The sequence below is a fragment of the Stegodyphus dumicola genome, chromosome 3 (genome assembly GCF_044657685.1).
Source record: "Stegodyphus dumicola isolate Sdum_Otavi_A_Nest chromosome 3, ASM4465768v1".
Lineage (NCBI taxonomy): Eukaryota > Metazoa > Arthropoda > Arachnida > Araneae > Eresidae > Stegodyphus > Stegodyphus dumicola.
The window spans coordinates 22,164,382-22,236,470 of record NC_140770.1 but is presented as its reverse complement, the minus strand read 5'-3'; the positions used below and the strand labels follow the sequence as shown (position 1 = coordinate 22,236,470).

General features: G+C 33.5%; 1 protein-coding gene across 2 annotated transcripts; it reads left to right on the top strand.

Moving 5' to 3' along the window:
* The first annotated feature begins 15,338 nt into the window (after nt 1-15,338).
* LOC118192417 (uncharacterized) lies at nt 15,339-65,819 on the top strand. 2 transcript variants are annotated; one of them, XM_035363383.2, is made up of 4 exons: nt 15,339-15,483; nt 50,970-51,254; nt 55,613-55,946; nt 65,299-65,819. In XM_035363383.2, the coding sequence occupies exons 1-4, from the start codon at nt 15,434-15,436 to the stop codon at nt 65,416-65,418; spliced, it is 789 nt and encodes a 262-aa protein (XP_035219274.1). In that variant the 5' UTR covers nt 15,339-15,433; the 3' UTR covers nt 65,419-65,819. The 2 variants fall into 2 exon arrangements, with proteins under 2 accessions (XP_035219274.1, XP_085668763.1); XM_085812637.1 differs by lacking the exon at nt 15,339-15,483 and adding an exon at nt 40,516-40,598.
* The last annotated feature ends 6,270 nt before the right edge of the window (nt 65,820-72,089 follow it).

Genomic DNA, 72,089 nt, shown 5'->3' with positions numbered 1-72,089 from the left:
TATTACTAGCTTTACTATTAATACTATCATTATTACTAGCTTTACTATTAATACTATTATTATTTATTACTGTTACAACTCTTATAATAATAATTATCACTATTATTGTTATTACTGCTTGCCTTTTTTACTTCCTTTTACAAAATAAAGGAAGTATCGTAATGACGAAAAATTCAGGGTACCATATTTCAACAAAAATTTATTTATGAAGTGAATTTAGTCAGTTGTTGCACCTTCAGTGTCTTTTTGCCGGGTAAGACCAAAATTTAAGATTCAGTTTGTGCACCGAAAACTGTCTTCTTTTCTGCTGACCGAATTGCCTGTTTTTGTGTAGAAACTCTAATTTTAATCGGAAAAAAAATTCTTTAACTGTTTTAAATGTATTTGGTGGTTTATTTATTTATTTTTTTTTCTGTGTTTTACAATTTTGAATGAAGATGATTTGAATTTTTATGTATTTTTGCCTTGCCGCGAAGTAGCAACTGGATTAATTGAATGAGAAATGTATCTCAATGAAATTCGAGGAAATAAATTTAAATGAAATGCAGGAAAAAAATTAGTATAATTTAATATTCTTAATTATACATGAAAACTTTTCTGCTTGTTTTCGGGATAAAGATCCATTATAATTTCCTTACAGGTCAAATATTGGTTTTCGATGTTTTTTGTAACTGTGATTACTTTTTCTGTCGTTTATGATACGTTACTTTATATTTATTCCAAGATACGTGTAAATTTCGTACATTTTTGTAACAACGCTTTTGTATAAACATTTTTGTATAAACGCTATTAAAAAATCCATTTTTGTGCAACATTTTTCTTATATTTTCAAAACGAATTTTAGAAATAAAAAGTAGCAGTAAATTACTTGTTAATCAGTTTTAATTGGCAGTTTTACCAAATAATCATAATTAAAAAATTCAACAAGGTTTACAGTTCTGACTCCTATAATATATATCACTCAAAAAGGTAATTTTTACGTTTAAAATACCGTTGATCAGAGTTACAAGCTAGCACAGATCTTGATTCTTAAAAACCCCTTCATGCATCTCTTTGCTAGTCCACTAAAGGCCGAGCGGTAGAGCCTCTGAACACTGGTAGTTTGGCAAGCTTTCCATTTCAGGCGAACGGACTGGTTGCATGGACGCCGATGTGATTTTCCCAATGTTAATGTAGATATGAACCGGTTCCTCTTAAAACATAGTCCACGAAAGCATCTTTCGCTCAGCCACATAGCTCTAGCGTGCTTTGTCGTAATCAGATGAAACCAAATCGTCTGTTTCTTAAAGGAAATTAAATAGCTACCGAAGTCAAATAAAAATAAGAATAGGAAAAAAAATAAAAGACTGAAAGGTTTTCGATTTTAACGGTCACCCAAAAGGGTTTGTTAATGTTTTTTTTACACTCCCTCTGAGTTCGCAGTCTATCAATCTGCTGTTACATTCATTCTTATTAACTCCCTTTTTTTTCCTTCTCTCTTTTTCGCTTGATTATTAAGCATCGCTTTATTCGCACTTACACCACATACAATTCAACAGTAAAATCAAAAATTTTAAAAGCAGCGTAGCAGTATACTTTAGAATTCCCGATGCAGCATTAAATGTTGGAATAATGTTTTAGTGTGGAGTGTTGGAGCATTAAGTGTTCATTCTATGGTTTTCTTCAGTATTTTCTCAGTTCATCACATTAATATTCACATGTCTTTACAAAACTTTTTTTTTGGTATTTTTATTATTAAAATTTTGTGTGTTTACTTTATTTATTAAATATCACGTTCTTGGCGCTTACGCCACGAAATTTCGATTCAACAGCAAAAATACAAAATATTTAAAAACAGCATATCTTTAGAAGTTACGATAGACACTCTCGCGTCCTGGAAATTAAAATGTTTTTTCGCGTACATCGTTGTTACTGCTCGCTTTGAAATTGTTGATCAAAAATTCGTTAAAATTTAATAAAATATGAAATGTATAATAAAGTAAATTCGAAAGTCAAAATTCGGTCTTCTAGGTGGCCATGTTCGGATGGAGGACTACGTTATTCAAAATTTGATGTCTCTGGATACCTTTTTTTTTTTTTTTTTTTTTTTTTTCATAATGCGAGAAACATGAATACACCAGTGCAGGTTTCTTATTATTTAATTTTTTTAAGTCTAATGCGGGGCGATAATATTTGATGGCAACAATTTGAAAAGTGATACGTCTTTTATAGTGATTCAACGCAAAATACTGTTTCGAGATTAATATCCCATTTAGGACTAACGTCCGTTTCGGACTAAAAAGTTCTTTACGAGGATATTTTGAGGTCTAAAGTTAGGTGATTCCTGTGTAAATCGACATTTTCTTCTAGAAACGTTTGAAAGAGCTTTAAACTTATAAATATATATTTATTCTTATATAAACTAAAAATAAAATGTTTTCTTCAGGAATATTAAACCGAATAATTTTCTTTTGCATTTATTTTTACACGGGTTTCATTACTTCTGCATACGGAATGGAAAAAAACGGAAATTCATTCAATTCTTTACTGTTACGTGATTCAAAAAGTTAATTCAAAAATTATATAAATGTAATTGAGACTTACATTTTAATTCAAATCGTCAATAAAATAGCTACCGTCTTTTTCTGAAAATAAGACACTGTCTTACTTTTTTCTTTGGTCCAAAATACGCGCTAGGGCTTATTTTCGGGGGAGGGCAAAAATAAAAGTATATTTATATATTTTTATTTAAAATTTATTTTACACAGAATACAGAAATTTAAATTTATTCAATTACAGTCATGTCATCTTCTTCTAGAACATCGTCATAAGTAAAATTCTGAATTATATTCTGATTTTCTTCCAAATAAATCCATTTCCTGTTGAATCATTGGTCCGAATATCTCATGTCTTGCGATATAGCTATCGTTAAATGAATACTTCTTGTCTAAGTAGCCTGTTCGTAGTGCATTGGAAACATCACTATCAGTTATTTTGTCCCATGAATTTTTTACCCATCAATCGCCCCTTTTGATTTTCGACTCATTCTGTGGGGGTTGGAAAAAGGTCGCTGCGTCGTATGTGTCTCGGGAGTTACGGGTTCAGCCCAAATTTCACCCCGACGAGAGTCTGCCGACGCTAACGGATGACGATGCCTTTCCTGTGACCGTATCTCTCTCTGGGCAAACGGTGAACTGGTTAAGATAAATTCCAAGAATTAATTTAAAACGAACTGTAGAGGTAAACAATTAATTTCTCGGAATATTTTGTTTCAAACATTTCTCTGAAATACGAGTATTAGGAAGGCTAAACATATTATTACTTATACTTAATAAATCAACCGCATTTTTTAACGAATCCTTTTTTGTCACATTATTTTAACTAGGGATTATTTTCGGGGGATGTCTTATTTTACAAAAAGTTCCGAAAATCACGATAGGGCTTATTTTCGGAGGATGTCTTATTTTACAAAAAGTTCCGAAAATCACGATAGGGCTTATTTTCGGAGGATGTCTTATTTTCAGAAAAAGACTGTAGTAACTTGCTCTCGGTCAAGTTAATTTTCTTTTGTTTGAAAATGAGTCAAACTTAACAATGCATTTAATTCCTTTCCCACCCGCTTTCTATATTGTCACAATATCAGCAACGCATTCCTTTCGAGGATAATTAATGCAATCTATCACCGTTCTATTCACTAAATTTAGATCCTGGCAAAATTTGATTGGCATAAACTCCTTGCATCAATAAAATCGTACATCTTTTACAAAAGTAACCAGGTTTCTTTCAAATCAATTTGATGCTCTCATTATGATTCTAACACTCATCAATTTCATTAATACTATATTCCTTTAGCGTGGTCTTTTTTTAACTCTGATACGTAAAACTAATTGTGTGAGAATCAGCGCAATATGTCATAATCATGGGAACAACGGGATAACTTCCGCTTCATTGTTGAGCAAGTGCCAAAGACTATAAGAAACTACACTGACTGTTCGTGCATTTTTTAGACCACTTTACTTTGCCGCAAAAAACATCGCCTGCTTCAAAAAATTTTTAACTGCAACTGTATTTGTGAAAGTGTAAATTATCGTCTGCTATTTGACAATTTAGTTTTCATGCAAAAGGGCGCTTTTGGAAAAGCAATGGAGGGAAGCAATGGACTTTTTGCTCTTTCCGAAGAAAATCATTCGCATTTAATTATTCAAAAATGCCGTGAAAGCCGTGAGTTTTCGGTATCTAAAGCTACAATAGAAAATATTCTCAATCAAAAATTTTTAAAAGTCAAAGTTTCGCTTCAAGGAGAAGAAGTATTCAAAATACATATCCAAGGAATAAACGGAATGTTTCGAATGTTGCAAAGGTAAGAACTTTAATGTTAAAAGAAAATCTGCGAAGACAAAAGTGAAAATAATTAAAATGCTCCGTGTCAACTGTAAAAGTGATTAATGCTGATTTCAATCTTAAGGCAAAATATCTGATGTGTACACCACATGACTTCCTTGTACGGAATATTAAATTATACGCATTTTTTCGTGCATTTCATTTAAACTTATTGGATTGAATTAAATCTACTTCCCGACAGCGCATAAACCACAATAGAATAAATGCATTCTTTAAAATTCACTGTAGTATTTGTTTACCATAGCGACACTCTGGCGCTAGATTCACTTAACAGATACTATAATAAAGCTAGAACGATGTATAAAAGAAATTAAGCAATCAAAACTAAAAAGAAACAGTTTTTCACAGACGATTGAGTACTTCTCATTCAATTAATTCAGTTTTCAATTCGCGACAAGGCAAAAATACATAAAAATCTCAAAATATCTGTATTAAAAATTACGAAGTAAATCTTAAACACTTATTTCCTGGAAAAAATTCCAGAAAGAATTAAGCATGATTTAATTGGCAATAATAAATGAATGCGTTATCCTTGTTGTTGCGAAGCTAAGTTTCTCTAGATTGGCAACACATCCACTAGTCTCCTGTTTCAAATGTAAACATCAATGGCCGCCATTAAAAACAGGCTTAGGGGAAATTAAACAACTTTAAAATTGCTGATAATTCTAAAAATATTGCATACAGATTTACTAAAGACATAAAATCCTTAACCGGAAGATAAAAACAACATAATTCAATCATTTTTAAAGGAAAAAAATGTACAATTTACAAACATATAAGAGTAAAGAAACAGATCACTGAGCCGGGTAACAGAGTGGATATATTTATAAATATATTTATATACGTTTGGCGCGGCCGATTGAAACCAAAATACGAGGTGCACATCTACATGTTATAGTGGTCCTATATACAAAATTTCAACGTTCTGAGGCTACTCGTTTTTGAGTTATGCGAGATAAGTACGTACGTACGTTCGTACGCACGTACGTACATACGTTCGTACAGACGCCACGAAAAATTGTCTTCCGAATTTATTTTAGAGTAGTTTTATAATTTTTTTGGAGGAAAAGAGTCTTTTATTCTGTTCTTACATAGAGATATCACGCCAAAACATCGTTAAATTGCATTCGATAGCGGTCAAAATGGATATTTTCGTTGAAACATGCTGCCTTAAACTTTTCGCGATTACAATACTTCCTTTTTACTTCGTACAAGGAAGTAAAAAGGCAAAGTGCATCTTTCTCAACAACATGTTAGCAAACGCCAAAAGCAGAACGGGTTGCAGAATTCTCTATGAGAAACAATTACTCGAACAAAAATAGAAAACTGTTGTCCCAATACATTAATCGTGGGTATATTTAAATGATTGCAATACAAAGAGATCCATTCATTATCGTCAAAGAGCTAAGGAAAGTTTTCAAATGGATTTATATATATATATGGCATTCAGTTTGTTTGCGGGAAGAATATGAAGACATAAACAGTCATTGATTTGTTGCAATATCGCATGCACCAATAGATCATCCTTGATGACCTTAACATAATTTGCTTCCTCCTTGATGGACAAGGATATACAGAGAAGCCCTGCTTTTTTCTGTATGTTGGACAGCAGACTTCTTGAGAAGCATTCGATGCAGTCGAATTAGCCGCCAAGATCTGACCTGAAACCTGGTGGTCCAAACATTCTACATCAGTCACTTGCCGACAGGAAGAACATTATATTTCCACCTCCGCATATAAAACTGCATCTCATGCTAATTGAAGGAGACTGTTTCAAGTGTCACATTTCAGCATTTCCTAGCCTGTCATTTGAAAAGATAGTGGCCGGTGTGTTTGATGGTCCACAGAATCGACAGCAGCTTAAAGATGAATATTTCATTTGCAACAATGACAAAACTTCAAAAAAGTGCTTGGTTAGCATTCAAAAGCTATTGTCATAACTTTCTTGGAAATACAAGCACGGAATTGCAGCATTATTGTCCAGCAACTTTTAAAGAGCTTCAAAATGCTTGGTTTCAACATGAGCATCAAACTGCACATTGTACACAACCATCTTGAGAACGTCCTGAAACATCTTAGTGAAGTCATTGATGAGCAGGGTGAGCTATTCTACCAAGATTTGAAGGTTACAGAAGCACGGTACCAAAGTAGGTGGAATGAACATACGAGGACTGACTATTGTTGCAGCCCACGTGTTAAACACTCCAGAGAAAGCCATAAGAAAGAATTATAACTTTAATATGTGTATTTATCGTTTGGTAAAACAACTTTACTATTTGTATGTACAAAATTTAATTTGCAGTAACTACATATAGCCTTTGTATGAATAAATATATTCTTTGTGAACAGTATATTTGGTAAATTTTCTCTTTATTTTCTTTTATATGCATATTTTTTATGATTTTTAAGACAAAGAGAGTGTATCCAATAGCTTAAAAAGGTGATGTGACAGACAAAAAATGGGGTTATGTTTGGATTCAGAGGCAAAACGTTAGTCAAAAACGAGTGACAGATCTAAGACAATGAAATTTCTGTTCCTTAGTGTAATTAATGGTGAAATCACCAGAATCGATCAGAAGCAAAAATTAAACTTCATTAATTAAAATTATTTGTAGGAATACCAGTTATTCCAAAGGAAAAATCACTGAAGAAACGTCTTCTCATACAATTTTAATATCTCCCATTTGTTCGCATTTTCTGGCAATACTTTTGCAGTTTGTTTCTAAAACTTATTTGCAGTTATCCTAATCCTTTTATTCATTTCAATATAATAAAACTATAAAAATAACGAGGAACATCAAAATATTTACATTTTAAATTAAACTGCTGGAAATAAATGCTACCCGTAATGACACGATGTTTATTGTAGCTGTGAGAACTACAAAATTCTGTCCTCTGTTAATTTTTTTTCTGTCTCTTACTAGCACAGTGTAAGATAATTCTGGATTTGAGAATGAGTTAAATAAATATGATCGTTTCGTGTGCAATGTACTGTCAGATTTCAGGAAAAGTTATTTTTTTTCCCTCTAATAAAACAGAGCTGAATATTTTCGGACGATTTCCGACGTCATCAATAATTTCTCTCGTTTCCAACTTTTTAATTATGATATTCAAATTATTATATTTTTATATCTTTTTCTGTATTTAAATAGTATATAATTATTGAATCTTACACATTTTCCGTCACAAACTCATTAAAATTATTAGATTTATTTTTTCTAAAATTTCTCCTTTAATACTTTTTATTGCAAAGTAATAATAACAATAATAACATAAAGATCGTAAAACGCTAAAAATTTGAGATGATATGTTAAATTTTTATATTTCCTACTATTATATTACTTTATTTCAAAATTTCTTTTATTTAAATAAGTTCTTAACAGATTAAATAAATTTTTGTTTTGTAACTCTAAAATCCACTTATTCGGAAACTTTAACATAAAATAATAATAATAATAATAATTTAATAATATTTCGATACTAAAGTTACGATATTTTATCCTAATTTTAATCATATCTGGATTAGCTAAAACTCAAAGTTCTTATATAAAATTAAATATAATATTTGGTATAATGCCTTTCTTAAATTTAAGCATATTATTTTGTTCTTCCAGACAGTAAACAATAATCTATGTAGAAGCGCAAATACTCCTACAAAAAGAAATGTAGTAGAATTTTCAGATAAGTTCACAATATTTTAATTACTATACTATTATCAGTAATATCCCTCTGTAGGGCAAAGTGTTTAGATTTTTGTACTATAAGAAGAGTAATTAAATATTCTCGATCCTTTACGCGTGCCTTCGAAGTGTAATTGACAAGTAACACGTCTGGCTAGCAGTCAGGATGTCTGGTATTCGATTAGCAGCAACAACATTGCATATTTTTCACGTCTTCTGCATCAACTCTACAGTGGCCTCCAAACTAAAAGCGGTAGACCAGGAATTGGCAATTGGATGACCTGCATCTCATTCTCCCTTCAAAAAGAGAAGTATGTAAGGATTTTTTCCCCTCCTTTCCTTGCGACTTGGAGGTGTAACTGGATATCAATGAAGAGGCACATCTAGCTAGCAATGGAGAGGTTCGGCGTTCTAATCCTGGCGAGAGAATTGCCAATTTTTCACGCCTCCGGCGTTGATAAACCCAGCGATTCTACTATTATATCTGGTAAATAAAACTAGTTTACTATTATCGTCATTGAGAAAGAATGAACTGAAGCGAGTGCTAATAAATTTTTGGGTTTATATTTATTAGATTATGAAAAACCCGAATAAAACTGCCAATCTGTGCGTTGATAAGTATTGGTGAAGTATTTTGTAAGGAAATTTGGCTTGTATTGTGTCACATATAAGTAAAACGAGGAAAACTAAAATGCAATCAGCACTTTCGCTGGGATTTTAATCCAAGTTTAACTACCAAGTCTTCAGCTCTCTTGCCCATTTGCTGCTCCTGGCCTCAACAACAAAAAACACGAGTAATTAAATTATCTCAAATTTTAAGATTAATCATATTGGTACATTAAATACTGCGTTTTCTCTCATGAACGTTTTTAAATTGCCAGCTTTGTAATCTTATTTTTCCTCAAAAACAATTACTGTTTTCTTTTAACTGCCTATTGAAATATCTGTTCTTTCTCCAGAAACAAATATAGTGCCACGTGTAAATATATTTTGGAGCTTTCTGTTTTATATTGATGGTAGCATAGCACTGCAACTGCAAAAGCACGAGAGGAAAAAATATTATAAGTTCGTACGGGGTTCGTAGCTTTGGAGTGAATAACGACGACACTTGATAAAGTATTGATAAAGAGACAGCTTCACTGCAAAGCACCAGAGTACAGCTCCCGACTCTTCTCGGTCGTTTTCGGAACTCCACGTACTCTCCAGACTTTCCACACTACAACTCGCGATGCACTCGACGACACGCGGAGCACAGCTCCCGACTCTTCTGTTCAGTCGTTCCCGGAGTTTAACACACTCTCTCGGTGATGCACTAACCGCGATACGCGAAGAGACTCTTTCGATGTACTCGACGACCCACTCGGCACTCGCTGTCTGACTGCCAACTCGATCGATTCTGCGCGGACTGACTAACTATCTCGCACTCTATATTCTCCGCGTACCAGCAGGGTTTATATAGCTTTCGGCTTGTGTTCGAGAACATTCTGGGCTAAACCGGTAAGAATTTCTTCCGGAAGGTTCTCCATCCGTCCATGGCATATCGCCAATTTTGTTGCTTTTGTTACCAAACGTTGCCAAATGGGCTATTTCTCGCCAAATGTGGCAACTATGCCTTCTTTGCCATTTTATGGCAACGCTAAACCTGCTTTGCGGGGAAGCTATCTCACCGTACCTGTATATTTCGTAACAGTAATTTTACGCTTTTGGTCTTTAAAGAAGAGGATTGTCCAAACGTCCACTTACAACCTCCCTTAGACTTTGGAGTTCGACAGCAAGGGGATAAAATACTTCTTCCGACACAATAAAAGGCTTTACTGTATTGGAAATTACGGTGTATGAAGATAGCAAAGAATGAGGGTCATCAAATAGAGTATTTAAAATTTTAGGTAAAATATTTCTGTAATTACAAGGAAAACCGTCTAAAAACTGTGCAAACAACCTCTGTTGATGCCTGATTGCAATGAACCTTAATGTGTTTACTTATGAATTTAATATATAACAATAAATTTGTATTCTTGTTGTTGTTGCTAATGGTCACTTGTCTGACCTATAGTCAGCCCAAGCCTGTGAAATTCTTCGTGACAAGGAGCGCAAGATACGTCTGTTGTTGGCCTTCAGCACCTTACAGGCGGCAGTGCTATTTATCTCCCTTCTGCCCCTATTTTGATGGAAGGTACCCCGGGGGTACAGATCCGACGGTCTCTCTTCCTCTTCCCCTACCACCAACCTCTCAAGATGACTTTCGGCTCGCCGCATATTTAGAATGCCTCTATGCCGCACGGACACTATACAAACATCCATTCCTTCTCCGGGATTCGAACCCGGGCCCTTCGTCACGCTAACCACTATACCGATTGAGCAGTAAAACGATAAATACCACAATAAAGAAAGAACGAAATCTGCTCTAAAGCTTGCTGTATTCTTTCACATTTCATTTGCTGTTATTTTTAATTCTCAAGGAAAGATGATAAATTTACTAACTGTCTGCAAGCAGATTTGAAATCTCGCTTAAAAAGAGAGTTCAATTCAGTACCAAAAACAAAATAAGCGAATTAAAATAATATGCCCTATATAAACCAAGAAAATCGAATCCTCTTTACCATCACACAAGTAACTACATTAAATTTCAAAGAAAACTTCAGATGTTAACATTAATAATAAAATCTTAAGGAAACTTTCTCTCGAAACGATATTCAGGTTCATCAAAACCACAAATCATCTTACCCTTCTTCTGTCGAATCTCAGTTTATGAAAACAAAAGTATTACTCCAGTTCTAAAGTCTAGGAAATCTCCTGAGATAGCAACGACTTACAGAAGAGTTTGTTTATTCTTAGCGTTATGCAATGTTTCCGAAGCAATACTCATAAGAAGATTATTTAACTTCGTCAATAAAAAAGAAGTCCTAATCCCTCAACAACACGGATTCTATAAGCCGTTCTCTATAGCTCATTAATGGTATAAAGTAGCTGAATTCTTTTCAGGAAAAAAAAAACCTTGACTTTTTTTCTCATTATGGCAACAAATTTCATCGTATTTTGGTGCAGCATTCAAGTATACAATCAAAAGTCGTTAATCCGGACTCGTCGGGACTTCGGCGATTCCGGATTATCGATTTTTCCGGATTATAGATCATCAGTTTAAATCTGGTAAGATGGCATGCAGAAATTATAAAATAAAAAATATGAAACCGTAATTTATGAAATAAAGAACAATTATGATCTAAAGGGTATCAAAATTTACCAAAAAAAAGAAGGTTAATATTTATTTGTTTACTTTATTAAACATTTCTTTCAATGTAAGTTGTTTAAGTTGCTTCGTTTTTTATGTGATAATACTTCCTCTTTAATTCTATAAGCAGACATAATTTCTTGTTCAGTTACAAAGTTTCGCTGTTCAAGTCCTATAATTGCTGTGTCGAGAATACCGACTAATTTGTCAATCGAAATTTTTTCGTTTTCAATAACCTCTGTGTTACTTTCTTCGCTATCGGAAGCGAATTTTAATGACGAGGAATTTGATTTAAATCATATCAAAGGCGGAGTACATCGAGATGAAATACTACATTTAGTAAGGAATTATAAGCCAAATAAAATAAAAACATCTGCCCTAAAGATAAGGATAGTGCTGACAGATCAACTTCCAATTCATTGCGCGCCGCGGCGTCCCCCCCCCGCCGCAGAGCAGCGGGGAAAATTGATAAACAGATTTCGGAATGGTTAGATAAACAAAGGATATGCCTTTATCCATTTTTTGCAGCAATTCCACTTTTTGTTTAATGGACTTCGAAACATACTTTCGCTTTGTAGATCCTTTACATATTAGTAAATATATATCAGAAATTCTATTTGACATGATCGAAAGTTTGAGCTTACTTTTATAAAATTGCTCTAACAGTCTGCAAAAAATAATAAGCCGGATCCAATTCGAAGATTAAGGAACAACGCAATCTGCAACATTAACTGAATTAGATAATTTTAGCTTAGCTTATACCGTCCGTTATACATTAAACGCGCAAGCGTAAACGTATTTTGCGCATGCGCACACGCATATTCGCAGCCGTAAAAGTCTTAGGCGCATGCGTCAACGCGACGCATGCGCAGAAAGTTTGTAGCTTTGAGGTCCGGATTATGGGTGTCCGAATTAACGACTTTTGACTGTATACTATTTTCGGAATGTTTTCAGCTGATAATATTAGCATTACGTCTTTTGTCTAATAAAAGACCGCTTTGTGGGTCATATTGAAAAAACATATTCTTCACTTCGAGCTGTCTTGTCGGGAGATACGGAATGCTCTGTCGTAAGGTTTAGTTCCATATAATACTTTTGTGGATGCTATCATAACCTTATAAGGTATTTTCTTTCTCCTTCCAGTATGCCTTCGTGGTGTAATCGTAGCATGTCGTGTATTCAAGTGGACGAGGTTCAAGTCCCGTCGACGGCATTGCTCATTTTTCATGTAGTCCTGCTTCAAAATAACCTAATGATTCTACAGTGGCGCCAGAACTAAAAGTTGATGAACAATAATTCGTCACCGCCAGGATTTGACGACTGGATCCCCTTGTAGAGTGCTTTAGTATGTTTTGGAATCATACACTGTAGACCCTAGCTGAAAAGACTAAGTAGCGAATTTTCGCTAGGTCTTGGAGGAAATAGATGACTACAGAAGAAGGTTTGAATAACCTTTTTATTCTGGCTACACAACTGACTCCTTATTTATCTAAACCGCTTAATCGGCTGCACACATCAAAGCCGAACCTAGAATATCAGTATAGTCTAAAGATAGTGGCTAAGTACCACCTATTCACGTACAAACCTACTTCAAACACGCTGGATAAATCCGGAACAGAAGGAAAAGTAAAATTTCTAAAATTAGAAATAATTGGTTAGAATAAAATAAGGTCTTTACAATATTTCCCGCCAGAATTTAAATATTTGAAAATAAGGTCTTTAAGGACTAATCGAAAATATTAAATTATAGCTTTAACTTGAAGAGCCAGCCTTACACCCTCATCCCCAGTCGCCATTTGAAAAGGATGTATATTTTCTCCCTTCTTCCAGAATTCCTTCGTAGTGTAACGGTAGCACGCTCGGGGCGTATTCGAGAGGTCCAGGTTCGAGTCCTGTCTAGGGCATTGCTCATTTTTCACGTAGTCCTGCTTCAAAGTAAACTAATGACCATACATTTCTGAAGGACAATCAGTGCATATGATAATGTGAAATGATGCATCTATGCGTCCAATAAATTAAGCACCTCAAAACATTTACTCTAGTTTGGCTCTTGCAACAAGAATAGAAATAAACGTCAGTAAAACATGCACACAAAAAAAGAGCTGAAGCACAAAACTATGCTATTCAAGCACAAACAAAACTAAACTATAGTCTAAATTTTGTATTCAGCAGTTTTAAACTACTAACACCTCCTCTGGACAAATGAAACATACGAAGTGGAACTTGATATAAAAGTAAAATTTTCATGAGCTGTAAATGTTACACATACTCGTACTTACAGTTACAGCTCACTTACAGTTACAGTTTAAACATTTTTGGGCCCAACTGTAGTAGAAAAGTTAACCGAACACTGGTAGTTTGATCTTTGTTTTAATCGTGCCGAATGGACTAGACGCACGAGATGTTTCTTTGTTATTTCCATATGTAATATAAATACGAATCACTTGCTCAAAGAGTCCTCCTTGAAGGAATCCCTCCCTTTAAGACAGATTACCCTAGCAGGTGAACTCGATTAAGCAATCATTAACCCTCTGACAGGTTTTGGACTTTCTTATCCAAAACGCTGGCCGGTCAAAGGGTTAAATTCTGAATATCTAAAGACAGACTATGTTTCTTAAGTGGGCCAAAATAGTGTGTTTAAAACATTAGCTACCTTGCCTCCTAGTAATTCGGAGTTACAGAATTAAAATCATGGAAAGAATGTTGGTACAAAACACACACTGGAATGTTCTGTGTCCAGCTTGTCCAGAGTCACAAATAGCACACTGAAGAATTAGTGAGTCTAATATTGTTGTTTTTGTGACTTATCTCGCTTTTTTAGTAACAGTAACATTAAATCAAATCCACGAAGTTTGTTGTGATTATTAGGTGTGTGTCATTGGCATGGACCTTGGACACTTTACAGACAACACTATGACTTTGCTCATTTCCATCCCAGTTTTGAAGAATCCGATGATAATGAGTCCTTCTTTCCCTGCTACACTCAAGTACTCAAGGAGACACTCAAGTACTCAAGAAGACACTCAAGTACTCAAGAAGACACTTAAGTACTCAAGGAGACTTTCAAGTTGCCGGGTATTTCAAATGCCTTCATACCGCAAAGAAACTATTCGCCAACAAACATCGAAGCCTTCTCCAGGATTCGAACTCGAGCTCAACGATAAAACAGATGAGTTTTGAGGCAACCATGTCTAGTCAAAAGTCGAAATTATGCTACAGCCGAGGAAAATACAGGGATAGTATATCTTTTATTTAGCAGAAAAACACTTTTCCTAGCATTTAGCCCCAAATTTGAGTCATGAGTCTGGCTAAATGTTTGCCAATCTCTCAGCAGAATATAAGTCATTAAGTTTCTGGATTTTTCTAGGGATAAAGCACAATTTTGAAAAGGTTAAACTCATAGTGTTTTGGAACTTTGCCTCAAGTGGGCCACATGATGATCCTTCAACAACCTATCTATGCCCTTTAAGTTAATGATTAATCTTAGTGATGTTAGATTTATGCAAACCACTGCAATTTGTTGTTACTCAATATAACTTAGATTTCCGATAACAGCAATCAGATTTTTGACCCAGCCCATGTTATTCAATATTTGGAATCTTACTTGGACCTTTACTGTATGAATATTAGTTACTAATATATCCTTAATACTTTTCTTGTGTGTGTTCCCATTCTTATCTTTAAGCACATGGAAGAATTTAAGCATCTGATTTTGAAGTGGGAAGAGGGGCATATAAGCTGCTGACAGCCTTATCGAGTGACTAAATTACTAGTGACTATTCATTCCTTGGCAAAATATTACTTACCTTGTTTCACGTAATTTTTTTTTTTTTTTTTTTTTTTTTTTTTTTTGAAAAATGATATGTGACCTTCTTTTACGTAATTATGAATGCAGCAGTTTAGTTCTCTTGGTAGAAAGTAGATATCTGTTTCTTTGCATTCTAATGTTTACAAACACAAATTACCATATCTCCTGAATGATTCGAACGTTCCCCTTACTCTGTAAGTTCATTCACATACTCTCGGAGATCCTTTGATGTTGAGAAAACGGAAGGATGACGGTGTGGGGAGGTTGGGGGAAGGTATTGAAGCGGTAAGAAGAAGCCTATTTAGGTGGAGTTGAAGGCCGCGCACCACTTCACTCATGTTAGTTGCAGCAGGCGGAGCTGTAGCAATGTCAATTTTGAGCAACAGGTATGTTCGTGCATTTGACTCAAAACGCAGATATTTGTAGTGTGCATTTTATTACTATTTGCACCAAATTTATTTATTGTTATCAGTTTTTGATATTCTGTGTTGTTATTATCAAATTTTATATTATTCTACTTTTTCAATCCCAACTCACGTGTTGTCAAAATTTTGTTATTCTATTATTGAGATTCAAGGCAACAAAAAATCGTTCATTAATCAGCTAATTACATAATTATTGTTGGCAATATTAAATTGGCAACGTCAATGGTGAATTCGGTAAATGCGTTAACATTTCTCCTCATTTGTAGAAATTAAATTAATTTCGCTAAAGAATTTTTAATTCTTATTAGTAAGTTTCATTCTGTTTTATTTAGATATTTTAAAAATATAAAAATGGCATCCCATTCGATTCGAAATAAGCTTATAGCAATGTTAATTTTGAGCACCTGGTAAGTTCTTGCAGTTTTTTAAAGCATTTGACTCAAAACGTAGATATTTGTAGTGTTTATTTTATTACTATTTGATCCAAATTTATTTATTATCAGTTTTTGATATTCTGCGTTGTTATTAGCAAATTTTATGCTATTCTACTTTTTCAATCCCAACTCACGTGTTGCCAGAATTTTGTTATTCTATTATTGAGATTCAAGGCAACAAAAAATCGTTCATTAATCAGCTAATTACATAATTATTGTTGGCAATATTAAATTGGCAACGTCAATGGTGAATTCGGTAAATGCGTTAACATTTCTCCTCATTTGTAGAAATTAAATTAATTTCGCTAAAGAATTTTTAATTCTTATTAGTAAGTTTCATTCTGTTTTATTTAGATATTTTAAAAATATAAAAATGGCATCCCATTCGATTCGAAATAAGCTTATAGCAATGTTAATTTTGAGCACCTGGTAAGTTCTTGCAGTTTTTTAAAGCATTTGACTCAAAACGTAGATATTTGTAGTGTTTATTTTATTACTATTTGATCCAAATTTATTTATTATCAGTTTTTGATATTCTGCGTTGTTATTAGCAAATTTTATGCTATTCTACTTTTTCAATCCCAACTCACGTGTTGCCAGAATTTTGTTATTCTATTATTGAGATTCAAGGCAACAAAAAATCGTTCATTAATCAGCTAATTACATAATTATTGTTGGCAATATTAAATTGGCAACGTCAATGGTGAATTCGGTAAATGCGTTAACATTTCTCCTCATTTGTAGAAATTAAATTAATTTCGCTAAAGAATTTTTAATTCTTATTAGTAAGTTTCATTCTGTTTTATTTAGATATTTTAAAAATATAAAAATGGCATCCCATTCGATTCGAAATAATCTTATAGCAATGTTAATTTTGAGCACCTGGTAAGTTCTTGCAGTTTTTTAAAGCATTTGACTCAAAACGTAGATATTTGTAGTGTTTATTTTATTACTATTTGATCCAAATTTATTTATTATCAGTTTTTGATATTCTGCGTTGTTATTAGCAAATTTTATGCTATTCTACTTTTTCAATCCCAACTCACGTGTTGCCAGAATTTTGTTATTCTATTATTGAGATTCAAGGCAACAAAAAATCGTTCATTAATCAGCTAATTACATAATTATTGTTGGCAATATTAAATTGGCAACGTCAATGGTGAATTCGGTAAATGCGTTAACATTTCTCCTCATTTGTAGAAATTAAATTAATTTCGCTAAAGAATTTTTAATTCTTATTAGTAAGTTTCATTCTGTTTTATTTAGATATTTTAAAAATATAAAAATGGCATTCCATTCGATTCGAAATAATCTTATAGCAATGTTAATTTTGAGCACCTGGTAAGTTCTTGCAGTTTTTTAAAGCATTTGACTCAAAACGTAGATATTTGTAGTGTTTATTTTATTACTATTTGATCCAAATTTATTTATTATCAGTTTTTGATATTCTGCGTTGTTATTAGCAAATTTTATGCTATTCTACTTTTTCAATCCCAATTCACGTGTTGCCAGAATTTTGTTATTCTATTATTGAGATTCAAGGCAACAAAAAATCGTTCATTAATCAGCTAATTACATAATTATTGTTGGCAATATTAAATTGGCAACGTCAATGGTGAATTCGGTAAATGCGTTAACATTTCTCCTCATTTGTAGAAATTAAATTAATTTCGCTAAAGAATTTTTAATTCTTATTAGTAAGTTTCATTCTGTTTTATTTAGATATTTTAAAAATATAAAAATGGCATCCCATTCGATTCGAAATAATCTTATAGCAATGTTAATTTTGAGCACCTGGTAAGTTCTTGCAGTTTTTTAAAGCATTTGACTCAAAACGTAGATATTTGTAGTGTTTATTTTATTACTATTTGATCCAAATTTATTTATTATCAGTTTTTGATATTCTGCGTTGTTATTAGCAAATTTTATGCTATTCTACTTTTTCAATCCCAACTCACGTGTTGCCAGAATTTTGTTATTCTATTATTGAGATTCAAGGCAACAAAAAATCGTTCATTAATCAGCTAATTACATAATTATTGTTGGCAATATTAAATTGGCAACGTCAATGGTGAATTCGGTAAATGCGTTAACATTTCTCCTCATTTGTAGAAATTAAATTAATTTCGCTAAAGAATTTTTAATTCTTATTAGTAAGTTTCATTCTGTTTTATTTAGATATTTTAAAAATATAAAAATGGCATCCCATTCGATTCGAAATAATCTTATAGCAATGTTAATTTTGAGCACCTGGTAAGTTCTTGCAGTTTTTTAAAGCATTTGACTCAAAACGTAGATATTTGTAGTGTTTATTTTATTACTATTTGATCCAAATTTATTTATTATCAGTTTTTGATATTCTGCGTTGTTATTAGCAAATTTTATGCTATTCTACTTTTTCAACCCAACTCACGTGTTGCCAGAATTTTGTTATTCTATTATTGAGATTCAAGGCAACAAAAATCGTTCATTAATCAGCCAATTACATAATTATTGTTGGCAATAGTAATTGGCAACGTCAATGATGAACTTGGTAACTTTACTATTTCTTCTCATATGTAGAAATTAAATGAATTTCGCTAAAGAATTTTTATTTCTGATTAGTAAACTTTGTTTTTATTTAGATATTTTAAAAATATAAAAACGGCATTGCATTCGATTCGAAATAATCTTAGGTGGTCCTCTAATTTAAAAAAGAACTCCATTCAATTAAACATAGAAGTAGAGAAGTTTGAAAAGTTTTGCAAAATTATTTCTTAATCTTTTTTAAATTTATATTTTTAAAGTATTTTAAAGTGCTACCTGATTTTATTTTGTCAACACATCTTTGCATATTAAAAGTTTTTTCAATGATATCTAATATGAGATAATGTATTCACATTTTATAATTGTATATCTAACATTCTTTGCCAGCGATTAACTGAAAATTCTAAAACTCTAATTTTTCCCTTTCAGTAAATTTATCAGTATGCAAAAATTAAATTAAATTTTCATAATTTAAGAAATATCAATCCAAAAAATGTATATATGCAACAAAAATAAGTTTTAGGAAGTTTAATTCAAATATTTAAAATCCTACAATTGAATAGATTATTGCACAGAAAACTATCACAATAAACTATCACAACTAAGCCTTATAAAATCAAAGTACTACTGAATATTGTTGCCAATTTTAATGTACAAAATTCATCGATGAAGTTTTTAAATTATTCCAGAAAGGGAAGATTATATGGCATTTTTAAATGAAATAATTCTTGGGATTTTTATTTTAATTTAAAAACATTAAACATGTTCTTTAACTTACCTATGCAAATATAGTATTATTTAGTTAAAAGTTATATAAATAAAACATTTATGTACTACAAAACTACAATTACTAAGAATAATAATCTTGCGTACTTGTCAAAATACTGTAAATATACCATTTTAATTTTCGTGATAGTTTATCGAAGGCTATTGAGCTAAGAACATTCCAGAGTCAATATTTTATACTTCAATAACATTACATAACATAGCTATCATCAGTTTCTATTTTAAATACGCTGAAAATGTCTTCTTTCTTGTATGAGAAAAGCATTGCTGAAAAATGCAAGTCTTAAATCAAATAAAATTAAATTTAAACTACAATAAGTTGTTAAATTTTAAAAAACGGCATTAAGTGGATAAAGAACTGAACAATAAGAAATGAAATACAAATTAAATTTCTTCGTAATAAATAAGATTAATTGTAACAGAGAGCGGTTCTAAAACATCAGTGTGCCAATTTTTATCATAATTCTTGAAGTTTAGAATTATACTACAAACTCGTAAGACAAGATAAAATTCAAATTCTACCCACACCAAACACTGTCTAAATTTATTCGTTTTTGAATTCAACAAAAGCAAGTTCTTTTAACAAAGAATTTTGTTCAGATAAACTTACCCATTACTAATTCTTATCTTTTTGTAAATTTTGTTTTGTGAATATGTATTCACAGTTTCTCTTTATCTACATTCACGCATCCTGAAATTACCTGATCTTATTTTAAAAGGAACGCCATATTGCCATTCACAAATTGCCATATTTTAATTCCAGAAAATAATAATATCAAGGGAAAATAATTTAAGTTGTATGATTAGTTAAAACAGATTAACCTGATTAAAAACAGTTAATTAGTTTTTTTAAAAAATTCCGAAAGCTTTCAGATCTTACATTATTCCCAAAGGGGTGTTTTTTTTAAGATTTTGAAGGTTACCTTTATTTATTAAATATCATGTTGTTCGCACTTAAATCATAAAATTCACTTCAACAGCAATATTTCAAAATAATTTTAAAACTAGCTTATGTTTAGAATATCCGTTGCAGTCTCGTTCGCTGAATTTTTTTTCGTACAGTGTTGCCATTGCTCGCTTTGAAATAGTTGAGGTAGTTAATCAAAAATTCTGTAATGTTTGACAAAATATGAAAAAAATAAAACAAATTCCAAATTTGGGTTTCCAGATGCCCATATTCGAATGCAGAACTACGTTGTTCCAAATTTGATGGCTCTAGGTACCGGCGTTTTCTCACATTGAGAGAAATATACAAACATTCATGCAGATTCTTCATTATTTAATTTCTTTAAATGTAATGCAGTGCCGTAATATTTGGTTGCAACAATTTCAAAAATGAACTGACGCAAAATGCTAAAACGAAAGTATTTCCCCTTTGAGCTAAAAATTTATGCCACTGCATCGAGAATTTTAAAGATATGCTTCTGTGCTGCTGTTAAAAATTTTGTAACTTTGTGTTTCGACTATGGGGTAAAATGCGAAACAAACGATGCTTAATACCTAAAAAGATTTTTAAAAAAAATGGGTTAGCGGGAGTGAGTGCAACAACAGACTGGCAGACTGCGAGGTCAGCGAGAGCACAATAAACCTTAACAAATCCTTAAAATCTGAAACCTTTCAGATATTTTATCTATATTTATATTAAATTAGTCAAATTCTACTGTTATTTTGAAGGATGTTTTTTCCTCATATAATGCTATGAAATAATCGTGGGGAAACATGACCATATTAGGCGTCCACCTACTGCATTATTGTGCTGCCGATAGTTTAATTGCTTTTTTATATGCAGATAAAATTAAAATGTTTTTGTAAAAGAGGCTAACACCTTATAACAATTTTTTTGGGTGAAGAAGGACTTTTCTTTAATCTTTTTGATAAATTAACAGTATTAATGTTGTAGGGAATAATCTTTCTTCTATCTGATATAAAAACTTCATCAAGGTTAGAAATTTGTAATTTTTGTATGCTTCAAAAATTTTTAGAAATTTAATATCAGTAGTTTGTTTTGTTCTAGAAATTCATTTACTAAAGAGAATTTAATTTATTTAAATTTTAATTGTTTTCAAATCAGTCAGTTAAGTTTTTAAACTTAATAATCACATTTGTATTGAATGCATAAAGGTTCAGATTTGCTTTCAAAGTTTTCAATTCGATAAGTCAATTCGATAATCAATTCAATATTTCCATCGATGATGTAAAACACTAGAAGTTCGGTTTAAAACCTGATGAGCTAGTCTTAATTATTAAATCAGATCTATCTTTTTGTATTTTCAATTGTGTAATCAATCATCCTGTTTAATGTAAACATAACATTTATTGATGTAAACATAACATTTATCTTGAATATTAAGTTTATACACTGTCTTCATAAAAGTCTTTATGCAGCCTTTATTTTCACAACCGTTGGTGTTAGAGATTAACTTCCAGTTACAAAAATGTTTTAAATAAGAAAAATATCCGTGTAAATATATTTTTAAATTTCAAAACTCTAGTTTGTAAAAACTAAGAACTCTTACTTTTTACACGAGTTATAGTAATAAAATAGTTATATTAAGTAAAAGGTCATTCTAAAAATTAAAATGCTAAAATTTTGATTCCTATGCAATGAAAATTGACCAACTGTTTCATTTTAAAGTTTCAAATCATGCTTTCTGAAAATTTAAAAATTGTATACAAACTGAAGAACAAATAGCTGCATTTATACGTAACTGTAAAATGAAATATCTGCTTAGAAAAGAGTTTCTAAGATTTACAGATTACGAGACGAACATTGCTAGATAAGCTATATTTAAAAGTATTGGTCAGTATATTTTTTAAAAAAGGAGATTTTATTAATAACATTTTATGGAATTCGTAATATAATAAACAGTGCCCTACTTCACACTAGCACACAGCCAGTTTATAACATTATTTAAATTAACAATGAAAATTCTTAACGTTATTATTAATGCTATTATTAGAGTTTCTTATGTTAGAACAAGAATGTTTGCGTCATTTAAAATAATTTTATATGTCTGCGACCAAAGGTTACCAAAGTAAAGACTTCATAAAGACATTATGAATGCTATGTATAATTAATCTCTGAAATTTTAATTATAAGAAAATGAAAAAGGCCTAGATTTTCTAGTTATGTGTTGTATAAGTGCTTCCATTTCATTCTTCTACAAATGTCGTTTAACGAAATGAATGCTTCAAAGTCTCAGAGTTTCATGGAAATAGCAGCAAAAGTCTATACACTTTAAGAGATGCGTAACTTTTGAACTTTTTATTACTTAGCTTGAAGCTTTCGTGCATGTCCGCTATGCCCTGATTTGCTTAAGTCAATTACTTTCGGAATAAGATGAGAAAGTTCCATATATTTATACGCGAATCTTAATTAATTAGGCTAAATTAAGGTCATTTTTCAATAATTCATGCAGAACATGAGTTTTCCTTTTTAAATTATTCGTTAATTCTAAATGCGGGGCAAAAGTTAAAACATTGTACAAAACAAAATTGCATTCTTTAAGGAAATAAATATTTAAAAACTTTTATGAATGACAGCATATTTCTGAAATAAAACTTCCTTTTAATGCTAAAAATTGCTGTTGCCAAAATGTAAAGAAAAGCAAACTGAGTTCTTTAAATAATTATTTCCAAAAGTTAACATGCCTGATATACTGAATCTTTAAATAGCTGTCTCTTAGAACTTAACACGCTCGCTAACACACTCACTGGCCCATTAGAAATCCAAGATTAATATTTTATTGGACCACTTTTTCGAAAGAATAATTGCTCTGATTTGTTTCGGCATTGAGTCTACATGCTTCTGGAGTGCATTTATGGCTAGAGAATACCATGCATTGGTTATGCAACTTTTTAGATCTTGTAAATTAGATGGAAGAGGAGAATTCTGTCGGATGCGTTTTTCCACCATATCCCACACTTTCTATGGAATTACCGGGCTATGCGGTGGCCGGGTATTGTGTTAGAAGTCAGACTGATATTCAGCGAACCAATTTTGAACACTTCTTGGAGCGATGTATAGCTGCATTATCGTCCATGAAGTATCCATCGTCATCAGGGTAAAAGTGCAACATTGGAGAGTGCACCTCTGTTTGTTTACCCTCGAGGAACACCGGGGCCCCACTTCCATGCCAGCAGAACATGCCCCATATCACTATACTACCACCAGACCCTTGCACAGTTCGAGTAAGGCAAGATGGCTTCATGGGGTTCTCGCCAAATTCGACGACTTTCATCAGTGCAAAATAAGGTGTAGCGTGATTCGTCCAACCACATTACACGTTTCCAATCCTCAGATGTCCAGTGTCTTCTTTCCCGACACCACTGCAAACAAATTCTTGCATGTCGGGCAGAAATGAATGGTTTTACTCACAGCCACCCGACTATGCATTCCAATCCTCTGCAATTTTCTGCGCATGATTCGAGCTGAAATCTGTTGGCAAGAGCCTTCGTTGACGATCTTTGTCAGTTGCAGTACAGTAGAGTCCCTGTTCTGCAGTGCAATTCGTTGGACACGAAGCCAATCACTCTCTTGGAAACTGCGCTCGAACCGCAGTTACATCTTCTAGAGAAGGACTGACACACCGGACGAAGGACCTCCATCCCAGGTCTTCATTATCTAGAAAAGGACTGTTTGTTCAGATTCCCGACTGTTTGAAAACCTTTGATATAGCTGCTTTTGAGAACCCAGTGAGATTTGTGGTCTTCGAAATCGAGGCCCCTGCCAAACGAGCACCAGCAGTAAGCCATTTTTTAAATGGTAAAAAAACTGTCTTTTTTTTTTTTTTTTTTTTTTTTTTTTACTTCATTTGTCGTGAAAAGCCCTCTTGCACCTTACTTATACTAGTATTCTAACCTTGTGTAATCCACGTTATAAAAGAAATTTGCTTACAGTAAGACCCCGCTTAACGCGGGGGATACGTTCCATCAAAGTAGAGCGTAATGCGAAACAGCGCTAAACGAGGCTATCTTTACATGTAAATATTGGGGTTAGGGGAAGATGGCTAGGAAATTGGTTAGGTATTAAATTTAAAAAGTATGTTTTTTTAATAAAAATAAAACCAAACATTTATTTCTTAAAGCCCAAATTAATACCACATTATTATTTCTTGCAAAAATAAAAACAAAATATAAATAACAAAACGAATATTCTTAAAAAAAACAAATAAAATTCTAAGTCAGTCATATTTAGTTAGCCTTCCGCGTTTTCAGTGTTCTGCCTTTTTGTGAAGCATCTAATATTGTTTGCCTTTTTCTTTTGCGTTGTTCTCTTAAAAGTTCTTCATAAACGGATAGAGCATCTCTAACACTACGCCTTACTTTTGAGCTCCTGTCAAAATTCGGATCATTTTCAATGAATTGATCCATTATTTCAGTTATGGTGGACAAACTCCTTTTTACAAACGCCATCGAAAGTTCTTTTTGCTCTTCTTCTGAATCACTGCTGTCAACATTTTTGTTTTCTTCTTGTTCAGTTAATTCCTTGAGCTCATCGTTAGAAAGACTAGCCGCTGCTTCTTGAATTATTTCTTCGACATCTTCCACATTTACCCCTTCAAAATATGTCTGTACAATACCGCACCAAACAAGAAATACAAGTACACTCTTTCGGATATGTATTTGAAACCTATCGCTGCATAATATTTCGGGGAATCCCCGTATGCTGCGAGCGATTTCGTAGAATCCCCGGGTTGAAATAAAAGAACGCTAAACCGAAACAGCGCTAAACGAAACAGCGTTAAGCGGGGTCTTACTGTACTTTATACCTAGCACGCATTCAAACGAAAAAAAAATTTCTAATTCATTGACAAATTTGTGTATATTGTAGCTTATTAAAGAGGAAATGTATCTATTTTCAGTATACCTAAAAATTCTTTGTTAGTTAAATCCAGTTATAGGTTGTCTAGTTTATGGATTACTTTCGTCTTATTAATAAATCATGACTTGTTCAAGTTACTAATTGATCATTTTTTTTTTCCTTTGGAGTTTAAGCTATGTAGTAATTGCATTTTTAGGTTGACATAAATTCTTGCAGTGGAGATCAAGTTATTAAAATTGCAGTTCATTTTCTTAAAACATGTTTTTGAATTAATCTATAATATGTTTTGTTTACAATGGAAAATAAAATAAACTCTTTTCTTGCTAAAAACTATAATTTCAGGATTTTAAAGTTTTTCATTTTTTAATGAAGAAATTTGTAATAGGTTACCGAATAAAATCAAAGCAAAAATTGTTTCTAGTAATCAAAAAAATATTTATCGTCTTCTCAGATTTATAGTCTTCTTAAAATTAAATTTATAAATACTCTCACTTTTCCAATTACATCGTATATATTAACGAATATTACTTAAAGATATTTATAGATGTTCAGTACACAATAATGGCAGGGAATATCTAATAAAGTTCTACAAAAATTCTAAATGCTGCATCTAAATTTTTACATGTATGGGTCAGAGGTATTTCTATCTAATCAACATTCAATCTAGTTTAAAGAGGAATTAATTACAGTACCAAAAAATTAGTCTAATCTGGAGTCTATTTAACATGTTATCAACAGCATTCAAGCTGCATCAAACAAATCGAAAGCAAAATCCAAATTTCAGGCTGTTATCACTTAGCGTTCTCTAAATGAATGCGCTTCTACTTATTTTCGTGTTGCCATTCAGGGGCAGAGAAAGTTGTCTATTCAAACTGGAGCAGTGGTTTTGTATCGAATTATTAGTCGAAAGATTTGAAAACGTAATTAATATTTTAAAGAAAATAACGCTTACGTAAATAAAATCTTTAATGTTATCAAGTAATTTCAAGTTTTTTTTAGTGTCATAAAGTTTCAGTTCGAAAATTTGAGCATTTTCCTGAAACATTTTCTGTATTTTATTGTTTTATTCTATACAGGATTGTGCGTTTAATACAAACGCATGTTCAAATCAAATAAGTTACGTAATAAATAAATAGAAATCTGCTTCATATTTTCGCTCTTGTATAGTATTTTGCCAGGATTACAGTTGTAAGAGTTGAAGAATCTTATGAACTGGTAAGCGAATAATCGCTTGAGTTCGTGAGACAGAAAATAAAACTTGAGAAGGGTTAAATACCCTTTATTATTCCAAATTAAAATCACAGAACTTCTTGGAGTTTTACAAAAAAGCCTCAACTCAGGCTTGAACTCAGTAACTAAGAAATTAAACTTAATTAATCTTAACTGAAAAAGATATAGACGAAGCTATCAAGATTCTAACAGAGTTGGCCCCTTACCCCTTAACGCTAAATAACGGCGACGCTATCAATGGCCGAGCGTAATAATAGCTTAAAAAAGAGTAGCCTAAAAAGGCCAACCCGCGCTACTCAGAATCACTGGTTCTCTCTAACGAAGTCAGTAGAACTTCACAGTTATATACTTCCCCTCATTTGCATTCAAACACGATTCTAAAACTATGTTCTGGCCGGAAGTTGTAAGCTTGAAATTCAGAAGCGATAGGAAAGTAACGCAAAATTTAACTATTAGATAAACTAACATAACATAATCCTTACACAGTTATTAGCCTTCATTTCAGCAAGTACAATCGTCTTGTTACTTTTAATTATCACTATCCACCAATTCATAAAAATGCAATCGTAATTCAATACGATTACATATATATTATGTTATTATTTTAATTACATAATAATTCAAATGTTATTATAATTACTATTATATATTATGTAATCATGATTCAATACGATTACATATTATGTAACTATTTTATACATATTATATACTTATATAATCGTAATTCGTCAATATGTAACTCGTCAATACGTAATCATATTCGTAAATATAACAAATTGATAAATACGTATTCGTACTTTGAGCTTTATGTTTAATGAGAGTTTTGTGACACAGTTCTACCTCGAAATTTATGTAATTATTAGCTTGTTTTGCCCCCCCCCCCGAATAAGGTAGCAAATTTCCAAAGGCTATCTGTTAGAAGGGACTGAACATTTAAATTAAATATTTTTTCTTTGGGCTGGAGGGGGAACAAAACATATCAATAGTGATAATATTTCAATAAAAAGCGCGATATGATTTCATTAAAAAATTATTTAAAGAATAAAAAAAAATAGATTTCATTAAAGCAAAGTATGTCTGAATGTTTTTTTCCTTAATTTATGGATTAAATCTGTGAATAAAAACTTTTATAATTATAATAAATTTTAGCCAACAATAAAAATTCTTTAATATTTCTTATTAAACAGCTACTTGTGAAAAATACATCTGTTTAATATTTTTAACACATCGGATTTGCTTTGAGGAGATTTGGTAGTTTAAATTTAATTAAATTTAAAAAACTTTCCCGGAAAACAAAACAAAACAAAAAATTCTGAAAAGTTTCAGATTTTAAATTACGTCTAAAAAGGTTTTTTTTTTTTTTTTTTTTTTTTTTTTTTACTTTTTGTGTGTTATCTTTATTTATCAAATATCATGTTCGTACTTAAACGATAAAATTCAAAAAAAGCCCACCAGCGGCCGAGCGGTAAAGACACTGAACACTGGTAGTTCGGTCTGAGGTTCGAATCCCGCGAAGGGGCTGGCTGCATGGGCGTTTTCGTGGTTTTCCCCATGTGTAACGTGTATACGAGCCAGTTTCCCTTAGAAAGTCCTCCACGAAAGGCATCCCTCCCTTTAGGCAGATAGCCCTCGTGTGCTTTGCCATAACTGAATATTCCAATTCCAATTCAATTCAAAAAAATATTGCAAAATAATTTTAAAATGAGCCTATCTTTAGAATTTCCTATACATGGTCTCGCGCGCTGGAGATAAAATGGTTCTTTTTCGTTCAGTGTTGCCATTGCTCTCTTTGAAATCATTGAGTTTGTTAATCAAAAATTTGTTAAAGTTTTACAAAATATGAAGCAGATAATAAAACAAATTCCAAATTTGGGCTTCCAGATGCCCATATTCGGATGGAACCTCACGTTATTCAAAATTGGATGGCTCTAAATACCGTCGTTTCATCACAATCCGAGAAACATACATACATTTATGCAGATTCTTCATTATTTAATTTATTTAAATATAATACAGGGCTGTAATAGTTGGTGGCAACAGTATAAAAAGTGAATCAACGCAGAAAGTGGATCGTCTGAAAAATGCCAAAATGAAATTAATAGCCCTTCTGGACTCACGCTCTTTAGAGTTAAAAACAGGAATCAAAAGCATGCCATGAACAAAGCATTTTTTCAAAAAAGTATTAAAAATATTGTAGGGTAAAATTACCACGAAATGGTACTATAAAACCTTATCTAAGTTTAACATATGATTTGCAATTTATTCAGCTTTTGCAACCCATTACCATGTTCACCAGTCGCACAATACTGGAAGATTTGCGCTTTTTCATAGACGTATTTCCTCGTTTATTTCATCTTCCTCGATCACTGACACCAAAATTTTCAGACGAAAACAAGAAAGAAAGTCAATTTCACAAACTGAAGCTTTTAAAATGATGAATACTAAGATGTTTTATTGTATTTGTTGTTTCTGTCACCATAATTATGCAACAAAAGCTCATTGCTTAGCCTCGTTCTTTAATGGGTAATCACAAAAAGTGGGTTTCTCGTTTAGAAAGGTACAGAAACGATGGCTTTGCGACTGATAGCATCTTGCCATATGACTAATCATCCGATCGTAGGATTTAAACTTTTCCCTTTAAATAACAGCAATTTTATATATATAATATTATATTATATATATATATATATATATATATATATTCTTTCTTTCTTTCTTTCTTTTCTGAAAAATCGCTGGATCGTGCTCAAATAATTCAGGAAAATAAAAGCACAGTTACGCCTTCAATAATTCATTCTTTATGAAATTAAGCATACAAAGCTTCTTGTATCATTGATTAATTAACATCTCGAAGGGCATACTTACTTTGTGAAATACTTTTACTAAAACTTTTTATTACTTTTTACCTTATGATAAAGTTATATTACTTTTATTCTGCTAATTGGCTTCGCCATTTTGAGCAATTCGTTGTAAATAAATATTGGATTTGATGTCCTACATCATTCATTACATAAACTTTATAAAAGTCTTTATAAAGTGCTTACCTTAAAAATGTTTGATGTATTAAATTTAAGTCTGCATGCAAAACATTAGACTGTGGTTTCTTTTACATAGCACGCTTTTAATTTTTTTAAAGTTTTTAACCCAGAGAGGCAATTTTGCATAGAAGGGCATTAATTTCGTTTTGGCATTTTACGTCGAAAACTTAAATACGTTGAGTCACTTTTCAAATTGTTTCTACAAAATATCATTGCCCTGTATTATATTTAAAGTAATTAAACAATGAAGAATCTGCATAAATGTATGTATGTTTCTCGCAGTGTGATAAAACAACGGTACCTGGAGCCATCGAATTTTGAATAACGTAATCCTCCACCCGGATGTGGGCATCTGGAAGCCCAAATTTGAAATTTTGAATTTGTTTTATTATTTATTTCATATTTTCTAAAACTTTAACGAACTCAACGGTTTCAAAGCGAGACCGTACGAAAGGATTTATAGCAACACTGTACGGGGAAAATATATAAATATATCTCCAGCTCTCGAGAGTGTGTATCGGAAATTCTAAGCATAGGCTCCTTTTAAATTATTTTGTGCTATTACTGTTGAATTGGATTTTATAGTTTAAGGACGAAGACCATGATGTTTAATAAATAACGGTAACACACGAAACGTTAAAAAAAATTCCCTTGGGGCGTAATATAAAATCTGAAAACTTTCAGATATTTTTTTAGTATTTTTTTTATTTCATAATCTTTTCAAATAAACCCTTCGAGATGTTAGATTATAATTTGAAGCTTTCAGGGATTGGAAATTTAATTTACTTAATGTTCTTTCTATTATTAAAACGTATTGATTTATTACATATAAATTAGTAATTTAAATTTAGTAAATTTTCTGTAATTAGTGATTCGTAATTTAAATGCATTTGGCGTTTAATATACTAATTTAAAAATATCTATATGATCTTTTATTTTTTTTTTTCACTATTGTTGCTTGTTTTACTCTTAAATATATCTGTTTATATATTCGTCGGATAAAGACACTGAATTAAAAGCGATTAAGTAATTATTGTAAATTTCTACTTGCCTATAAATAGTAACAAATCCTTCCAGAATGCAAATGCCACACATAAAAGAACGTATCTCTTTCATATCCGTCAGTGGCCTAGAAAAGGTATAAAATTCAGTAAAAAGGGAAGCCTGATTAATATTAGTTCTATGAACTTAAACTGCCTATACAAGCAAAATACAAACTCATGGTTTGGTTTGGTTTATTAGATTACGGCAAAGCACTCGAGGGCTATCTGCCTTAAGGGAGGGATGCCTTCGTGGAGGACTTTTTAAAGGAAACTAGCTCGTACACACGTTACACATGGGGAAAACCACAAAAACACCCATGCAGCCAGCCCGTTTGCGGGATTCGAACCTCGGACCGAACTACCAGTGTTCAGCGACGTTACCGCTCGGCCTCTGGTGGGCCACAAGCTCATGAGAGCAGCGTATTCTGCAAGACAAATCTTAGAATGTTACATTTGGAACTGACTCAAGTTGCCTGTTTAACTAAGAAAGACTCCTGAGAATAGTCTATTCTGCAGAAGACAGTCCTTGGGATGTTAAATCGGAAATGATATTGGATGATATACTGGCTATCTGAGGGTAAATTCAAAAGAATATATTCCAACATTTACTGCAGTTTCTGTTGTTAATTCTTTCTTTAGCATTTAGAAGGTAGTTTACTGGATTGGATGGAGATATGCAGAGCAGGACCATGCAGGAGAGAATAAACACAATATGGGGGTACCAGGGCTTGTGAAGAATGATCATTATTCAGACTTGGAGAGAGAAAAAATTATCATTTCTATCAAGAAATATCTCGCTTAATAAAGTTATCTAAAAGATGGAATGGAAGGGATAAGCGAAGATATTAATATTATGGAAGTAGAGAAAATATAAAAGATGTACTTCAAAGAAGCTGTCATGGTTTCTTAGACAGTAGTAAAGTATTGGACAAGACCATTCATTATTGAAGGTGATAATATGAATGCAAAATTATGAGCATACTGATAGTTTGCTCACTACTACTATGCTACTACACTACTACTATTGCTCACTACTACTTATACTACTACTTACACTATATTTACTACTTACACTATACTAAACTACTTACACTATAGTTTGCTCCCTACTACTATGATACTACATACGCTGATTTCTTTCATATTATAGCTGATCTTACATCAAAATTAATTAAAAAAATATGCACATTTAGACCTCTGTGTAGTTCATTCCAACGTAGAATTTAAATGCAGCATTTTTCAAACAGAAAATTATACATGATGCACAAAGACGTAAAACAAGGGGCAGTTCAGTTCTGATAGCTCCCGTTGTACTGGGCCAACTGACGAAATTCAACTTGCGTTTTTCCTGTCTCGAAAACGCGACTAAAAAGATATGTATTAGATTTATGTATAGATTCGTTCTAATATAGGTATTTTGACACACAATCGGATTTTTTTATAAATTCCATGCCAATTTTTTTCCATATTTCGATTCTACGACTCAAATTATGCCAAACTGCTAATGCTATGCCAAAGTGATAAGTTTTGTAAAAATCGCACGAGTAGTTTTTTTTTTTTAAAATTAACTCTCAACATTTTAGCTTCTCCGTGTTATTTGAATTTGGTATATATTTATTAATATCCCTTTTTGTTAATTTTTCTTATTCTTTCTTTCACATTTCGAAATTTAGGTTTTCATTCTGAATAAAATTCACCCCTTTTTTACTTCCTTGTACAAAGTAAAAAGGAAGTATTGTAATCGCAAAAAGTTTCAGGCAGCATATTTCAACGAAAATATCCATTTTGACCGCTATCGAATGCAATTTAACGATGTTTTTGCGTGATATCTGTACGTAAGGACAGAATAAAATACTCTATACCTCCAAAAAAATTATAAAACTGCTTTAAAACTAATTCTGAAGAGAATTTTTCGTGGCGTCTGTACGAACGTATGTACGTGCGTACGTACGCATCTCGCATAACTCAAAAACGAGTAGCCTCAGAACGTTGAAATTTTGTATATAGGACTGCTATAACATGTAGATGTGCACCTCGTATTTTGGTTGCAATCGGCCGCACTAAACCTATATGAATATATTTATATATATATATATATTTACTGTGTTACCCGGCTCAGTGATCTCAGTTGCTTTACTCTTATATGTTTGTAAATTGTACATTTTTTGCTTTAAAAATGATTGAATTATGTTGTTCTTATATTCCGGTTAAGGTTTTTATGCCTTTAGTAAATCTGTATGCAATAGTTTTAGAATTATCAACAATTTTAAAATTGTTTAAGTGCCGTTGAGCCTAACAATGCTTTGATGGCTGCCATTAATTATTTATATTTCAAACAGCAGACTAGTGGATTTGTTGCCAATCTAGAGAAACTTAGCTTCGCAACAACAAAGATAACACCTTCATTTATTATTTAAATCATGCTTAATCCTTTCTGGAATTTTTACGACGAAATAAGCGTTTAAGATTTACTTCGTAATTTTTAATACAGATATTTTGAGTTTTTATGTATTTTTGCCTTGTCGCGAAGTGAAAACTGAATTAATTGAATGAGAAATACTCAATCGTCTGTGAAAAATTTTGTATATAGAACCACTATAACATGTAGATGTGCACCTCGTATTTTGGTTTCAATCGGCCGCGCCAAACGTATATAAATATATTTATAAATATATCCACTCTGTTACCCGGCTCAGTGATCTGTTTCTTTACTCTTATATGTTTGTAAATTGTACATTTTTTTCCTTTAAAAATGATTGAATTATGTTGTTTTTATCTTCCGGTTAAGGATTTTATGTCTTTAGTAAATCTGTATGCAATATTTTTAGAATTATCAGCAATTTTAAAGTTGTTTAATTTCCCCTAAGCCTGTTTTTAATGGCGGCCATTGATGTTTACATTTGAAACAGGAGACTAGTGGATGTGTTGCCAATCTAGAGAAACTTAGCTTCGCAACAACAAGGATAACGCATTCATTTATTATTGCCAATTAAATCATGCTTAATTCTTTCTGGAATTTTTTCCAGGAAATAAGTGTTTAAGATTTACTTCGTAATTTTTAATACAGATATTTTGAGATTTTTATGTATTTTTGCCTTGTCGCGAATTGAAAACTGAATTAATTGAATGAGAAGTACTCAATCGTCTGTGAAAAACTGTTTCTTTTTTGCTTTGTTTGCTTAATTTCTTTTATACATCGTTCTAGCTTTATTACAGTATTTGAATAGAACATGTGGCAACGATTAGGTAATTCTTTAAATGATATAAATTTTGTGCATTCTGAGTTATATGAACGAAATATAATACTGTTAAGTGAACCTAGCGCCAGTCGCTATGGTAAACAAAGTTAATTTTAAAGAATGCATTTATTCTATTGTGGTTTATGCGCTGTCGGCGAAGTAGGTTTAATTGAATCTAATAAGTTTAAATGAAATGCAAGAAAAAATGCGCATAATTTAATATTCCATACAAGGAAGTCATGTGGTGTACACATCAGATTTTTTTTATTTATTTTTATATTTCGTATTTTTAAATATTTCTTATAAATTTTTCGAAAACAACTTTTGAATTATACTCTATAAAATTTTCAGAATCATCTAAAAATAGATGTATTTCTAACCATACCTGCTAAAAATTAGAGTTTCTTATTCAAAATTTCTTAAGATATACGTGAATTTGCATACTGGCGCGTTTTGAAATTTGGCACATTTCTTATTAGCGATAAACGTCAAGTGTGGTTGACGCACTTTGTTAAAATTATTTGAAAGTATGATCGGTGACTTTTTTCCCACTCCTGTGCAATAGAAAAAAATCTGATGTGTGCACCACATGACTTCGTTGTACGGAATATTAAATTAACACATTTTTGTTGCATTTCATCTAAACTTATTCGATTGAATTAAATCTACTTCTTCGATAGCGCATAAACCACAACAGAATAAATGCACTCTTTAAAATTCACTATATTTGTTTGTAAGGATCTTAAGTTTTACTAACGTTTATTTTATTTTAAATCTTTACTATCAGTTCTTATTTTCTACTTCCGGCCAGAATTATAAGCGTTAAGGTTTTTATGCAAAGTTTGTCTGTCGAACGCCAAGTATTTAAGTTGTGGCTTTTTGCCAAGAGAGAGAGAGGAAGCAGTGAGTCGAAGCAGGCCGCTTACCTTAGAAGTTACGCAGTTGCTTGTTGCCTTCCAGGCCAGAGGTTTTAATCCTCTTGATAAATTTTAAACGTATTGTAGTGTTCACAGTTCTCTGTACTACATACGCTTCCTGTTAATATAAGGCCAATCTTCCACGTTTATTATTTTAAAGCCAAATTAGAGTTTAGTTCTATTTTTATATTTTAAGTTAGACCCCAAGTAGCGGGTCCGTGTATTCCGAAGTACGGAAGTGTTTGTAAATAGAGAAAAAATAAAGGGTTTTGTATACCCTTCTTGTGTATCCTGTCTACTTCCCACAATTAGTGAACATAGCTTTAGTAAGCTCTCTGTTCCGAGTCAGGTCCTTGCATGTTCCCGAAGAAGGTAAGAAGGAACATAGACCCTGATATGTTTACTATAGGGACACTCTGGCGCTAGGTTCACGTAACAGCGTTATATTTCGTCCGTATTCTAACGCAGAGTGCACAAAATTTATATCATTTGAAGAATTATCTAATCGTTGCCACATGTTCTATTCAAATACTGTTATAAATCTAAAACTATATACAAAAGAAATTAAGAAAACGAAACAAAAAAGAAACAGTTTTTCACAGACGATTCAGCATTTCACATTCAATTAATTCAGTTCTCACTTCGCGACAAAGCAAAAATACATTAAAACTCAAGATGTCTGTATTGTAAATTATTTGTATTTGTATTTGAAAATTATTTGTATAAATCTTAAGCACTTATTTTCTCGAATAAATTCCAAAATGATTTAATTCGCATAATGAAAGAAGGCGTTTCAATTGTAAACAAGCAATGCCCGCCATGGAAAAAATTATTAGGCTTAGCGGCACTTAAACAACTTTTAAATTGTTGATAATTCTAAAAATATTGCAGACAGATTTACTAAAGGCAAAGAACCTTAACCGGAAGATAAGAACAACATAATTCAATCATTTTTAAAGCAAAAAATGTACAATTTACAAACATATGAGAATAAAGAAACAGATCACTGAGCCGAGTAACAGAGTGGATATATATATATATACATATATTTAAAATATACTTTTGGTGCGTCCGATTGCAACCAAAATACGAGGCGCATATCTGCATGTTATAGCGGTCGTATATACAAATTTTAACGTTCTGAGGCTACTCGTTTTTGAGTTATGCGAGGTATATACGTACGTACGCAAAGACGCCACGAAAAATTCTCTTTAGAATTCATTTTAAATTAATTTTACAATTTTTTTAGGAGGGAAAGAGTCCTTTATCCTGTCCTTAGGCACAGATGCCACTCAAAAACATCGTTAAATTGCATTCGATATCAGTGAAAATGGATATTTGCGTTGAAATATGAATGCCCGAAACTTTTCGCGATTACAATACTTCCTTTTTACTTCGTAGAAGAAAGTAAAAAGGAAAGGAAAATAGGTTCCTACAAATTAAGAAGCTCTCCAAGTATATCACACTATTCTCTTGTTTCAAACTAAAAAAATTTGCAAGATAAATTTTTTAATTTCTCCGTAAATTTTGCACAAAAGTTTACAAAATTTGACGTTTAGGCATAATTTGAGTCAGTCAAAATATGTAAAAAAAACTTGGCATGTCATTTCAGAAAAAGTCCGATTTTGTATCAAAATACCCATATTAGAACAATGCTATATATAAATCTAATGTCGTGCTTTCGAGACATGAAAAACGCAATTTGAATTTCAATCGGCCCAATAGAGAGGGAGATATAAAACTGTCCTTTTTTTTCCCCCTCAGTGTACACGCGGAGGGAAAAAGAAAAAAGCTCTGTATCTCCCGCTCTACTGGGTCGATTGACGAAATTCAACTTGTGTTTTTCATGTCTGGAAAGCGCGACTTAGGATATATATGAGATTTATATATAGCATTGTTCAAACATAAGTATTTCGACACAAAATCGGCCTTTTCTGAAATGTCATACCGATGTTTTTTTCCATACTTCGATTCTAAGACTCAAGTTATGCCAAGTTTTGTAAAAAATCACACTAGTAGAATTTTAAAAAATTAGACCTCAAAATTTTGAATAATGAAAAGGAAAATAAAATGAAAAGGAAAATAGGTTACCAAAAATTAAGAGTTTCGTTAAGTGCCACAAATTAATTTTATTCTTGGCGCCAACTAAAAAACGTGAGCCAAGATAAATCTTTTTAATTCCGTGTTAAGTTTCTTCCCAAGTTTGGCAAAATTTAATATTTAGTCATAATTTGAACTGTAGAATCGAAATATGGGAAATCCTCGGTATGTCGTTTCAAGAAATGACTGATTTTTCTGTCAAAATACGTATGTTGGAACAATCTGTATATAAATCTAATATATATATATATATCCTAAGTATCGCTTTCGAGACACTAAAAATGCAAATTAAATTTCGTCAATCGACCCAGTATAACAGAAGATATAGAACAGTTCCCTTAAAAAAAAAAAAAAAAAAAAAAATTACAGAGTATACGTTACTATAGCAGCAATTAAGTTAGAAATTAAAGTTTAATAAAAGTTTAAAAGATGAAGAATATCACTTAATCTTAACAACACTTAATCTTATCACTTAATCAAGTTAATGTTAAAGCCAGTTGTATGCATAATATTTAAATTAAATAAAATGAACAATTGAGTTAATAAATAAAATGAACAATGGAGTTATGCGAAGTGCAGATGTATGTACGTACAGACGTCCCGAAGAAATCCCTTTTAAATCCTGTTTACAATCCGTTTTAAAAAAAAAGAGTATTTTATTCTATGCGTTAATACAGACGTCTCGCAAAAAAACAGTCAAAATGGATTCAGGAACGGTCAAAATGAATATTTCCGTTGAAATATGGTTTCTGAAATCTTTCTCAATTACAATACTTCCTTTACTTCGTATATAAGGAAGCAAAAATAGTAAAACTTGAATTAAATTTTACCATATATCTATCTACGATAGAAAGTTGATGGCGTAAGTAAAATCGTATAAGGATAAAGAAACAAAAAGGTATAAAGAAAATAAAATAAAAAATGATAAAGAAATGAAAAAGATAAAGAAACAAAAAGATAAATAAAATAAAATAAAAATGATAAAGAAATGAAAAGATAAAAAAGGTATAAAGAAAATCAAATAAAAAATGATAAAGAAATGAAAAAGTAAAAGAAACAAAAAGATAAAGAAAATAAAATAAAAATGATAAAGCAATGAAAAGATAAAAAAGGTATAAATAAAATAAAATAAAAAATGATAAAAAATGATAAAGAAATTAAAAAGATAAAAAACAAATTTTATTATTTAAAATCTTGTTCCATAAAATTATTAAGTAGCTGCTGTCTCTCTGAGACTTTTCTGTTTCTCTTAACATCTCTCGCCTCTGTCAGATAAATGCTGAGCTTTTGCCCTTTTAAAAATTTAACCACTATGATTTCTTTCTATCTGTGTTTCAAAATGTTCCTAAAATGTTCCAAAATGTCATTGGCACCAGCCTTATATGTGACAGTGCGATTTAGCTCAGTTCAACCCTCAATTTTCATGCAGAGCACCCCAGGGAACGAAATTTAGAGAACCTCAAGGAAGAGGGTTCTCCGACCCCTCTTTCCCTACCACCAACGTCTCGATAGGACTTTCGGCTAGCCACATATTTAGAGTGCCCCCATGCCGCACGAATACTATACATTTACAAACATCCCTGTTTTTTATTTCTTAAGACATTTCCTCCAATGCATTAACTTGGTTTTGGTAAATCACGTGTTGCCGTCTTAGTTGTTCGTATCTCGAGGCATCGTTCGTCATCCGAGGCATTTTATCAATGGAAAATTTATTCCTGAACCAGGTTTCGACTGTAATTAATTACTTTAATTAATTAATTAAATCCACTTTCATATAGGCACAAAGCATTTTGAACAAAAAAGATTCTTTTGGTTTTAATTTGCAATTACTTGGTGAATTACTAATTTCTGAAGTATTTGTCCTTTAGACTGCGATTCTATTCTTTCCAATTGTAGAAATAATTCACCTCTTGAATAAAACTAAAGGCTGTGACCTTTTCCTTATTATCATAAAAGGAAGTGATTCATTTTCTTGAAGATCTTAATAATGGCTTGCAAATAAAGAAAAAAAAACTCGATAATATATGGCTTTGAGTTTACAATAACCTTTCTGTTAATTCTTGGAGTAATAGATTCTGCTGTATTCTGCTGTATTCTGCAGAAAATTAGCAAAAATGGCACATTCATGTAACGTATCACTTTAAACATAATGAATCCTGCAGGTCTCCGAACTTTGAATTTGGGCTGAGTTTCTTCAGAAAGTCACGCACACATCTGCAGTTTTCCCTGTTAATTTGTAAATACGTCCATTGTCAGAAAAGTTCCAGGACATTTTTTTTTTTTTTTTATTTCCGAGACTGTATTAAAAAGGTACAAATGTTGTTTTTGTGTTACCTGGTATGTATTCTTACTTGACATGACCGTGACTATCTTTTCGCGCAAACTTACTAGGTGGCAGGGCTGCGCTTAGCAACACACTGTTCGGATTGTTTCCGCAGTCGTTAAGGTGACACAATGGATGCCGATTGTGAGCAAAGAGTGAACATTAAGTTCTGCGTTAAGCTTGGAAAAATACCTAGTGAAACGCGTAACGTGGCTAAACAAGTATATGCAGGCGAGGCACTTTCAAGAAGTCGTGTTTTCGAGTGGCATAAAAAGGTTTCATGAAGGCAGAGGTTTAGAGCAAGACGATCCCAGAGTTAACACCGATGCAAACGTGAAGCGTGTAATTATTGTAAAAAGACCGTCTTGTAACTGCGCGTATGATATTAGAAGAACTGAATTTAAATTGTGATGTGTGTCGTAAGATTTTACGCGAAGATTTAGGGAAGCGGAAGCTTAATGCAATAATCGTCCTTCACTCACTAACAGATGAGCAGAAAGAGGAAAGAATAAGAATTTCTGATGAACTATTGGATAGAGCCATACGTGATCCCACATTTGTGTCGAAGATTATTGCGATTTTTTCTTGTTACCATGAGTGAAAAGGTGACTGAAAGTAAAGCTTCATCAAGATGATGGCAGACATCCAACGGGCTGTGACAAATGAGATTGCAAGGATCCCAGTTGAAGATTTCCCTGCTTGCTTCCAAGACCTCCAGAATCGTTGGCAGTTGTGTATAGATAGTCAAGACGCAGTTGTGTATAGATAGCCAAGACGCAGTTGTGTATAGATAATCAATCTGCTAGTATCATTACTTGGTAAATGCAGCTTTCTGTTTCTTTACGACCTATGTCCTGGAACGTTTCTGACAAAGGATGTATTTTATGCTTATACCATGGGACACATAGCTTTATGTCAAATCTTTATAGGACTTGCTCAAATCCATCAACTACATCAATAATGGGGATGGCCTATCCACCGATGGATTTTCTTTATCATGGTGTCACTTAAACGATTTTGAAATTAAACCTGGATGTCTTCAAAGTTATTCTCCAAATGTGTCTGCTTTTTTATATTGTATCATCATCCTTTACAGCATTGTTAACTGATTTTGCTCTGCATTGTAACCTTAATGCTTCTATGTGAGAACTTACGCAGTAGCCGAAACATTTATTCCGCAGATGATAATCTGTGTTTGTCTGTGATTATGTGATTATATACACAGTAATGCAGAAATATAATAGAGTTGGGGTATTTTTTCTTGTAAGTGTTTCTGCAGTGCAGGTAGACTTCTATATTGTGCTGTTGTTGTGTTGTGACTTGTCTCACTTGTCTGAGCCCACAAAATTTATCGTGGCAAGGAGTGCAAGATTACGCCTCTCTTGACAAGAGCTTTGAATTCCATACAGGTAACAGAACGACTTTGCTCAGTTCCCTCCTCAGTTTTGATGAAGAGCACCCCGGTGAGACGGATCTGAGGGTCTCCCACCCCTCTTTCCTATCATCAACCTCTCGAGACGACTTTCGGCTCGCCGCGTATGTGCCCCCATGCCGCACAGTCACTATACATTTACAAAAATCCATGTCTTCTCCAGGATTCCAGCCCAGGCACTTAGGTAAGGCAGTCATCGTCGCTAACCACTATCCCGGTTGAGCGGTTTCTGTATTATGAAATAAGCTTAATTTGGTAAATATGTAAGAAACCCTGTGAGACTAACTTTATTACTGTAAATAATTTGCAAATGCTGCATTACTCCGAGCTTGCAAGTTCTGAGGCTGAACTTGCTGAACAGCTATAGGTTATACCTCAAATACTCTATACATTTTTATATAAATTAAACATAAATGTAAAATCCTTTTCTCAATAAAGGAGAATCACTGATATTAATTTAAATCAGAGCCCAAGTTAAGGAAATTTTCCTCGGTTACGTTTTTGGTAATATTTAACATTTTTAAGTTCATGCAATATTTTAGCAGCAACGTATGAGGTAAATGTTTGCATATATATACTCGGTAAACAAACTGAATTTGCCTCTTTAAATTTTGATGTGATCTCATATTCAACAGTCTACGTACATTTAACAGTCTAAGTACGTACTCACATTTGACAGTCTAAGTACGTACTCACATTTAACAGTCTAAGTACGTACGTACTTCCTGTTAGACTGTTAACCCTCTTTTTTATTTAAATTTAATTATTATCTACTCATTATATACATACATACATAATACACTCACTTCCAAATGTTAAGCACGAAGATGTAAAGTGCAAAAAAATCAGCAAATACTGCTTTGATTGACACAAAATTCGGCAAGAAAGTAGCATATATATTTATGCATAAAACAAAATCAATAATTATATACAGAAATGAAAACAATATTAAATTTTTGTAAGTTATTAGATAATGACATACTGGAGACTTAAACATAATTATGCATAAAAGGGAAAAGAGGACATTAATAGGGTATGTGATCCCCTCTCATCTGTATACAAAGTTTACACCTTGTGACCATGCTTTCAATTAGGTGGTCAACCACCGGAGAATTAAGCAATCGCCATTCTTTTTGTAGAGCAGTTTCCAGCTCAATAAGAGCGGCTGGAGGTGGGAAACGTGAATATACAGCACGGCCGAGAGCATCCCAAACATTTTCAATGGGATTAAGGTCGGACGCAATCCCTTCAATCTCCAGGTAGTCATCGACGATGTCAGCTCTATTAGGACGTGCGTTATCGTCCATTAGAACAAAAGTAGGGCCAACTGCTGCAGTGTACAATCTCACAATGGGTTCTAGGACTTCATCTCGATACCGAACAGCCGTCAAGGAACCCCCGTTTAAAAAGATGTGCAGGTCAGTGTGGTATCCTAATGAAATCCCTGCCCACACCATAAAGCTTCCGCCTCGGAATGCGTGATGTTCGGTGATGTTTTGATATTTTGGAACTGATCGCGTGCCCGTTGTTCACGCCATATCCTTATACGCTTGTCATCTGGCTGCAGAGCAAATCTCGACTCATCAGTAAACATGGCATTGCCCCAGTCAAACACATTCCAATTGACATGTTACCGGCACCATTGTAATCGTACCCCTCTTGATTGAACGATAGAGGAACACAAACTCGAGGTATCTGGGCGTACAGTCCACTCATATATAATCTTCAGCGTACAGTAGTTGCAGATATCGCCTTACCAATCGACGCTATAACCATAGATGTCACACGTGTGGGAGTCGCTCTGCGAATCCGCTTGGCTATAATAGCAATATATCGATCTTCCGCGTAGGTTGTAACCCTTGGGCGACCGGCTACGGGCCTTCGGATAACTGTCTCTGTGGTTTGGAATTGTTTCCATAAACGTGAAATTACAGAATGATGAACGCCGAAGAAAAGAGCAACATCTGTGATCGACTGTCCTGCTTCAATGCGCTCCACAGCACGCCAGCGCTCAGAATCTTCCATTCGTCTTCTGGAAGTCATAGAAACAGGTATGTCTTGGAAACAAATTGTACGAAAGTTTTAAACACCTTCTATTAGCACTCACAATCAACTTCTGTAACCCTTCATAAAGCTGGCTTCTTATAAGACTGCCTTTCTTGCATATTTCTTGACATGAATCCTCTTCAATTCTGATTTCCTTGCGGAAATTAGCATGTTCCTCTCCGTGCTTAACTTTTGGAAGTGAGTGTATATATATAAATAAATATAATTTATTAAATGGAAGAAATAAAGGGAAATAATAATTTAATTCCATTAATTCTGGGCTAATAACTAATACAAAAATATGTATAAAAAGTTTTTTAAAAAATTGTTAAATTTTTTTTGCACCTATAAAAAGTAAACTCAAAAACAATAAAACTCGTCTGAAGTAATTGAGAGAAGAAATAAAACAGAAACGGAGGGATTAGGCTAAGTTGTTCTTCGTCATCAAGGAACAAACAATAACTAAATCAATCTAACCCCTATCTAAATCTACATCCAATTTTAGGTAGATTGTAACTAAATTTTAAAGGAATAATTTTTTGCATAAAACTTGGGTTTTCTCCTTTATTTTCTAAAAGTAGTAATTGCTTATAATAAATCGCTACAAATTGCGTCATTTTAAAATTAATCCGCGCCATGCGATTCTTGCATAACTCGAATGATGCAAGCACTTGCATAACTTTGCAGGCAGAAATAATATCAAATTTGTGAACCGAAACTTAAAATTACCCAGTAGCGATAAAACTTAACTGAAACTAAATCATTCTGAACCAAAATTTCATCTTGAACACGTCGCATCTGCTCTGTTTTGTTTCCATCCTGACAACCTGTTTGTTTTTTTCTCTGCATCTGCAGCAGTTTCTTTAATCCATCTTTCTTTCTCCATGTTTATCTTTTAGAGATATTAGGTATTTTTTTGGAATCAGGAGACTTCAGAAATGAGCAACGCCTTCGCAGAGAATCGAACCACGGACCTCTGGAATACGCACCCAGCGTGCAGTCCTCTACACTACGAAGGCATGCTAAGAACGCGGGAGAAATATCATATATACTCTCCCTTGTAAAGGGAGACTGGGTTTTTTTAGGCGACCCAATTGCCAAATCCCGGGTGTGGAGAATCATTATCCACCACCCTTTTAGTTCGAACGCCACTGTAGAGACATTACGTTATTTGGAAGCAGGAGGTGAGAAAAATGAGCAACGCCCTCGCCGGGAATCGAACCACGGACCTCTGGAATACGCGCCTGGCGTGCTGACCACTACACTACAAAGGCATGCTAAGAAGGCGGGAGAAATACCTTATAATCTTTTCTTTGGTTTTGTTCTTCATTAATTGTCATGAAGATGTAAAAAATGCACAAATGTGATCCGAAATTGTCCGCAGAACAGAAGTGCAAAGAACAAAGGTAACACACAAAACGTTAAAAAAACGCCCCTTTGTGCGTAATATAAAATCTGAAAGCTTTCAGATTTTTTTTTTCATTTATTTATTTTAAAAGTTATAGTTATATTCTCGAAACAGGAATTATAAATTATAAATATTACCTGTAAAACTCTAAGGAGATTTTTTTTTTTTTTTTTTTTTGCAATGCATTATTGAACTACGGAGTGGAGTTTTTAATAATTGTGCGTGTTGATAACAATCGCTCCACACGCGAATCAGATTAAGCCAAATAACTCTTGAACTTCGCGGTTTATGATCAATCTGGAATATGGCCAAAAACTTTCCTTCTTCAGAAACACAGTGGACCACATGCATAAAGATTATTGAGAATCTTGATGTTGTGTTGACTGAAGCGGAACGGAGAAGTTGCTTCCTTCTAAATACGTCGTTTCACTTCAGCGATTATTGGGAACAGAAGATGAGGCTGTTTCATGGCCAAACAGATATATATCGGTTAGTATCTTAGGGGCAAGAAAATGGATTACTCCCTTTTCTAAAGTTTCGAATTGGCAGTCTCGCTTGAATTGGGACACACGTTATTTCATAAGTGTATAATTTTTCCTTCTCAAGCATTTTGTCGATTATTTAATGTGTTTTACCACATATTCCTTATTATATTAGATTTCCAGATTATACTTAACATTGATGTAACAGTTTATGGCCCAAATTTAAGAACTCTAAGAAAGCGTATTTGACAGTTGAATGAGTATTCTTTAAAATCACTTCTTAACAGTTGTTTTTTTTTTTTTTTTTTTTTTTTTTTTTTTTTTCCCTACATTCAAAGAAAAATAGAATGAAACACTCGATTGCTATACGCGAATTGGCATATGTTAAGAGCTTCGAACCCTCTCTCGGCAATCACCATCACTAGACCACCACTTCCGAAAGTGATAAATATTTTTAAGGGTATAAGCACTGATTCTCATTATTATGGCAGTGTAATCCAAATTTAAAATCGTTATTAAAAATAAAAAAAATCTGATGTGTACACTACATGACTTACTTGTACGGAATATTAATAAATTATACGCATTTTTTCTTGCATTTTTTTTAAACTTATTGGATTTAATTATATCTACTTCGCCGACAGCGCATAAACCACAATAGAATAAGTGCATTCTTTAAAATTCATTCTATTTGTTTACCATAGCGCCACTCTGGCGTTAGGTTCACTTAGTATTATATTTTGTTCATATTATAACTCAGAATGCTCAAAATTTGTATCATTTAAGGGGACTCATACAACTTAAACCTCTCATGATCTTCGAATATGTGACTGTTGCAGAAATTGGGATATTTTATTTATTTTAAAAGCAATTACTTCCAACTTTTTACAGCTGACGACATAATACAGCTGTTTTGGAAACTAGTAACCAGAAAGTTTGTGTTGCCACAAATATTTTTGCAATTTAATCCTCTTTGTGGTAAAATATTTTGCCATGTTTCTACCTTGCGCGCATGATATTTTAAAAATGGCGAATAGTACATACTTGAAATTTGATAGAATTTTTATATGGGCACTATTTTCTAACTGAACCAACAATCTGATGAATATTTTAATATTGAAAAATTTTATGGACGAAAACATTACAAATTTTTTTAATAAAATACATTTTATAAACTCAACTGGAAATAAAATAAAAATTTAACATGAATTTTTTAGAATTTTACGTTCATAGTAGTTTCCAAATGTTATAAAAGCTATATATTAAATATGGAATTAAATTATGAAACAGAATGTTTTAAACTGTGCGCGCAAGTTGGAAACACGACGAAAAATGTTGTCACAAAGCGGATTAAATTATAAAAATATTTGTGGCAACACAAACTTTCTGATTACTATTTCAGAATGCAGCTATACTATGTTGTCAGCTGTAAAAAGTTGGTAGTTGTTGCTTTTAAAATAAATAAGTTATCCCAATTCTTGCAACAGTCACCTATTCGAACATCTTATCGGTTTTAAGGTGTATGAGTCCCCTTAAAGAATTATCTAATCGTTGCCACATGTTCGATTCAAGTACTATAATAAAGCTAGAACGATGTATAAAAGAAATTAAGCAAATTAAACAAAAAAGAAACAGTTTTTCACAGACGATTGAGTATTTCTCATTCAATTAATTCAGTTCTCACTTCGCGACAGGGCAAAAATACATAAAAACTCAAAATATCTCCACTAAAAATTACTAATTATTAAAAATTAAATTACTAATTTTTAAAAATTAAATTATTAAAAATTAAGTAAATCTTAAACACTTATTTCCTCGAAAAAATTCCAGAAAGGACTAAGCATGATTTAAATCGCAATAATAAGTGAAGGCGTTTAACTTTGTTGTTGCGAAGCTACGTTTCTCTAGATTGGCAACAAATTCACTACTCAGCTGCTTCAAATGTAAACAAGAAATGGCCGCCATAAAAATAGGCTTAGCGGCACTTAAACAACTTATTAATAAATTGTTAATAATTCTTAAAATAATGCACAGATTTACTAAAGGCATAAAATCCTTAACCGGAAGATAAAAAAAACATAATTCAATCATTTTTAAAAAAAAATATGTACAATTTACAAACATATAAGAGTAAAGAAACTGAGATCACTGAGCCGGGTAACAGAGTGGATATATTTATAAATATATTTATATACGTTTGGCGCGGCCGATTGAGGTGCTCATCTACATGTTATAGCAGTCCTATATACAAAATTTCAACCTTCTGAGGCTACTCGTTTTTGAGTTATGCGAGATACGTACGTACGTACGTACGTTCGTACAGGCGCCACAAAAAATTCTCTTCAGAATTCATTTTAAAGCAGTTTTTTAGTTTTTTTTTGGAGGAAAAGAGTCTTTTATTCTGTCCTTACGTACAGATATCACGCAAAAATGTCGTTAAATTGCATTCGAAAGCGGTCAAAGTGGATATTTTCGTTGAAATAGGCTGCCTGAAGCTTTTCGCGATTACAATACTTCCTTTTTACTTCATACAAGAAAGTAAAAAGAACAATCGTTATTCTCGCAAAATGTCACGTACCATCCCTTTGGTGACTTACCAACTGTCTATCATAGCCAAAACCATAGAAAACTGATAACATAACCATACTAAATTACACGAAAGTAACAATACATATACTAATATTTTTTTTTTTTTTTTTTTTTTTTTGAAAAAAGAAAAATAATAAATTACGCCATTTTATATTACGCCCAAAAAGGCGTGTATTTCATTTACATATGCATTCAAATTTAGAAGTCCTTTCGAGAGCATTTGGGTTAACGCTCTTTTAAGTTAAAAATATTTAAAAACAGCATATCTTTAGAATTTCTGACAGACAGTCTTAGCGCTGGAAATAAAAGTGCTTTATTCCGTACAGTGCTGCCATTACATGCTATCAAATATACTCATGCGCTCCTTTGGGTTAAAAATACTTAAAAACAGTATATCTTTAGAATTTCTGACAGAAAGCTCGCGCCCTGGAGATAAAAATGTTTCCTTCCTCGCAGAGTTACCACTGCTCGCTTTGAAATTGTTGAGTTTTTTAATCAAAAATTCTTCAGAAAACATGAAATAGACAGTAAAACAAAATCGAAATTCAAGATTCGGGTTTCCAGGTGCCCATATTTGGGTAGAAGACTAAGTTATTCAAAATTTGATGGCTCTAGGTATCGTTGTTTTTTTCACAATGCGAGAAGCATACATACATTCGTGCAGATTCTTCATTATTTATTTTCTTTAAATATAATACAGGGAGATAATATTTGGTGGCAAAAAATTTGAAAAGGGATTCCACGCTTTTAGTGATTCCACGCAAAATGCCGCTTCGAGACTGATAGCTCTTTTGGCTAACACTCCTTTGGGCTAATAAATAGACACTTTTATTACATTACCAATTTATTAAATTATATAACATTACCAAGAAAGTGCATTGATGTGGCCCTGAACAGGATCTTTCATATCTCTCGCTGATCGTCATTGTACTTTAAACGCATGTAAAAAGCAGTTCAAACGATCTGATTTGGCATCTGCCAATTGAATCATTTCTATTTCACATTTGTCAATAGTTATCATTTCACGACTATAATCATATCAAAAACAATACTAAAAGCTAACGAGACCAGAAATTTGTCCCACTGTTGACAGACCGTCATCACAATTCAACAAGATAAAGAGGCAACAACATGCATTCTGTCCTCTCATATTGCGTACAATTATTAAGATGCCTCCATAGAACAACCTAATGTTTGCGTGTTAACATCATATTACAGGCAGTTGTATCACATAATTAATACTCATAACCATAGGAAAATACACGCTACATTATCTGATGTTACATATACGGCCATTTAGTTGAACTGTTGGGAGAATGCCAAACGGTCCTGTTGATACGGTGATAGAGATACCAGTCGGTTGCCCAGCCTTGAGCCTGAGTTCGACTCCCTGGGAAGGCAAGGATGTTTGCAAAAGCATTGTGTCTGAGGCTGAAGCACTTAAAATATACTATTGAATTGACAGATTTTTCGAGAAGCTTGTCGTAGGCAAAGAGGGATAAGAAATCCTCGGCCAATTTCCCTACGGCACCTTTTTCTAAACTGCGACGAACCCACTGAGAGCACCATCGGACTGTAAATCCAACAAACGAACCCAACAGCTGACATGCTAACCCCAGTTGAGCAGCCGTCCCCTTATATGTCACAAAAGGATACTCTAAGAAAACCACTCTTTTAACCATTGTGTGTATACGAGCTAATTTCCTTTAGAAAATCCTCCACAAAGGCATCCGTACCCTTAGGCTGATAGTCCTTGAGTGATTTGCCATAATCAAGTAAACCAAACCAAACTTTAACCCATTAGAGACTATAAGATAAATATCAAGGTCACTACCAAAAATACATGACGTTCGCTATCAAATTAAAGTATTGTATATAAAAAATAAATCAAGCAGTTAAAATATTCCGATTCTTACAACAAAAGCGAAGCTACTTTTATAGGAAACTAACTGTCAATCACAAATTCAGCGTAAGATAAATCCTCTAAGTCAACGTTGTGGGCTTAATCCCGATTAAGATAAAAACTATTTTTAAATTATTCAGCATATTCCTAAACTATTTGTATTAATTTTTTTTTTATTTCTTAATTTCACAGCTGATATCTTAAGGTTTTCAAGAAGTCTTTATAATAGTACTACAATGATTGCGTTTATGCTACTGCAAGCGATAGCGTTAATTTCGATGCTGACTATTCCCTGTATACGATCATATAGTTGTTTTATTTTAATATTTTTAAATCTCGAGTTATTAACCTTATATTAAAAAGTTTGTATTAAAAGAATTATGTTTATAAACATGGTTTAAAGGTACTGAACTAGTTTACTGCCTGTTCATTGTCCCTTAAATGGTCTCATAATGCTTCCTAGCTCTTCGAGAAGCATATGCTTTCAGAAGACAAATTCATAGCCAAGCCCCGAAATTTCGAACTCAGTATTAATATTAATTGCTAATTCAGAATCATTATTAATTATTGTGTGAATTATGCTTTTTCTAAGAAAAAAAATTCAGGTAAACTTTTAATGCGTTGTACCTTTATAGGAACACACCACGAAAAAGAAAAGATACTTACGTATTAAAGTAACCACCTTAGCTCATTTTGGCGATGTTTATAGATGAATAGGTAAAAGTCACTTATTCAGTGTAAATTGTTGATTTTCGAGACCCTTTTTTAAAAATGTTACCAAGCTGTCGATATTTATTCTAAATCGGTAAATATTATCAATATACCAAAAGAAAATACACTTTAAAAATTAAAAAAACATTTTAATTATTAAATAAGGATTATACGACATATTAAGAAAATTAATAAAACGCATTTTTCATGAAATCCTTTTATAATTTTTTAGTGCTTTTTCATCTTATGCGCACAGCGATCTTTCTCTTAAAAAGAACTGCAGAGAATTGTACAAACTCGCTTTTGTTCCTCTCAGCGATTTACAGCAAAATGTTGTATTCTTGCAAAAATATTACCGTAGTTATTTTCATTGCAATTAAATTCCACAGGTATATTTTACTAAAATTAAGGCAAAATATGGCACGATTTATTTATAAAAACAATTCTGTTTGGAATGGAATGAAACGAACGTAAACAAAAATGGCGACGTTGCTTAACTAAGAGCATGGAGGTTAGAATAGATGGAGTAAGCCTTCTTCGTATATGTCCCGTGCAATGAAAACGAAGCCATAACACGTCACGGTATGACGTCACCGCTTATCATGGCTGCTGCCATAAACTGACTTCTGGCTGGTTTTATTTACATTCTAATCAGTATTGTCTACATGTTAGCTATTCATCACTGAACGTTTATAAGTCTCCTGTTCTAATTTTAATGCTTAACATAAAAGATTTTCGACTTAGCATATAGAAAAGTCATAAGGACTGTAAATAGCACTTTCAAACTTAATAAAATCTAGGTACATGAAAATGTGTAAATGGTAAACTATAACACAAATAACACAAATGTAGACATGGTAAAAACCTGCAAGATCACTCGAAGTTTCAATGTTATTTTACGCAAATTATGCCTAAAAATACTTTTCTGGGCCTGCAAACTTTGATATTTACTTTCAAGTTCAGTGTAATTGTATTTAACAATATGTTTCGTAGTCTTACATGTTCGCTATACGGTGCCATGATAAGTCTTCAGGTCACGTTGCTGACATTTTCTCGGCTTCAATTTTGTGACTCCATGCTTACTTCATCTATTTTAACCTCCATGACTGAGAGGTTGTTATGAGTATAGTTGCCTGAAGATTGGTTATGCGAATGGTTGACAGAGTTTAGCATATTCTGAAAATCTGGCGATTTCTAATAATGTGGTTCCGATAACAGGTAAGTACCAAAAAACTACGGTTTTGTAATTTTTTATCTTGCTTTGTTTTGACTTGATGTACGAATAATGCATGAAATCTTTACATGATTAATTTTCATTCAAAGATATGATTATCACTTATACTAATGCGCTTGATAGGCGAATAATGTACCAAATGCAAATGCATATAAACATTTAAATGGTTAAACCTTTTTCAGACGATCGAAGAGAAGAAGAGGCTCCCTCTTGTGGAGTCTGACCGTAATCCTGGTAGTCACATGGAGAGGAGCTTCTGGGGGACATCATGGTAATAACCAAAGTGGAATGGAAAAATTATTAGCAGCTGGTCTCATTGCCAAAGCCCTTGCTAAAGGTGGAGAGGAAGGCGGTGGAGGAGGAGGTGGAGGTGGACATCATTATATGCCAATTCCTGTGCCTGTGCATGGTGGAGGCGGAGGAGGGCAACATCACCATCATATTCACCACAAATATGTCCCGATTCCGTAAGTTTGTTTTTAGAAACTTGTAAATTGAATGGTAAAATAACGGTACAACTTCTCCTAAGCACCATAGTTAGCACTTTGAAGTCTGTTAAGTATGTTCTAGGATCTTTTAATAGGAAAGGAAACTTCTTAATTGCAAGGCCAAGTTCTAAATTATATTTTCTACCCTTTTTTTATTTTATTTTATTCATGGTTCCTGGCAAGAGTACTTACGCTGCCCTTCCATATCCAGAAGCGGATTTATGGAATCGCTCAAATCGACCTGGTGTTCCTTGAAGCTACTAATAACTGCTTAAAAAATAATGAACGTCTCTAAATTCTTTTGGTAAATATATTTATTACAGCTTAAAATTTAATAAAGTAATGATTTAGTGTTATTAGCCACACAATGCTACAGGAACACGTCCTAGAACACAGCAACAGCGATTTGCAACAGTTAAATCAAACAGTACGAGGTAAAAGTAGTGTTGCTAAAATTGTAACACCTGGTTTGGATTCCAGCTAACTTTCTAATGTCAGTTACCATAAAACTAAATTTACCTTTGTTCTGAATTCTCACGACCAGAATAGCAAACCATCAAACAAACAGACCACAGACTTACTAGAACACTTAAATTTGCCAGCCAACCTGGAACTAGTTTCATCAACAACGCTTACTTGCACAAAGTAAATAATTTATATCAAACCTAATGCAAAGATTACACGGTTACCTAAAGCACGACAGAGTTCCGAACACATATACTAACCAAGTAGGATCTAGCCTCGGTCTAAAGAATCCCCAGCAAAAACCGCCTTTTCGTCTATCGGCAGGCAAGCGGAAGTAAGCCAAATACTGCGACACTGCAGTGTTATTCTGGGGCGGTCCTGTCTACTTCTCAGAGCAATTGCAGACTTCCCTATGGAACTTTAGACTGAATGGCACATGAAATGTGTTCCTTGTAGGAGATTTTGGATAGTGTAAAGAAGCGTTTGGCTCTGTAGAAGCTGCGTTCAGACTATGGTATAAAGGGCATAAGGGCTTTAAGACAAGCTGAGTTGCCAGGTAACCAGTGTGTGCTACGTCACAAAATCTGGTTTAGGGCTCTTGGAATAAAGTTTGAAGTTTTCAATTTTATGCTGACTTTGGATAAGCTTCGACCAATCAGAGCGAACGCGCGAAACCTGAATGGGTAAACAGAGCGGGAAGACCCTGTGTCAAAGTGGGTGCGGCTTAGACCCTGCATCGAAGGTGTGAACGGAATTCTCGCATTTTATTACTTGTGACTCTACGTCACCGTCCGAACTCAGCCTTATGCGTCTTTTGCTATCAATAGCATTATGAGAATATCAGGGTAGGCGACGGGGAAGATGAGTGTTCCCAACTGTTAGAGTAGCCTCAGCTTCCAGGCGACGGTGTCCAGTCCAGGCAGCACACGAGATAAGAAAATATGCAGTAAATAAGACTTTACACCATGTAGCGTAACAGACAGTTCGGCTATGTGAAGGTGAGGGGGAAACCGTATGTCAGGTAACAAAACCTTCTTGCCACAGACGTTGTGCAGCATATGGACGTCGTCTGCTAAGATTTCAAACTTTAGAAATGCTGCGAAATTTGCAGTAGTTGTGGACCGCTGCTTTGCTGTAGAATTTCACATTAAGCTTCCTTCATGTCAGTTTTCAAATGATGCTGCAAATTTTCGTTTCATATGAAGTAAGGGGCGCCAATCATAACCCGCAACAACTTGTTTTGCAAAACTTATATTTTCTTCAGTTCGTTTTCTTTCGCACTTGCTCAGACTGGGGACACATAAATAAAGATCGAGCCTCGTAAAGACATAACTTACCGGCAAGATTGAGACTGAATCACTTGAGAGTAATGGGGAAAGTTTACAAATGATACCATATAATTTTCCACGTACGCTGTTAATGTGCGAAAAGCAGGCCAAAACTCTCACACTCCTCTTCATAAAATTCTACACTTTATTATAAAACCATTTGCCATTCAAATCCACATAAATTCTGGAATGAGCGACCTCGGGGCGCAAAGAAGGAGAAAAGTAGGAATTAAATTAAGTAACATTTCGGTAGTAAAATTTAAACATAAATGCCACAAAATAACATTAGGAAATAGTGACCATAGAATTAAAGATTTATTAAAATATAGAGCATATCTTAAGACGATGGGACAGTAAAAGTTTAGATGAGTTGTCGCACTCTCCCACATCTTAAAGTCTGCCACTGTCTACAAACTTGTTATTGCCAATGGGTTTTTTTCATGCATATTAACAAAACCCTTGCGAATATATTTCACACGATACTATACACCTTCAGACTTACTACCAATAAAGTTAAAGTGAAATACGTACAGTAATACATCGCATAGTCCACACAAAAATTCGATTCTGACACTACCCCAGTCTGTTTGAAGCCAGCTTGATCAAGGAATTAAATTCATACAAAAAAAATGGTAATTGATTCCAAAAACAACATTACTTCCTGGTGAACGCTACCGATAAATTCAAATGTTTTTATTAAAAAATAACATTTTGTAATTCATCTTTTGTTCTATGAAGGTTGCACTCTTTTCTTGTCTGACCTTCGCTTTACACATTTCTTTGCAGACATAAATTGCGTTTTTCATCATTATGCAAATTGTAAGGCTCTGACAAAGTTGCAATCGTTTCAGTCATTTTGTATAGTTTTTCAGCTTCGCTTCGATGTTACTTAAGGCTCCGTTCAAATGGTGGTATAAATATCATAAGTGGTTTAAGCCTAGTTTCGTTGCTAGGTAACCAGACCTTGCTGCGTCACAAAAATCTAGTTTAGAGGTTTTAAAATAAAATTCGAAGTTTTCAACCTTATGCCGACTTGGTATAAGAATTGGTGGAAGGCGCGAACCCTATTGAACGGGGAAAACAGAGTGGGAAAGCTGTAGGCACAATCCACGCATGCGCAAATTTAGCTTCTCTAATTGGTAACGGCTCAGACCCTCTCGCAGGTGTGGACGGAACTCTCGCATTTTATGCCTTATAACTATGCCTCTATAACATTTATACCACCTTCTGAAAGGAGTCTAAGTTGCTTAACAGTCGATGTTACTTGTCTTCATGAGACGTGGCTATGTATGTTAAGCTTAAGAAGGAATGTTCTGCGTATAGTTAGTTACATACGTGTGCAAAGGCTAACCATAGAAGGTATTAAAATAGGTGCTGTATTTCACATAACTTAAAAATCGCATAAAAGTAAACCGCACGAAAGAAAACTGACTGTATGAAAGGAGGAACAATTATTTGTGTTTTCAAAAATAACTTTGCATGCTGACATTTAAGAATTCATTTTTATTTTGCTCAATTAAAATTTAATTTGCTTTGAAATTTTCAGTCCGGTTTATAATGTACCCGGAGTGATTAAAGCCGGACTATGTGAAGTATTGCTGTATTTCTGGTCTCCTGGTATAAATGTTAAACATCAAGCAACCCTTAAGGTTTCTTTCCCCTCTTTTTTTTTAATAAATTATTTACTTTTTAACTGGCCAAGACCGAGAAAATTTATATTTGTTTATTTTCGAGGAATTGTATCATATTTACTTAAAATCTTTCAGTTACGATATCAATTAATTGCGTAAGTAAGCAGATAAAAAAAAACTGTTGTAAAAATCTGAAACGATTCAGATGTTCATGGTCATCCATCCGAAAGGCCTCTCTAAAATTTAATACTGTTTATGAGTACAGATTATCGTTAGAAATGATCCATATAAAATCACGAAACTTTTCATAGGATACTAGAGGAATGTATATTTAAACTAATACGAGAACTTTTTATATTTATTATAAACGTCTACATATTTCAAAAATGAAAAAATTATTTACTAATTCTATAAATAAATATTCAATATTTTTATTAGATATATCATAAGAAATGCATTTTTATTTAAATCATTTAGATTAAAAAGTAAAAAAAAAAAAATATTCTTAAGAGCTAATATGTATTGTTTTTAAATAGCTTACTTTGTTAATCGGTAACTGACAGATTTAACATGGAAGATAAATATCTTACATTTTGGCAAATGGCAACAGACTCGAAATAAAAGTGAAACAACGCAAAATCATGTTTCGAGTACGACAGCCCTTTTGGGGTATAACTTAACAGTCATATATGTTTATAGCGCATGCTAAGGCAACAAGAATCAGTGTAAGATTCGTCAATTAGCAGGACTAGTTTCGAAGGTTTAAATTTAGAATTCAGAATCACATATGTTGCTGCAGAAACCATTCAGAAACCAATCTTTTATATTAATTATTAGCAACTGAATTCTTTCTTTTTTCTTTTCTTTAGCATTTCCATGACAGACAAACTTAAGCATGTCTTTGTAATTGCAGGGTAAAGCATCACACCAACTTTATCATCGCTCATCACAAAGTACCAGTGCCTGTACATGTACCAGTTCCTGTTGTCAAGACGAAAGTAATACATGTGCCTGTGGAAAAAACAAAAATAGTACCCATCATAGTGCACAAGCCTCATCATTATCCTCACATGTCTCATCACTCAGCATCGACTACCTTATACACAAAGAAGTATCCTAAATCCAGTCGTTCGCAGATGAGCCAAATAGCTTTGGCTACAGATAATAGAAACAAGCAAGTGAGAATAACAAGTTTGGGAACAGTTCGACAAGTGAAGAATCCATCATCAAATTCCACTTCAGTGCAGGTAAACCCTTCTTCTTTACAACTTGCAAATACAGTCAAACCTCTCATTAGGAGATTCTTTCCTACCAGCGGCTGAACTGTAAAGTCGCTAAACGCTGGTAGTTCGGTCCAGGGTTCGAATCACGACCAACGGGCTGCCTGCATGGGTGTTTCCCTGGTTTTCTCCTTGTGTAACGTGTATGCGAAAGAGTTTACCCTAAGAAAATTCTTCACGTAGGCATTCCTCCGTTTAGGCATATAGCCTTCGAGGGCTTTGCCATAATCAAAGTAAACCAGACCAAACTATAACCGTTAGGGAACACGCATAGTACATCCATTACCAATGAATGTCATCCGCTAAATGGCAATGACCACTTGCTAAGAGGGTCCCAGCATTCATGAAAAGCCCAATATTCGGAAGTGTTCAGTAAAGTTTTTTTTATATTTTTTACTAGTGGAATTACCCGATGCCAGTTTTAGATTGAGAGTAATGTACCTAACAACATAGACAACGATATCGTTTTAATCCTTCTCTAATAACGATGCAAACAATGCGACTCGTAGTCATACATTTTTCAGTCTGATGCGATATGGAACCCACATAAAAAACGCCGATAGAAAAATAAACTAATTACATCACCAACAATGCCACGCAGTTTTTAATTATTTTTGTCTTTCTAATCAAAATGGTCATAAAAGATAAAGTTCCATCCAATATTTCACCTATATTCAATTTTAGTCGATTAAATGTGGCAAAAAATTTATCATAAATCAATAACGCGAACAAACAAACACACAAACAAGCATTCTTTTTTTATATATAGATTAATTAGATTTGTAAAATTTACAAATTTTTGATTAATGAACTCTACGATTTGAAAGCGAGCAGTAGTAACACTTTTCGAAATAGAACATTTTTATCCCCAACGCGCGAGATTGTTGGCACTTCTTTAAATTTGTATACTGCAAACAAACGAATGTTTAGTTCTTTTCATCGAAGCCAGAAATTAAAGATTTCTTTTTAAATTTATAACCACAGTAAATTTTATTAAGTCTGCTGAAACTTAAAGTTCATGTTCGAAACTTAAAGTTCATGTTCGAAACTTAAAACCATGTTCGATGCTAGTAAGGAAGCCAAGATTTGTACCCCCACCCTGAAAATGAATGCAAATAGGAAGGTTTTATTAATTAGTTTGTTTGCGAGGTTTTATCTATTTACTTTAACTAATAGTTCCTTAGGGCCTTTCTGCCACTCACTTTTTACCCACGCTTTTCATGCCAGAATGTAAATGAGATAGCCAGCGTTTATTCAGATTGAAGGAGAATGAAGGGCAGTTTAAGCGAAGGTTACGCAAGTTACTTTTTAGAACATGTTCTGCCTACTTCAGGACACCGTGACCGTTATCGATTTGATTCTGTGGCTTTGAGGGCTTCCAGCCATTTAGCCTGTCTAGCCGGTTTTCTACAAAGCACAGCCTTTCCTGCGCGTTTAAATTATCCCGTGAGCCGCCAGGCTAATCTAGCACATTTGAATTAGTTCATCATTACGTATTTAAGTTAAGCCAGAAGTTGGTTCCCAAGTTGGTTCATTGTTAGTTCTTTGTGTTAAAATAAAAGGGCTATTTACCGCCTTCTTCTGACTTTCTCTGTCTACAGTTTTAAGACAAGAGAATTATTCCTCCAGAACTCACTAGATTATGCTACAAAGAAAGTGAGACTCTACGTGTTAAACCTCCTTATTAGGCGAAGGGCATGGTTCGACCGAAGATGCCGCACACTGCAGCTTTAAAAATACGGACCCGAAGCCATCACCTGCCTGCCATCAGGATCTGAAGTAGAATCGCCCGCTATTGATAACTTTCTCCAACCGGTAGGTTAGTGACTCTGACTGCCGTATCGATGAGGCCGGGTTCGAATCCTGGAGAAGGCATAGATATTTTTAAGAGTATGGCATCTTCGCGGCAACGGAGTGCTCAAAATGCACGGTGAGCCGAAATTCCTCTCGAGAGGTTCATGGTAAGGGAAGAGGGATGGGAGGTCCTCGGACCGTCCTACGGGGTGTTCTTCCTCTGTCCTCCTTCAATACTGGTGGAGAAGCTTAATAATTAGCAAAGACCGGCAATTAACTACATACCGATGGGAATGCACAGATGCCGGTCATGCTTTCACTTGAACCTGTCTATTGACGACTGGCACATTAGGTTACAGATGTTACGTAGGAATTTGGCTCGTGTGTTTTATAGCCCTAGAGACGAGGCTATTGGAATACAGATCTCAGTCAGTACAATGATCTTATAACAAGTGTCATCCTTTCAGACCAATTAACTTCTTGTTAAAGGCCTACTATTGTGTATCATTCTTTCTAAATAGCAATTCTACAAGTTTTCTTTCCTTTGTAATTTGGTAAACATATTTTGAGCAATTAAGGGCGAGAAATGTACATACCTGTTCTAAATTCAAAAAAATATCATAGCACTAGCTGAAAAATTTCTAAAACATAGATATTGTGGTTAAATGTAAAATTAGCTATAAATTTTTGTTGTATGAAATTAAACTGGTTGTTCAACTTAACAGCTATCTGCAGATGCATTCAAACTTTAACCTCTTGGCTAGATAAGATAGCCCCTCCTTTGCCAAAATTAATTTTGATTGGCTCTCTGCTATGTAAAAGTACTGATCTAGCTTACTATATTTATTAAAAAGGGATTCCCTAATAAACTGTATTCAACTCATAAGAACAATTTGATTTCTAGTATTTTTAAATATAAAAACAAAATTATGATTACTAAATCATGCGTATGGACACCGTACATACATTGCGATAAAATTACATGCGAAAAAAGTACTTTAAATGAAATGTACTGTATACTTCTAATGTAATTCATGGTTTCCATCTAGCTATATAGATTTCAAAAGTGCCTCTATTGTAATTCTAATAATTCAGCACATTAATTAGCTATATTATTTTATAAAATTCCTTTTAAGTAGAAAAACAATTATAAAATTTTAAAATCCGTGAGAAAAAGTGTCAGTTAATTATTATAATTATTTATCCGCTGAAGACAAGTCTACTAAAATATATAACAACTGAAAAACTAAACAGTTATATAGTAGCAAGGTCTTATAAAACTTTCAAAAATAACATTGTTTTTAATATTTATTTAAATACCAACATAAACGCAAGCTGACTTTAAATTATAAGGTGTGCTAACAAAAGCGCAGTATTTTATATGCCCTCAAAAATATTTTATTTTTTGCAAAAGGAAAATACTTTTACGTTCTTACAACAGACAAATGTTCCGATTTAAGAAAGTTTAATTTTACTTAACCTGGTAGGAATGGCATTTTTACTGTAGTTCATTTCATAACCGCATTACAACTTAAACGATCTCTCAACCGGTATAGTGGTTACTGCCTGGTGGTAACTGACTGCCGCTGGTTCGGATACCGGAGAAGGTATGGATATTTGTAAATGTATAGTGTCCGAGCGGCATGGCGGCCTCTAAATATGCGGCGAGCCGAAAGTCCTCTCGTGCGGTTTCGTGTAAAAGGAGAGGGATGGCAAAACTGAGCTAAATCGCACTGTCACCTGTGAGGTTTTCTCCCCGGAGGTTGACTCAGAGAATTCTGGGAAGTACTGGTTAGGATCTGTACCTAGGCAGTTTCAAACCACTGGGGTATATAAACAGTCTTCACAGGACTAGAACCCGAGTATTGTACTTAGGTTGGCTCAGGCTTGGCAGGGACCGTACTGGTACTGTCGTGTCTGTTCCTTTGGCTGTTGTGGAGCGAAATAGTAGATTTACTCGATCTTCTCGATGGGGGTTCAGCCCTCATAGTCCCAGTGACGGGGACTGACGGAGTAAGGTAAGGCACCGAAACGAATTAATTGATGCTGAGGGAGAGGTGTCCCGAGGCAAAAATGACAGAGCGACGTATTTTGTATTAAGTTTCAACGTTTTCGCCCTTGCTGAGGATACGTATAAAGCCGGGCAGGGACTGTGGAGTCGGCGCCGCCACTGAGGGGTCCCTCTAAAGCCCGGTACATCCAACTTCGAAAGGTAAATCCAGGACGCGGGTCCAGGTTTTGGCGACCTGTCACCTGTGAGGTGCTCAAGGCTGTTGCCAACGAGGAATTTTGTGGGTTTGAGCTGGCTATATGTCGGACAAGTGAGCATAAGTAACAAGAAGAACACAATCGACATGGAGCGCTACAAAAAGGAATAGGCCCGTCAGCGGCTGAGCCGTAAAGTCGCTAAACAATGGTAATTCCGCCTTGGGTTTAATTCCAGACGAACGGGCTGGCAGCATGAGCGTTTTCGGGATTTTCCCCATGTGTAACGTGTACACGAGCCAGTTTCCTTTAGAAAGGTCCTCTAAGAAGACATCCCTCCCTTTAGGCAGATAGCCCTCCCGTGCTTTGCCGTAATAAAATAAACCATACCAAAAAGGAATAGAGATTTACAAGAATGTTGGTATGCACAGGAAGATGTTCGTTGTAAGTGCACAATGGTTATGCAAGAGATAGCATCCATAGGAAGCTTCGTGTAATCTTTTGCTGGGAAAATGCACTTAAAGGAACGACAAATTACAGATTGATAATAAAATTTGAGGACACAGCTTCAACTGAGTTTGACAATTCGACAGAAGACTTTAAATCACTATACTCTAGACAGTTTGTTGAAAACGCGCCTATTGTACATGACAGTGTTATTGCAAGTCCCAAGAAAACGGAAATTAAAAGTAAAGTTTTTGGTACCTTTTCCGTTTTGTCGGGGCAGGCGATAAAGTCTCCAATAATGGTACAACCGATGCCGAACGGAATATCCTCGCTGGTAACCTTTTACTCCGCATTTTCAAATTTTCAAAACAAGTCGCAGCCATTTCTTATCAGATTGATTGTTTCTTTCAATACTGGCATACAATTACGTGGAAATTTTACCAGATAGTTCAATTTTATGCCCTAAGGCCATTCGCGGACGGTAATTAAGCCAATTAGGATGCAATCACACCGCTCACCCGACGGCGAAAAAATAGAAAAGGCAAAGTCAAGGGTTTAAATTCATCCATTCTAATGAGAATGCACTAGTGAAGTAAAGCACTGCGGTTTTATATAATTTCTGAGTAAGCTATTCGTACGAATTGAAATAATTCTTGCATTTAAACTTGTATTCCAAATTAATATTTAACTTGAAATTAATGTCGATAATTACTGAAAGAATTAGGTTTTTGTAGCGTAGTTTACGTGAGATGAGATCACTTGGGGTCACGTGATATGAACCGGAGAATTAGGATGTTGTACCATAAAAGCATAGTAAATTCTTAAATTAATGTCTTTTTACAAATTTATTGTCTTTATTTATAGGCTTTTTTACAAAATTTTATGCGACATTAAAATGCTTATACCTTCAAAATAAAAAATTCTTAGAATTAACATTTGTCAACATTTTTTATGTGTATACCGTGTGTTGTCGCCAATACAGTCTGCTTAGCGAGATTTGCGCTGGCAAAATGGAAATGTACCAGTCTTTTTTTTTTAAAAATCTGAAAGCTTTCAGATTTTGTATTATGCCCAAAGAGGCGTTTCTTTAACGTTTTCGGTGTTGACATTATTTATTAAATATCATGTTCTTCGCACTTAAATCATAAAATTCAATTCAACATCAATATCACAAAATAATTTTAAAAGATCCTATCTTTAGAATTTTCGACACACACTCTCGAGCGCTGGAGATAATTTTTTTTTTTTTTTTTTTTTTTTTTTTTTTTAGTCCAAAGGGATTTGAATCCCGAAGGACTATTAGTTTCGTTTTCGCATTTTGCGTCGGACGGATAAATGTCGGTTCACTTTTCAAACTGTTGGCATAAAATGTTAGAGTCCTGCATTATATTTGAAGAAATTAAATAATGAAAATCTGCGTAAATGTATGTATATTTCTCGTATTGTCATAAAATAACGGTACATAGAGTCATCGAATTTTGAATAACGTAATCCTCCAACGAATATGAGCATGTGGAAGACCAAATTTGAAATTTGAAATTTGTTTTATGATCGATTTCCTATTTTTTAAAACTTTGACGAATTTTTGATTAACAAACTCAAGGATTTCAAAGCGAGCAATGGCAACGTTGTGCAGAAAAAACATTTTTATCTCCGGCGCGTGAGTCTCTGTATCGGAAATTCTAAAGATATGCTCGTTTTAAAACTATTTTGCGATATTGCTGTTGCACTGGATCTTATGGTTTAAGTGCGAGGAACATGATATTTAATAAAGAAAGGAAAACGCCCCTTTGGACGTAATTTAAAATCTGAAACATTTCAGTTTTTTTTTTTTTTTTTTTTTTTTTTTTTTTTTTTCCCATCCAGTGTTGCCATTCCTAGCTTTGAAATCGTTATCGTTGAGTTTGTTAATCAAAAATTTATTAAAGTTTCACAAAATATGAAATAGATTGTAAAACAAATTGCAAATTCGGACTTCCAGATGCCCGTATTCGAGTGGAGAACTACGTTATTCAAAATTCGATGTCATCTAGGTACCGTTGTTTTTTCACAGTGCGAGAAACATACATACATTCAGGCAGATTCTTCATTATTTAATTTCTTTAAATATAATGCAAGGCTCTAATATTTGATGGCAACAATTTGAAAAGTGATGCGCAGTTTATAGTGAACCAACAAGAAATGCCAAAGCGAAATTAATAGCCCTTCTGAGCAAATTGCCCCTTTGGGATAAAAAGAAAAAAGAAAAAATCTTAAGGACGAAACGAAACGTGTCACTAATCACCTCGATGGTCGCATATGTGAGAAAGTGATTACGAATTTCATGGAACTGCACGATGCTGTAGAACAAGTCATGAGGACACATGCCAAATATTATTTATCGTTCTTAAGTTGAAACATTTACCTGTTGTAAGTACGTAAAAATAGTTTTCATTTTCTAGAAATAAAGTATTTCATTTGGCAGATTGAAGCCGGTGCTTTTATCGGAACATCATTTATTTATTTATGTACTCCTAGTAGTTTACGGCTCGAACAGTAATACAAACTCATATAATTGACTGAACTGTTTACAAGATGAGGCTGACTGCCTGGAAAAGGTTGCAGGTTTTTTTACAAGAGGATCTTAAATGTAAAGCTATGTAGCTGGTTGACTACATTATCGTTAAATTCATAAAACGTTTACCATTATACAGCGGTTAACTTACTCAGGCAACACATAGCAAAATAAGTGTTTTGGCCATCAAAATTTTTATTTTGATTATTGATGATATGATTGATTTGAAAATTTTTATTTTGATTTTTATTTTGATGTTCTTAGATTCAAGGAAAGAGAGCACCATAAAACGTCTCCATTGTCAGCTTTACCACTAAGTGTATGGTGCCCCAAAATTAAGACTGGAAGGATGAAATTATGGAGGGGAAACATAAATGCATGTAGGGGCAGAGAAATCTTTAAATACTTAAAATTTTAATCCAGCATCTAAATTCTTAATCCGGCCTTGCTTATTGCCACTCAGAAATATTTTGCTTCGAAATGCCCAGCTACGGTAAGGTAGCTTCCCCGCAAAATGGGTTTAGGGTTGCCAGAAAATGACAAAGAAAGGCAGGGAAGTAAGATTTGGCGCAAAATAGTCCATCTGGCGACAAAATTGGCGATATGCAATAGACGGAGCAAGAACATTCTAGGACATATTCTTTCCGCTTTGCCCCAGAATGTTCTGAAAGGCAGGAAGGACAAAAGCTATATAAACCCTGCCTGTACGTAGAGTAGCAGTGTATCGAGAGTACGTAAAGCGCATTTTGAGCTCAAAGATTAGAACTGTGCTTTAGTGCTTTGCCCTGAAGCTGCCATCGCCGTTTATAGCCTAAAGGCTGTGTTGCTGATTGTTTCAGCTTGTTTGTCATAGTTTTTGAAAGACTGTAAACATGTTTTTGAAACTGTCCTGAGTAAGACTGGCTAATACAGTCAAAAGTCGTTAATCCGGACTCGTCGATACTTCGGCGATTCCGGATTATCGATTTTTTCGGATTATAGATCATCAGTTTAAATCTCGCAAGATGGCATGCAGAAATTCTAAAATTAAAAGTATGAAACCGTAATTTATGAAATATAGAACAATTATGATTAAGGGTATCAAAATTTGCAAAAAGAAAAAGCTTAATATTTATTTGTTTACTTTATTAAACATTTCTTTCAATGTAAGTTGTTTAAGTTTTGCTTCGTTTCATGTGATAATACTTTCTCTTTAATTCTATTAAACAGACATAATTTCTTGTTCAGTTACAAAGTTCCGCTATTCAAGTCCTATAATTGCTGTGTCGAGAATATAGACTAATTTGTCAATCGAAATTTTTTCGTTTTCAATAACATCTGTCACTTTCTTCGCTATCGGAAGCGAATTATAATGACGAGGAACTTGTTTTAAATCATATCAAAGACGGAGCACATCGAGATGAAATACTACATTTGATAAGGAATTATAAGTCAAATAAAATAAAAACATCTGCGCTGAAGATAAGGATAGTGCTGACAGATCAACTTCCAATTCATTACGCGCCCGCTGCGGCGCCGAGCAGCGTGAAATTGATAAACATATTTCGAATTTAAAAACATACTTTCGCTTTAAATTCTTTACATATTAACAAATATATATCGGAAATTCTATTTGATATAATCGAAAGTTTAAGCTTACTTTTATAAAATTGCTCTTACAGTCTGCAAAAAATAATAAGCCGGATCCAATTCGAAAATTAAGGAACAACGCAATCATCAACATTAACTGAAATAGGTAATTATTTAGCTTATACGTCCATTATACATAAAACGCGCACGCGAAAACGTATTCTGCACTTGCGCACACTCATATGCGCAGTCGTAAAAGGTCTTACGCGCACGCGTAAACGCCTATGCGCATGTGTCAACGCGGCGCATGCGCAGAAAGTTTTTAGTTTTGAGGTCCGGATTATAGATCATTCCGAATTATGGGTGTCCGAATTAACGACTTTTGACTGTAAATTGTGTTTTGATTCCTCATCAATCCACGAACCCGTAAAACACAACAATATACACAACTGTACAAAACAATATTCAGTCAGACGCAGCGATGATGTCGCACAAGCGTCAATAGGCCTACGGTTAAGATGAACCTCCTCTTTTTAAACTACGTATGTCATTAAATTTTATACAGCATTCTGGTCTGAGCGAATACTGAGACAAGAACTAAGAAGGACAGGATAAAGTTTAACTCAAGTCTAACTGTAGTAAAAGTTAAGAATAGCTCAGGCAAAATTCCTAGTGCATGGTTTATTTTTTTCTTACTTGACTATTTAAATATCTTTACACTTTCTAATGATTATCTTCTTTTCCCAACAGTTTCATCGGAATTCCAGGGTACCAGATAAATGGATTGTTGTGGTAAAGAACAAAAGGAGGCCTAGCATCCGAAGGAATGGACAAGAAGCTCTTCCTACAAACACTACTCAGAAAACGTAGCAGGCAATTTTAAACAACCAACACAGACGGCCAAATTCTGGATTCAGGAACGTCGATGATCGCTGGTCTTCGTCTAAATTACAACCGCCGAGCGGTATATTAAAGACGGCGCAGGGTTCCATCATCCACATCCACACATTTTACTGTACATAATAATAACTTTAATTCAGTGTCTGTGAAACAGTCTACAGAAAATTTATTGTATTTTATGAGGAACAAAAATGTATCCGATGGGAATTTCGTACATGTTGAACAAGTTTTAGTTCTTTATGCACTTGCAGTTCAGATTTGTTGAGTTTAATTGTAAGTGATTTCGAAGACGACTGGATTGTCAAATGAAAGTTAGTTATACTTCCATAATGTGTAGTTTTGGTAAATAAAAACAACTGCATTTTATTTGATTACTCGTCCATATACTTTATACAAAATACAATAAACTGAAATATATTAATCGAACTTGTGAAAACTATAAGGAAAGGTGACCTTTACAGTAAATGTTATCTAGTAACTACATGGTTGAAATGGGAAATATCCTCGTTACTTGACTATTCCCAGCCACTTTTTCAAAATCGGGAAACATTATTTTTCCCATAAACTACAATGCTATAACTTTTCTTCTAATCCCTCTGTCTCATAACAATAATAGCAGCTGACGAATTAAATTTTCTCCATAACAACAATAGCAAGATAAAATAAATATACAACGCAACGTATATTAGAAAAAATAGATTAAATAAAAAAAAATAAAATCTGGAAGCTTTCTGATTTTATATTAAGTCCAAACGGATTTGCTTTTGCATTTACAGACACATATACGTTTTGAAAGCATTTGGGCTAACGCTACATTGGGCTAAAAATAATTTAAAAACAACATATCTTTAGACGTTCGGATAGAAAGTCTCCGGCGCTGGAAATCAAAATGTTTTATTCCCTACAGTGTTGCCACTGCTCGCTTTGAAATTGCTGAGTTTTTTTTTTTAATCAAAAATTCGTTAAGGCTTTACAAAACATGAAATAAACACTAAAACAAATTCGAAATTCAATATTCGGACTTCCAGATGCCCGTATTTGGATAAAAGATTACGTTATTCAAAATTAGATGGCTCTAGGTATCTTTGGTTTTCACAATGCGAGAAGCATACACGCATTCATGCAGATTCTTCATTATTGACTTTCTTTAAATATAATACAGGGCAATAGTGGCAACAGTCTTAAGTGATTCTCGATTCAATCGTCTTAAGTGATTCTCGAAACGGCATTTTACGTAATAAAATGCCGTTTCGAGACTAATAACCCTTCTGGACTAATAATAAATTAAAATATTACGTCTGATTTCTAATTTGACTGTTCAGATAGTTTCTGGATTTTTCAATAATTTCGTTACTGCATTTTAAATTTAGAGTTAGGATCCATTGGCTACGAAACTTTGCTTTTCATATTTATGGGTGAGCTTAAAATTATTTGGAGTCATCTTCATTGCATCCTCCATTAACTTTTAAAGTAACAGAAACGTATTATCCAGTATTTCGCGCGAAATATTATTAAAGGCTATATTTATTGCTGTTATGGTGTCTCTTCTGCTAAGAGGAATATGTGTTTCAACTTTTTCTCCATAATCTTTATAGCTGAGTCCAGAATTTTTTTTTAAATAAGAGAATCAACTTTAGCATAAAATTTACCTTCACAATTATTTTCAGAAGCAAGTTTTCAAATTCTTGATATGGTCATCCTGTTTCACTTATTGTTTTGCAGCTTACGTAATTTCATCTTTCTGCAATTTTTCGTTTTTCTTTCTATGCATCAAGAACTGGACAATCGTAACTCGATCTTTGTTTAAAAACTATTTTTTACATCTTACTTTTACAATGGGTCGATGTTCAACTGAAATAAAACAATTGATTTCGATCAGTAGATGAAATTAGAAAAATAATTATAATTCTCAATAATTAGGTTAACCTGAAAATTCAAAGATTTTTCAAAACAAATGACATATGTCATGAGGTTACAGCCGAAAACATCGCGGACGAAAACGTCGCGGAGAAAAAAACGCAAGGCGAAAACGTCGTGCTACACAACATCGTGGGAGAAAACATCGCAGTTCTAAAACATCGTGGTACAAAACATCGTCGTCGAAAATAAAGCGGTTCAAAAACTTCGCATTTTACAAACATCGCCGTCGAAAATATCGTGGTTAAAAAATAAAGTATCTACAAATCATCGCATAACAATAACATCGCAGACATGCTTTTTTCAGGCATGCTTTAATAAGTGTAAATGGATATTCCCATAATGATTTGTGAGCGCAAGATGGAAAGAAGGATAATTTTTACTTTCATATTTTTATTAGCTAATAAATTTTTGCTGAGAAAATAAGAAGGAAACTTAACCATAGAAAATTAATGCAACTTATAGCACTTAATACAATTTTAAACTGACATTGTTAACTAACAAAGGCCGTTAATAAATCATTTTTATAAAGTTTTTACAGGTAATTTTTCATGAAAAGTATAATCTGTAAGTTGCATTTAATTTTCTATGCCTTCTTACTTTTTCAGCAAAAATTTATTAGTTATTAAAAAAATGTGAAAGTAAAAATTATCCTTCTTTACATCTTGCGCTCACAAATCATTATGGAAATATCCATTTACAGTTATTAAAACTTGAAAAAAGCATGTCTACGATATTATTGTCATGCGATAATTTGTAGATACTTTATTTTTTACCACGATGTTTTTAAACTGCGAAGTTTTTGATCCGCTTTATTTTCGACGTCGATGTTTTGTACCACGATGCTTTAGGACTGCGACGTTTTCTCTTTGCGATGTTTTCTCCCACGATGTTTTGTAGCACGACGTTTTTGCTTTGTGTTGTTTTCTCCGCGACGTTTTCGTCCGCGATGTTTTTGCCGCGATGTTATCGGCGGACACCATGTCATGAAACATTGATTTTCATTAAAGGCTTCGTAGTTTTGCGCTACAACATACGCTTGCGAGCAACTATTTGCGAGCCATTACATTACACGTTGCCTGGTAACATTACTCTTAATATACGTCATCTTTGAGGTCATAATGGGTTGTTTCAGTTTAAAATGAATGACTCTTATAAGTACCTTTGCCAAGCAACCTCCTAACAGCAATCTAAGAAAATGTTAATTGAAAGAATTGAAAAGCCCACCAAGTCTGCAAATAAAATGAAGGTTGTTAAGGTTGCATCATTTAAGGCTGCACATATACTTGAAATCACAAAAACCTCTTTGGGGACGGAAACGTGGAGAAACAACGTTTGCTTCATCAGAAGTGTTATATCAAGAAGCCAAAAATAAGAAGGGAATTATGTCAGCTATCCAAGATGTCCGGTTATTCAGATATTCCAGAACTCGTAGAATGTGAGCTGTGTAGGAAAATATCAAAAGACAAATAAAAGTGGATTTACAAAAATGTATTTCTTTAAATTTATAGTGTTAGGAATCATCAGGTGTCTGCAACGTATCCCTAATAAATAGCTGGGTATCCGATTTAACTTTTCTTACAGACATAACAACCAATATGAATAAACTAAATCTTGAACTTTAGGGCAAAGAAAAGCTTGGGTTAATAGGAAATATTAAAAAATTTAAATCGAAATTAAATGTGTGATATCTCAAAGAAAGGAACGTAACATTTGCCACTTTACAAATTTGGAGAACTGCATCAAGAAATATGATAGAATTAAAAAAATTAAATATTCTGAAAATCTCGTCGAACCTAAAACTAATATAAAAATTAGATTTTTCTGATTTTCCAAGCCTATTGCCTCATTCATTTCAAATCGTTTTGCTGATATTAATATTTCCTAAATATCGCAAAAGTTTCCAAATATGTTAAATAAAACTTCTACTGATCTAAGAATAAAAATAATTGATTTTTATGTCTCATTTATGATTAAAAACAATAATATCACAAAAAGATTTTTAGAGACTCATAGATGAGAAAAAATATCCACTTTTAAAAGAAATTTTTCAAAGGTTAAACTCATTCTTTGGATCAACTTAGCACTGCGAAATTGGTTTATCAATAATGAATTTGTTCAAATCAAAATCTTGATCAAGGATAACAAACAAATATCTGAATAACTGCATGAATTTAGCTATAATCTGTTTATATATATAAGCAGCTAAAGTGTGTGTCGCCGATAGTTTCTTGTTGCCACTCCGAAAAATGAGCTCGGAAATTAACGTTTCCGCAGTTTTTAATTAATATCTCAACCGATTAAAGTCGTACGAAGATGAGAACGATATCGATGGATTCGGAGAATTTTTTGGAATCCGAAGATACGCGTCTCAAGTTTCAACTAGGCGCCGTTCCGTAGATATTCGAGAAAAAAATTTGGCACGTAGCCAAATCCATCTAATAGGAAAAACCCAAGAAATAAAGTGGAAAATGTAGGGAAAACGTAAGGGAAAATTAGTTTTTAATTAATATCTCGGCTAATTAAAATCCTGAGAAGACGCGAATGGTCAAAATGGCGTGCCACGGACCTGCGGAATCCAACGGTGTGCTTCGCTAAGACCGGGAGCCAGCCGTTTCGAAGGAGATGATGTTACTCCCCCCCATATATATAAACGCGGCTTAAGTGTCTGTTTGTCGCCGATAGTTTATTGGTGGCTTGCGTAACTGTACTAGCCAATGGGGGTGAAGTTGACGCCACGCACAGGGTCTCATGGCCAAACGCTTAAGCGTTTTGGCATTTTTTTACCTGAGCCTGCATTTGGACATTATCCGCTTTACGTTGACTGTTCAAGAGTTCGTGAAAGAACGGACGTAAAATTAAAAATACTGGATGGTCCTCTGCAAGGCGAACTTAAAAATGATGGAAAGATCTACACAAGAAATGTTGCGTACAAAGAGATCTTTGACATGTGAATTAACGTTTCATTATTTAAATTACCTTTATTGATTGAGCTAACGGTGGCTCTTAAGAAATGTACCGCCGGTGGTTTCCTTCATTGCACTCTACTTTAAGCAATTAAGCAAGTAGAAATGGGACACCCCATGGGGGAGTAAGCAAAGGGGGTGTCCTCGCCTCCTGCCCTGGGTAATTCAGTTTAAATTAGCAGACACCTTTGCACAAATCATTTTAATTACAATTTATAATATCTAGGACAGCGGTCATTTCGTATGACCGCCGGGCTTTCTGGTATCATATATATCAGAAAACCAAAAAATTCGCAAAAGTCATGCAATATCGGGTTTCACATTAAAATGTACTTTTCCTGAACTTAAATTGCCTCTCATTGGATTTTTAGTAAATAGTAATGTAAAGAGTACATAATTACACTTTTTTTTTAAATTTATTATAACACATGTTTTTAAAGTTTGTGCATTACAGCATCACATACGTTTATAATTGATATATTAAAAGTGCAGTATATAATTCTGGCGTGCCAAAATTTTTTTAATTGTATCACCTTTTTTGTCTCATGCATCCCTTTCACTTCTGATAGATGATCATTCCTTCTTTCCCCGGCTCCGTTTCAAAACTCGAAAAATACATATGCGTTTATTTAAATTTAGGTTATCTTCTAATGTGATTTATGAATTAAACAAGAAAAATGTAGAAAATGTCCATAAATACCAAACTTGAATAAAAGTAGTTTTTTATATTCATAAGCTAAATGCTTAACAAGTAAATAGTAAATGGCTGATCGCATCCTCTGAAATGGAAATTCTCTCCTAGTTAAGAATCCATGCTTCAGAAGCAAAAATTCATACATCCCTATGAGCGCAATCTGCACCCATTCTTCAGCATGTGTTTGTACCTTTTCTATATCCTAAGATAAATTCAATGGATGAACTAGAAGGGAAAGCGACAAGCTCGAAACAAGCAAAACAGGAAAGCGCGACTTATTTAGCAGACAACGTGGAAGAAAATAAAATGATTATGGTTTCCGAAAAAGTTTTGCTTTTAACTGAAATCTTGTTCGCTGATAGGCTGAAAGATATCTACAGTATGAGTATTATGTAAGGTCGTATGATATGGATTAAACTGAAATGGAACATTTGAAATAGCTATTAGAAGCAGTTACTATTTTTAGGATGGAAAGGGAAATGAGAATACTAGTAGAGCCTATTGCTATTTAAAATTAAAAGTTTGATGCACATATATTGTTTTATTTTACATGTGTATGCTCACCACACATTACAGCCTGTATTTGCGTCTCAGAAATAAATGCATTCATTCATGAAAGCAAAGAATTTTAAAACTGAGCAAGAAAGAGCGTTCAGATCTTCCAGGTACTGCCCAAGTGGGCAGCGATCATCAACAATGTTCGCTTAGCGTCAAAAAAAACTATTACGCTACCAGCGTATCACGGATTCTTAAGAGACTACTAAAATATTCTAAAGTATTCATTTATTAACTTAAGTAAAACAACACTTATGTAAATAATATGTCATTCTTCTTTAATAAGCCTAACTTAACTACAGAAACATATTTTCCTATTTCTATAATTATTTTGTTGTCACTTTTAAAACTAAACTAACAATAATTATTAGTGGCCAAACGACATTAAATAAAAAAAAATTAAAGGAAAATAAGTATAAAATACAAACTACATTTTTCATTTGAAATCCAACAAGCAGGTCACAGGGCTTACGAAGATTACGGCCCAAAACCATCTACTATTGAGAAAA

Excerpts from the sequence above, each read along its gene's own strand:
- LOC118192417 (XM_085812637.1), top strand. The coding sequence starts at position 40,531 with ATGCCGCACAGTCACTATACATTTACAAAAATCCATGTCTTCTCCAGG. Across the intron at positions 40,599-50,969 it reads ATTCCAGCCCAGGCACTTAG|ACGATCGAAGAGAAGAAGAG; the intron begins GTAAGGCAGTCA and ends AACCTTTTTCAG. Across the intron at positions 55,947-65,298 it reads CAAATTCCACTTCAGTGCAG|TTTCATCGGAATTCCAGGGT; the intron begins GTAAACCCTTCT and ends TTTTCCCAACAG.